Source organism: Pseudopodoces humilis, chromosome 19, assembly GCF_049639895.1.
Source record: "Pseudopodoces humilis isolate 2021_Gansu_Grassland_sample_001 chromosome 19, ASM4963989v1, whole genome shotgun sequence".
In the NCBI taxonomy this organism is placed as follows: Eukaryota; Metazoa; Chordata; class Aves; order Passeriformes; family Paridae; genus Pseudopodoces; species Pseudopodoces humilis.
This window is the reverse complement of record NC_142218.1, coordinates 8,729,245-8,800,031: the sequence shown is the minus strand read 5'-3', so window position 1 is coordinate 8,800,031 and position 70,787 is coordinate 8,729,245. Positions and strand designations below refer to the sequence as shown.

The window sequence follows — 70,787 nt, the reverse complement described above, 5'->3', positions numbered from 1 at the left end:
ATTCCCAAATACCCTGTCCCCTCCTGGGTGTATTCATGACTCCCAGCAGCCTTAAACTGCCAAGATCAGTGAGGCTCGCTTCTGTTTCCTGCCAGAGAATTACAGGGATTAGCCAGGAGAAGCACACAGGGAGGATATTTACCCACTGCAGGTCTCCACCTCATTGCCTGCACCCCAGACATGTCAGGAGCACAGCCACAGGGAGGGAGCAGCTGAAAGGACACGGTCATCCCCAAGGGACAGGTTGTTTTCTGCACCTCTGACTCCTTCTCTGCTGCAAATCCCTCGTGCCACACTGTGCCCAGACAGCCACACTGCCACTGCTCCCTGGGCTCGTCCCCAGCTTCCCACTGCTTCTTCTCTCTTTTCTTTGAGAATGTAGCTGTGGCTGAAAGCACCTCCACGGGTGTCAGAGCACGGGGCTCGAGTTATGGAGGATAGCAAAAATTGCCCGATAATATTGCAAAAATCCCCACATTTAGAAAAAAAGAACAGAGTTGTGTGTGTCATCATTCCACAGGTCTCCAGCTGCTGATTCACTGTGTTTCTTCTTTCCCTGCTCTTTACAAAGTCCTTCCCTTCCTCCTCACAGCCCCTTGGGGCTTTCAGAGCCAGGAGTTAGTCAGCAATAGATCACTGACTCTCTCCTGTCTCCAAACACGCGGCTTGGAGATCCCCAGCACCCCTGGGAGTGGGAAAATCGGTGCAGAATTAGGAAAGCAGGGCCTGGTGGCACTTAAATCACAGCATTTCTGTCCCAGCCATGCACCACAAGGTGTCCCCAGCAGTACAGGCATTGCTGCGGGGTGCGGCGGTGGCACCTCAGCATCTTCTCCTAGGCTGGGGCAGGGTAGGGCCCCTCACAAGCACAAGTCCCTATTCTCAGCAACCACAGTCTTACCAGGGAGAATCAGTCTCCGTCCTTAATTAGCTGAGATAATTGCTGAGAGCGAGCAATTTTCACGAGGCCAAGCTGAAGCCAAGATTTTCCTTGTCTTTATTTCCCCTTGTTTTACAGTTTCCACCTTCATTTTTTAAAACAAATTTCTTTAATAAATATTTTCAGAACAATGGTCAGCATGAGTTAACTTCTGAACACTTAGTGATGCTGAGTTAAAACGAGATGATTTCATTTATTTGGAAGATCAAACAGCAGAAATGCATTTTATCCCCCAAACCAGAGCCCAGCAGACTGAGCTGACCTGCAGCCTGGCGATACAGATGGTTGGTTAAGTCAACAGGGTAATTAGTGAGTGACAGGAGGACTCACATAAATTAAGAGCTGGGGGAGCATTAAGTCTTAGGGGTATATTTTCACCATTTTTTTCATTTTGTTAAATATGCTGTGTTGCCTTTTCTGTGGTCAGTTTGGCTCTATACCACTTTCATATGCAAATATGCTATATATGCATATGCACACACATGCATATATGCAAATACATGCAGACATATGCATTTACACTAGAATTGATATTAACACCCTGGCAGCAAGTCGCTTGAGATCCTCCTGCCCATGCAAAGGATTTCTGTATTTATATAAATATATATGAATGTGTGTGTGTGTGTGTGTGTGTGTGTGTGTGTGTGTGTGTGTGTGTCCTCTTGCTTTGCTTCATCTCAGGGCTCTGTGAGTAATTGCTGAAGCAAGAGGAAGAACATATGTCTTGATTTCCACTGGATTGCACCGCACATAACCAGTGCCACATGGAAAAAGGACTCCTAAAGCCCTGGATTCATCTCACTTAAGTGTGTCATCAAAGGAAGGCAGCCAGGAGATGCTGGAGCCTGGCTGAGTGTGGGAGAAGGTGTCACCAGACATCCCTGACAGTGGGGACATGGAGCAGAGAGGTGTTTCATCTTTTCTTAGTACTGCCAGGAGCACCAGCGAGCCCAGCTGTCTGTCCTGCCTCTCTGCTGCCTTGCTGTGGCCCATCTGCCATGATTTAGGAGGCAGCTCCCAAATAAAAATCTCAGAAATCAAGCTTTTCATATTGATGGAGGAAGAAAACCATTCCCACATCTTTCAAGTGATTCACGGATTAAATAAAATCACTGGGTTTTATGGATTTATAAATAATAAAAGTGCCATCAGATGGCAGCCATATCACACTTCCCTCCTTTGAATTTGGCAGTCCTACGTGTCCCACCTGCAGACTCACTGGTCAGGCTGAGCCAGCCACATTTGTCCCCTCAAAGACCACAGGGACTCATCCATCCTGCTCAGAAGGCCCCTCCAAAACCTCCCTCCTCCAGCAACAGGAAAACATCTTCAAATTTCCAGTAGAAATTTATTCCTGGCCAAGATGTGCCTTATTTGATCTCTCACGCATACTATCCTCTAACATAAATCATTCCCCTTCCTCCCACCCTGAATGTATTTATGAAAAGTAATCATATCCCCTCTTAACCTTTGTTTTTCTAGGCTAAACAAGCCAAGCTCTTTTAATCTCCTCTCCTAAGATAGGATCTCAGTTCTGCTAATCACTCTGCCAGTCCTTCTCTGCACCTGTTCAAGGATAAATTAATCTTTTCTTTTTCCAAAGAGATATCCCAAAACTACACACAATATCCCACACGAGGTCGTACCAATACTGATATTTCTCTGCATCTGCCAAATGAATGGTTTGTTGCATGAGACTTTCTGCAGAACAAATGGAAAATAGATGCAAATCCATAAATTAATAACCACAACGCAACCTTAAACACAACAAAACCTTACTCAAGGAGATCACTGTGTTACTTGGACTTTCATTCTGTTCCTTTGCATTTGTGGGTGCAGGTCCTTAACAGGCCTTAATCAGTGGGTTTCCATATTTCATTTACCCTGGATGAGCACCAGCACCTTGTATTAAAGGAGGCACTGAGGAAAGTATTTTCTGTGTTTCCCTCAGCCTTTGCTGTGGCAAAACACCCTTTGAAATCACAGCTGAGGGTTTGAACTGCAGAGATGGAAAGTCAAATGATGAAAAACATTTTGCATTCATCTCTTCTCTTTTCAAAATGATTTTCCAGTTTTACTTGGGGTTTAATTAAATTTCTGTGACCCAGGCAGGGAGTTCAGCCTTTCTTGATTAATGCTCTTTTAAGTGGCTCTGCTGATAAGAATTTAGCATCAACAATTGAGCTAACAAGCCCCAGTGAACAGTTTATAGCAGGAGACTAATTCTATTAACACTTTGCAATGTCAGGACTCCACTTTGAGCTCAGAGCTGAGAGGAGAGATGGGGGAGAGGGAACAAATGTAAAATTTGGCAAATAAATCACCAAGTTTCAGCTTCTTTGTGGGCAGAGCTCATCTAGAAACTATTTTAGCTGACAAAATAAGAATTTCACCTGTTCTTCTTTTTTATTTTTCCCCTCCTGACTGATGTTCTGCACTTTTTTTGGCTCGTTGTGATAAGGGCTGGGAATAAGGAGTGGAACTGAATGGCAGCATTGATAAGAGAAATGAAAGGGTAATGTGATGACACGATACTGGACTGCCTGTGCTGGATGTGTACTGCAGTACAGCATGGTCAGGACAAAGATGCTTCTGCTGACAGTTTCAAATTAGTCTGCTGTGAGAGAAAAATTGAGGTGAATGTTCTGCAGAAACCTTTCTGCTATTTTTGAGGTGACAATAGAAATACCTTGCAGTTGTGTTGTTGTGATTCACAAGAATTTTCTCTCTCTCTTTCGTTCTCCTCCCTACCCTGCTAAAAGAACCCCTAAAATCTCACTCTGTGGTACAAAGTCTTGGCCAAGATATTGCAATTGATCCATCCATCCACAGCTTCTTATCTCTAGTACCTGGACACCCAGGTTTGGACTTGTCTGTTCTGAGCTACCCACAAACCTCATGCAAGAATCTCCTTTGTGGGAGCCTCAGAAGCCAGAGCATTATTTTACAGCTGCTGTTTTCCTTTCTCGCCTGGACAGCACAGATGCTTTTCTCCATCCCTGGCCACCATCTCTCCTGTTGACCTTTCTTACTTCCTCAAGGCACTCACTTAGGATTCCCACTCACTTCTGCTTTGCCTGGGATCAGTCCTGTGGCTCTGCAGCTCGTTAAGGCTGGAGGAGGATCAGGGATGGACAACGGGGCTCTTCCGGGGCTGGTGGCTGAGCTCTGTCACAACAGGAGCCCCCAGAACCCTGCAGTGCTCCCTGAGCTGTTTCCCCTGCCCTTCTCAGAAACAGGGGTGGACTCTCAGTGCTGCTGGAGCTGATCCCTCCCAGGGGTCACACCTGTGACTCCCAGCAGTCACAGGCCAGGCAGGGCTGGGTGGCTGCACCCCTGTGTTCATCCATGCTGTGATTGGTGTTCACAGGCTGTGCCCGTTTTTGGTTTATTTATTTTACAAAACAGGCTAATGATTCGATTCAATTATTTAGGGAATTTGATTACCTTTGCTGTCAGTGCAGTCAGGGGAGGATTGGCAGCGTTTCAGCCCCTCACCAGCAGTGATGTCCCACACCACACACTGCTCCTGCTCAAACCCCACTCCCTCTGCTGGCACCTCTTTCATCATTTCCCTGGATGAAACCGATGACAAAACATGCCAAGGGCACACAGCCACCCTCCCTCCCTCTCTCTCCCCCCATGACTTTTGCTACAGCATCGCTGCAAATTGTAGCTATCAGCAGGGGAGCACACTCATCAGGGGGCTGCAGCCATAATCACTGCAAAGCGGATGCGTGGATCTAAGTCCTGGATGCTCCCCAATATCAAATCACAGCAGGGACCCAACTAATACCCTTGTTCCCTTTCCTGAAAACGTGAAGACCCACTGAGAAATCCTTGATGAGGGAGGCTCAGACTGTGCTCCCGACCTCTCAGGACAAGAGACAGCCAAAGCTGTGGTCCCCAAAGGCACCTGCACTGGCGGCGCTGCCAGGGCCGTGCTCGCCGTCGGAGCCACGCCATGAACATGTTCAAAGATCCTCCTGCCTTCATCTCTACAGCTGTTGGAAGTGGCCTTGTGCACAAAGGGCAGTGTTCTCAGTAAATCCCATGGAGGGTTGCCATGTGGCCAGCAGAAATTTTGTTTTGTTTTATTTTGGGAAGCGGCACAGTAATATATTCACCACCTCCTAACGTAATGGGGTGACAGATGGGAGCTGGGCTCTGGCTTTCATGGGAAAGTCTCCACTCAGCAGGGAAGCAGTAAGTTTCCCACCTAATCTTCTGCAACCTTCAGACTCCTAACAACTGTAAGAAGCAAAGCAATGGGTAGTTATTAAATTAATGACTTCATCCCCAAGCTGGTCATAAATATTTTATAGTTTTATCTCTCCACCCTGTAGACTGCTCTAGACAGACCAGACTGTTTATTAATCTAGCTTCTGGATTTATGTTATTTAATTGCTAAACAGCCTCAGCATGGTTAGACTGGATTATTAAATGTTGGAGCCAGAGAAGGAGTCCTCTAACAAATGGCAAAACCCGAGGAGCTTGATCTTGGACTTGGCTTATCAAAACCCACTTCCCTGCAGTGCTAAGGCCAGGTTATCCCCTGTTTGAGTCCAAACCATTCAACCATTGCCTTGTGCTCGGTGGAGGTGGAGTTTGGGACTAGTGAGTAAGGAAGAGGCAAGGAAAAGTTCTGGCACATCCTGGTTTTGATAAGGATGTGCTGGTGTTAACCTGCGGTGGGCAGGATGCTGCGAGGGCATCTTAGCATGTTCAGGTCCTTCTGGGGAAGCTCAGGCAGAGATGTCCTTGTTCTATTCCTTCATGGCTCATGTTTCTTTGGGTCATCACAGATAGTCCCTGTCATTTAAATAAAAGAGCAGTGCAGTCATAAATTTGAAGGCAGGCTTTAGAGGTTCTTATACTTCCTTGTTGATAGGGTCAAAAATGTCTTTAAAACAGATACTACCGTTTTCACAAGAGTTACTGGTTTATTCATCCCACTGAGAGATGTGGATGGAGGCAGCTGGAATAACAAGAGCTATTTGTCTGAGGAATGCATCATCCTCATGCTTTCCAAAGCCTCCATCCCACGAGCCCTTTTGTACAAAGCAGGAGGTCTTTCAGGATATGCCTCCTCATAAAAGTGTAGGAGAATTGAGTGTGCTAACAAGGTCAGAGCCTTTGAATCCAACCAAGCTGTTGGAGCAATTTCCAGCTCTGTTGGCTGCTCTATTGGCTGCAGTGTCATCTCCAGCCCATCCCATTGCTCCCCAGCCTCTGCATTGTCTTTCTGTGGCCCAAGGTGCGTGAATTTGATGCTGAATGACATCTCTGAAGAGCAAAGTTGCTTTCTCTCCCCAGTAGCCTGATGGGAGCAAGGCAACCCCTTCCTGACCACCCAGCTGTGAGTTTTTCAGGACCCCTTGGTTGTGCGAGCAGGGTGAGTGGTTCGAGCCTCCACTTAGAGGAGCTGTGGAACAAGGGGAACAAAAACCAGAAAAATGCACGAAGCTGGGAAAGACCCCCCTCTTTCTGCTTACAGCTGAAAGCCGTGGCTGGAACGCCTCTCTGGGAGAGATTAGGTCAATGCTGACAATTGGAAGGTACCACTGGAGGAATGGGTCATTAGCAGCTTTTAACAATTAACAGCGGCATCAGTGAGGCCAAATGACTCTCGTTAGTCAATGGTTTATCGATGTGTTTAGAGACAACCGTATGCTGACAAGTATCTTTCCCCTGGCATCCTTGATGCCAAAGGCCCACTCTGACATTCTGCTCTCACCCTACGCCCTGTTGGAAGAGGCTTAAGAGCTCTCCTAAGCACACCTATAAACTGACAGTGCACCGTCTTAAACCAATTCAATTCCCTTCCCTGCGATAAAGGATGCCAGTTCCGAGAAGATAACATCTCCCAGTGATGGCTCCCCGAGCTGCAATTTAGCACAAATCTGAGCGCTCTATTATCCAGCTCAGCCAATTCGTTAAGGAAGGACAGGCGAGCACATCTATTAGCTCGATCATCATAATCAAATATTGGCACAAGGAACTGCTCGGCGCTGCAAAGTCGAGCGAAACCCCCATAAAACAATTATGTGCCCTTCAGGAAAACAACGTGCCAGCTGGTGAGGTGAACATGAGTCCGACTGTTTTTCCTCCTGTGAGAAAAGGACAAAATCCCTTCAACTCCAGGTTAAGTCCAGCAAAGCCTCAAAGCGACTTTATTCTTGGGGCTCCTGGGCAAGCTGGGCTCCATCTCCAGCAGTCCTCATTGCTGGGGGTGTTTATTCTCAGGGACCACTGGCTAAGGGGTGCTAAGCCTGTCCTAAGCTTCTGCCAGTTGTTCTGCACCTGGACATCTTGCAGGCAGAAAATGAAGGCAGAAAAAACTTCCAGTGAACACCCATGGCCATGTACATGCTCAAGGAAAGGCTTTAGGAAATCTTCCTTCTACCCAAACTTTTCTCTACATTTTTCTGACTACAGTTCTTGCCTTTTTGGATGTGTTTTACTCTGCCCCTTCACTTTTGTGCCTGGCAGGGCCACCTCCTTGTGCTGTAACCCAGCAGTGCTTGTGCTTCTGTGCAGAGACAGACAGAGGAGTTCAGTTCAGTTAATCAGACAATTGAATTTATTGGTGATGAACCTGCCTGAAATTCCCATTTGATCCAATTTACACAGCTCCAAATGGCCTTAACATGGTTTACCTTATTTCACCTCTGCTACAGCAGAGCAAAACTGAATTTTGCCAACTTTAGAAATTATGTCTCCAACACAGTGATCAGTGAAAAATTCTCTTCATTGCCACAGCTTCAAAACATGAACACTTACCAGAGAAAAGGTTCTGTTCTTCCAGGAGGGCAATCTGTGAACATCACAGTTGGGTTGATGCAACTGAACAAATCTTGTTGACAAAAATCAGGTTTTGAAGTTTTTTTGGAAATCCAGGAAGGAAAAGTGTCCATCTCTTTGTTGAATCCCAGGGCTGGCATCTCCTGTACTGCTTCTGAAGGCATCACCTCTGCTCACAGCACCTGTGGGAGAACAAAACCACAAGATCATGAAATCCTAGAATGGTTTGGACTGAAAGAGACTTTAAGGACCATCTCATTCCAACCCCCTGCCATGGGCAGGGACAGCTTCCACTGTCCCAGGTTGTTCCAAGCCCTGCCCAACCTGGCCTTGAACACTTCCTGGGATGGGGCAGCCACAGCTGCTCTGGGCACCCTGTGCCAGCACATCACCATCCTCACTGGGAAGAATTCCTTCCCCATATCCCACCTAGCCCTGCTCTCTATCAGTGTGAATCCAATCCCCCTTGTCCTGTCACTCCACGCCCTTGCCCCAAGTCCCTCTCTACCTCTTGGATGTCCTTCAGACACTGGAAGAGCCTCTTCTCCAGGCTGAACACCCCCAGCTCTCTCAGCCTGTCTCCACAGTAGAGTTGTGGGCATGTGGAGCACTGGGGGTTCAGGGGGAAAGTCCTGCCCAGGGGAATTCTGCCTTCAGCCTTCCTGGGACTTCTGATTCCCATCACAGCACTGGTGGGATTTTAAGCACCTGCCTGACTGGATGGTGGCAGCTCCTTGTTCTCCAAAGCCTTCAGAGGTACCAAACCTAAATTCCCCTGAAATCTCCTAGCTCAGGAGGTGGGAAGAGCCAGGTGGGAGGTGAACAGTCCCTGGCTAGAACTTCAGGTCAGCAGGGCCACACTGACCACCCCCAAGCCATGGTGCAGGACAAGGACAAAGCCCAGTGGGGACACATTGGCAGCAGCTCGAAGAAAGACCATAGGAACTAAAGTCACAAACAGAACTGGGTTTTATTATGAAATAACCCTGCCAGTACATAAGGAAGTTCTGTCTGCAAAATACATTTCCTGAGGAAAGTAGATCACAGTATTCGTTTTCACAGAATAACATGTAGCCTGCTATAACTTTCAATGTGACTCTTTATTATTTAAATATTAACAGTATTCCTTCACATAAACAAGTACTCAGTCATCACATAACCAACACACAAACGACAAAATAAATATACAACAAGAGCACAGTTCATTTTTTTCCCGACTTAAATATTAAATAAATAATAAATACAGAATTTTTATTTCCTGTTATCAGTGCCTGAAACAATACGAATGAAAAAGAAAAGAAAAACTGAAAAAGTCTCTCTTCCCCCAGTGCCCCTGCCCCCACAAAAAAACAAACCAAAAAATTATCAAAATGTCTCAGTTATAAAATATCTTTAAAAAAATTCCCATCATTAAAAGAATAAATAACAAAATATATAAAAAATAACTTGGTTGCATCAAAATTACAAGTAGGAGTTGTAGATAGGGGTTTTTTCTTTTTTTTCTTTTTTTTGGAATATCATATTTATGGTCAAAAGTTTTAATTTTTAAATTTTTTTTGCTTCTTTTATCTTCATTTCTATGGTGCAGTGTCCAGTTTAAAATAAGTATAAAATTAATAAATAAAAAAGTTAAATAAATAGCAAAAAGTTAACATAAGGTGTTGTAAATATAAATTACATACATCTTGCCAAAATTAAATAATTTACAGGATAATTAAACTAACTACTTTTTTTTTTCTTCTCTTTCTTCCAGTAAGTGCAATTTCTCTACTTTTAAATACTAACTGAATTGCAGTCACAATCAATTTGGACTCTATTTACATGTTAAGAACATTGTGTTTTTAACACCTCAAATTTTATACTTTTTTTTCCCTTTTTTTTTTTGCATTTTTGCACTTGGAATGGGTTCTAAAATAAGTGAACTCGTGGAGTCTCATCCTGCAAACACTTAAGTGTGGGAGCAAGCCCACCCAGGCCAGCTGCCCTATGGAACTTAACACAGGGATCAACTCCAATCAAGCCACTCATGGGCTTCCAGGCCAGATCCAGTAGCCATGGTAGTCACTGGGACTTTCCACTGACTTCTCCAAATTGGGAATTATACCCTAAATATCTGCAGGATTTGGCTCGAAATGACACCACACTCTTGCCTTTTGTTGGGGTCAACAAGATCCTCCCCAGCTCTGCCTGCCCCACGGCTGGGAGTGATACAGGATATGGGATGTGGGATGCTCCCACGCCGGGGTCCCTCGGGGGGGTTTTTCCCCACTGAAGTGTTTGGAGAAGGAAGCGAGCTCCGGATGGGAGCAAATGTGAGGAGCAGCCCCGTGGGGTGACAGCCGGCTCTGGCCATGGAGCAGTGCTGCAGAGCATCACCCCAAAGACATTCAAAGAGTTGTTCTCTAAGTGCACAGAGGGCTGCGTGTGCCCAGCTGTTTAGAACTGCTTCTTTGGAAAAATTCCCAATACCTGAATGCTCTTTTTTTTTTCCTTTTCTTTTTTTATATTTTTTTGTGTTGTAGTATGGCGATCATGCTGCGATTTCACGCAAATCCTAGAACACCAAACCAAACCATCCTCATTGCCCTGTGGATACATGTAAGGAATCAACTCCTGGTTCACGGTACGTAAGCACTTTGCTGGCCATCAATTAACATCTCTCTTTTTGTTGGTTTTTGCTTTTTTTTTTATTTGATTTGTTTTGCTTTGTTCATCAGAATCTCAACCCTTCTCTGGCATTGATGTATGATCTCTGGACTGGCAGTACTGCGCCACTGTAGGGATGATCACAATAATGAAAAGAACCAGAACTGTCATCAAACGGATTTCCAAAAAATCATATACACCGGACCATGACACATTAAAGAAATTCTTCTGTTTGAAATATCTGGAATTGGCCTATTCATAATAGCTACTCTCATATTTAAGACAGACAAAGGAATACTGTAGTTGCAAACTCCAAAAGCTTCCCTGAGAACCTTTTTTCCATTGCGCTTTCCACTGGAGATCCAGAACTGCTCTTCGGATTTCTTTCAGAAAATAAAAATAAGCTACTTTATAATACTTCAGAGTTCCCATGCCCAGTGGATATCTGAACACTTCGGGGTTGGGAGGCCCAGCACAGGTTCAGATTTACAGGTAGCTTGCAGCTCCAGCACTTGTAGCAACACAGAACATAACTCATGTGTGAGTAGGTGATCTGGACATACGACCATAGACAACATGAGGGTTTAAGCCAGTCATACGCTAGTCTTGGATCAGACAAGACCCTGTTCTTGTAACATTTTAACCCTTGGATCAATTCTGCAAGAGCAGACAACTCATGGATGATGCCTGCTCTTCACCTGCTACCAAGCCCCACAGCCTACTGGAGAATTTAACCTTCCATCCTGATCTACCTTGTAGTCCAAGTAGAAAAATTCCCACTTTTCTCAAGAAGGTCCAAAGTTAAGTAAACGAGAACATTGAGTTTGATCAGTTCCATGTCTCAGAAATGGCCTCTTGGTTACATTTTGGTCCTTTTTTTTTTTAATTTTTTTCATTCATTAGACAAGTTTCCTAACTTGTAAACCTGAATACTTGGAGGGGAGGTTCCATCTTACAGTCTGTTTGCTTGCTGCTTTCCATCCCACGGCACTACACCTGGATGCCCTTGACGGCTTGCTTGATGCTCTCCAGCAGGTCCTTGTTCTCTGGGTTTTGGTAGCACTCCTGGTTGGTGTACATGTCTGTCAGAGTGTTCACATAGGCATCAAAGTTCTGCTCACTAATTGGCTCCTGCAGTCAAAAAAAAAAAAAAAAAGCCAAATATAAAAGTGTTAGTGGGAGAACAGGAAGAGAATGAGAGTCTTTGTAATAAATCATCTGCGTATTTCAGTGACCAGAGAAGTTGTGGATTCCTGAAAGTGCTCAAGACCAGGCTTGGAGAAACCTGGTCTGGTGGAAGGTGTCCTAACCCATGGTAGAGGGCTGGAACAGTGTGAGTTTTAAAGTCCCTTCTGACCCAAACAATTCCATGATTCTCTGTATGTACAGACAGCCAAAGGTCTCCACGTCAAAGCCCTTTTGTCCGCAGTGCTGCATCTAAAGGAATCTCATCACTGCCCTAATCCCGCCGGATCTTAAACAGGTCCTTAATTTTATGCACTGGCCTTGTGGGGCTATTAACAGCACCAGGTTAAGTGTGTGCAGGCAGCCTGACAGGCTGGAGGCTGAATTAAGGCATGGAAATGAAGGGCTGGAGGACGACAGGACTGCTGAAACATCACGAAGCGAACCAAAGGCAAGGTTGGGTCACCTTGGGCTCACAGCTGCCCAGCCCAGCTCTGCTGCAGCACAGCTCCTGCTTTCGAGGGGCATTGCAGGTATCTAACTTGGGCTTAATGGGGGGAAAAAGAGAGGGAAATGGAAGAAAAAGAACAGGAGTAAAATGAGCATAAAAGTCTCATGGGCATCATTTAATTAGAGTTGCCTGAAACCTTGAAAAAATATTTGCTGAACAGTTTATTTGACCTTTATGTGTCAAATACTTGACAAAAAAGCTCTCAGCGAGTGGTTTTCTGCCAGTTAGGCAGCTGGGTGAATACTATCCAAAACTGCTCTGCTGGAGGGTGGCTTCTCTCCAACCAGCCTGAATTTAAATACAAACCCCAATGAAAAGGATTCCCGAAAAAAAAGAAAAAGGAAAAAAAGGGGTGGAAGAAAAAATAAATCAAAAGCTCATTCCTCTGATCATTGCAATGGTCTTTCTGAGTTGTAAGAGGACAGCTTCCTCAACAACACGAGCCCCACCTCCTCACACCTGGTTTTGACAACAGTAATTACATTCCTGGGAATAGAAAGAAGGTAATTAATAGCCTTTTGTGGTTTTACTATTTTAATGCAGTCTTTTCATTTCTCAGTAACTCTATGGTAACATGCTGTGGGCTGTTAGACCTTGTTAAATTAAACAAAATACACTCTCTTTAAGAATGCTATTCTTTAGCTGCCAGCTATTCAAAACTCAATTGAAACTACCTGCATTATAATGGGAGCTCTAAGATCTTTCTGACGTTGAAATCCAATCCCTCCTGATCTCTGCTTGTGCTGTCTTAGCCTAAAAGGCACTGGGTGCCCTTGATAAAGTTTCCTATTTTGTGATAGTGCTCCCAGATGTAATGAGACAGAACAATAGATACAAAGGGAGATCAGCAGAAAATGACAACAAAAGGGAGATATAATGCAAGCTTCAGAGATAAGGGAAAAGTAGTGATCTTACAAAGGACACATAGGTGTATGGAAAGAAATTCTCCCAGTCTTTAATTGTGAAAAAGCCTTATCGTGAACTGGGTTTGGCACAGCTGCCTCGATGACATCAGCTTGAGCTGAGCACTGTCAAAGTTTCTTACCATGTGTGGAAGGCGGATATTGGCAAGACTTTGGATGAGAGCCTGGCTCAACCCTGAGAGCTCCAGGAACAGGGCTTCATTTTGCTCCTCTATGATTTTGTTTTCCTCCTCAATGTTCTTCAGGTTCTTCTCCATGGTGGAGATCTGTGGAGCAAGGAGCACGGCAGGGTTACCAACCCTCAGCAGGGGTACCCCTAACACCCTGCACCCCTGGGCTTGAATGCATGGCCAAGGACACCAACCTGGGACTGGAGTTTCACCATGGCTGCTTCCATCTCCGAGTTGGACTCGTTCAGCTCACTGATCTCCTTGTTCAGCTGCTTGATCTCCTCATCGTTCTCCAGAACTGCAGGAGGGAAGGTCATGGGCAGTCAACAAATGCTCTTGGGGAGAGCAAAAGTGTTGAACTTTCTGCTGAGCCCTTCCTGCCTGCACTGTCCTTACCTTGGCTTTTACAGCCTCAAAACCAGTCATACCTCTCACCTGCCAGTTTTTTTTCCCTATTTTTTTATAATTAATATTTTTATTATCACAGTTCAATGATACTTGAACAGGTCAATATGTAAATGCAAAAGCAAAGGACAGCAGAGCAGTTGGACTCCAACACATCCCCACACCCGGCAAGGTTGATTGTCCTGAACAGTCAGGTCACTCTCTCCAGTCCTGAGTTTGGAATGATGCCATTTAAAAAACTAATACATGTCTTGATGAGAAATTACAAGGTCCATAAAATAAAGCAATATTTCTAGAGGAGTGCAGGTATTTATAGGTTCCAAACGATCAAGTTCAATGCTTGAACCTTGTGAAATACCACAGAATGCTCAGTAATAGTCCTGGAAATGCAAAGTGCCATCGCTAACAAAATTCCAGATCCAGAAATATCTCAGTATTAAAAGCCCTGAATAGGTGAAAATTGCTGAATGACTGCAAGGGATTTGTAAAAATGCCAGTGAATATATGAAAAAAAAAATCTAAATTTCAGCATTACTTCTTTTGCCTTCTTTATTATTGCTCCCTTAAAATGTGTGACTCAAGGAGTGAGACAGGTACCATGCCACCACAAACACCAGAAAACACAAGGAATGGGTCTTCAAAGTTCATGATGTCCTTGAAACCTGTGCCCAGATTTCAGCTGAAACCTCCCCAGTCTAAAAAGAAAAAGATCTATGGGCTCAATACCCTGACACTCCTGCAAGGCAAAGGAGTGAAAAATCTTACCGTCGCTGGTCTTGAACTTTGTGTTGAGAATTTCATCCCCTGAGAGTTTTCCTTTCTTGCCAGCAAAAGTAGCTCTTGGACACCCTGACAAACTGAAAAACAAGTAAAAATGGGTTTCATAAACTCTCAGTATTTATAGGTGCTTACGTACCCAACATAAGAGCATGTGCCATTTGGTGGAATTCAAGCTGCGAGACAGTTCTTCTGAAAGCTTTTTATGGTACAGAGGAAATTGCTTTATGAATAATGCCACAAAATGCCCCATTTATAAAGTGGGAGCAATTTTCTTTAAGCAAAGATTAAAAACACATTGCTTCCTGAAAAAGGAGGTGTGCCAGGTGTGGAGGGTGAGATGAGTCTGGTTGTCTTGGGCACCAAACTCCTATTTGTAGTACTCAAATTCTGTTCCAGCATGCAAACAGAGATTTAGATGAGAGGTTAGGAAGAAATTCTTCCCTGTGAGGGTAGTGAGGCCAGAGTTGCCCAGAGAAGCTGTGGCTGCCCCATTGCTGGAAGCGTTCAGGGCCAGGTTGGACAGGGCTTGAAGCAACCTGGTCTTGAGGAAAGTGTCCCTGCCTGTGGCAGGGGGTTGGAATGAGATTCTGAGTTTTAAGGTCCCTTCCAACCCAAACCATTCTGTGATTCTGTGAATATTAAAACAACCGCACATTTTCTCTATTCAGTAAACTTCAGCCTGACTGAGCTCAGCATCAAAACCACCAGTTCTTGAGCCTTGCATGAGGAGCTGAATGCTGCTCAAGCAGCATCCTGGGGCAGGTAAGTTTGTCCACAGCAAAACCATCACACTCACACTGACTTGAACCCTGGGATTTACCTCCTGTGAGTGAGGAAGCTCCCGTTGGCATGGCCAGAACCGTCACAGCCTGGGGTGGGGCAGGTTGGGCCTTCATTCTTCAAGGACTTCCAGGAGAAGGAGGAGCCGTTGAGAGATCCTTCCTTCTGCCTGCGGGCTGCCAGAGGACACCCCGAGGCGCTCCGGTGAGACGCGTACTTGCCGCTGATGTGTCCCAGCCCAACGCAGCCCGGGACCGGACACCTGGGGAATCACACAACGTTACAGCGCGGCAGCCAAGAGGAAGGAACAGATTGAGGGAATAAAGGTGTAAGGAAATTATGGATGAGCAGGAATGAGGAAGCCTGGGAAGAGAGCATTTGCATTTGGGTCTCGTCTGGAGTTTAACAGGGGAGGTACTTGGTTGATGGAAAGAGCAGATGGGAAATTAAGAGCTGAGAGTGCTCCTTCAAGAGAGCCAAAGAGAATCAAGGAGAATTCTGCAGGAGGGAGGTCTGTGGAGGTCACATCACACACAGCAAAAGTAGGTCCCAGTGGTGTCAGGAACCAGGTATTTGGTGCCTTACTGGGGACAAAAATGGCAGGCTGGGCTGTCTGACATGGGATCCTGTGTACCCCAGGGCTGACAGCCACACTGAACCATCACACACGTACTGCTGGCTCTGCCGGGTGTCACTGCTGATGAACCCAGGCCCATCTCTTATCACCCTTGACCCTCAAGGGCACTGTCTGTGCCCTTGGGGACACAGCTCTCCCCAGGAGCCAGTCCCTGGGCCAGGAGCTGTTCAGGCTGTGCACAAAGAGCTGCAGCCCTGTTCCTGCCAGGAGGGGATCCGAGGGATTTCTGAGCCTGCATCACATCAGACAGGACAAATCACTGAGCCATCACACACCCTGCAGCCACGGCATGGCCTTGCCTGCCTCCCCCTTCACATCCTGCTTCTCTGGGAAGATCAACCCACGCTCTCGAGGGGATAAAGTGGGAATTATCATCAAGACAGCACATGAGCCCTGCCCTTACCAGACTTCTGCCTCTTTATGGCCAGTTGAAACTCACGGGAGCTGCGAGGAGCCTTGTGGAATCACCAACACAACTTGTGCTACTGCCAAGCACACCAGTGGCTCTCTAAAAGGCACCTTTTTCCTCCCTCCTCACCTAATGGCATTCTTCCTAAATCCAGCCTCCTGCAAGCCCAGTTTATCCATCAGGGTTTCTCCTGTGGTTTGCATTTGTTTTAAAAATGCTTGCCAATTATAAATACAGTTAAAAGTTTATTACTCAAGGGAGGTTGCTCAAAAATAGGGGAGGTGGAAAGAGGTAAGGAAAGACAAAAATAACCCCCATATCCTCAGTTTGGAAGCAATTAGGGACTTTGAGTCTCTCCAGCAAAAGCATTCGTAGAGCTGCTCCTGAAAATCACAAGCTGCGTTTCACCACAGAAATTATTGCCCTGATTGTTTACATTCCACACAAAAGGGAGATGACAGCAAAAGGGGGGGGCCCTACACCCAGCCTTTTCCCAAGATAATTTGAAAAATGCTGATCTCGATTTTAATCAGCTGCAAATGCAGCACAATTCACTTATAATATCCCTGCCAGCAGGATCCTCAGTAAATTCATAACATCATTGCTTTTATATGATCACGAGCAAATTACTGAATCCTCAGGAGGAAAAGGAGAAGGGGGAGAGGGGGGAAGAGCAAGAGAGAAAGTGACAGACCCCAGCATTTCGTATGCAGCCGTTACAGCCCAACCATTACATATTTTACACCGTTAATTTAACTTTTATTACATTTTCATTGTTAAAAAAATAAACCAGAGCCTTATTGTGCAAAACAGCTGTCTTGGACATATTTTAAATTATTTTTTTTTACATTATTATTATTTAATGGGAGCACCAGTAGTGTTTGATCCATTAGACACCTGTGGATGCTCCCGCTCTATGGGCTGGGCTGAAGGTTGAGGTAATCTGTTCAATCACGTCTGCAGCAAATTACTTGAAGGATGAACAGCACAAACAACAGGGACTAAATGACTTTCTCCTCGGTGACGAAGTGCAAAACTCGGCCGGGTTCCAAGCGGAGCTCAGTGCAGACAGAGGAAGGATTTAGAGCCAAAGCTCCTTAAGATAAACCCCCACCAGGCACACCTTGCCGTGGGTGGTGGGACAAACACTTCCACAGGCTGGGGGAAGGCACCAGCCAGGGATTGTTGTGCCACGTTGTTTTGCACATCTCAGAGGAGCTTCTGCTCCTGCTGGGTGTGCTGGAGGGGAGGGGGTTGCTGTCTGGGCCATGGAATGTTAGGGGAAGCCTTCGCATCCTGCTGCTGCAGAGACCCTCACAGCCCATCCCACATTTCCTGCACCCATGTCCATGGTTCCACCAAGACCTGTCTGGGAGTGGGTGGCACCAGCTTTCTAGGAGTCAGAAAATCCAGCTTTGGTGATGCTCCTACCCCATTTGGAGCCTGGAACCTAGAGAATCTATGGATGCCCCACACCTGGAAGTGTCCAAGGTCAGACTGGATGGGTCTTTTAGAAATCTGGTCTAGTGGAAAGTGTCCCACCCCATGGCAGAGGGTTGGAATGAGGTGAGATTTAAGATCCCTTCCAACCCAAACGATTATATGATTCCTTGCAACTTTATCTTCCCAGTGTTTGCATCTTTAGGATGGACTAGGAGAAACCCAGCCCCTGGTGAGGATGCTGGTGGGGACCCTCACTCTGCTGTGGGTGTCCTGCCAGCCCACCCCATGTTCCCCATAATAAAACAGCCACACAAAAACTCCTTTCTCCTTGCACTGGGAAGTGATTTCTGTGCAGAGAAACCACAGTGGGGAAACTGCTTGGCACATTCCTGCCCTGTCCTGCCCTGAATGGGGAAGGCACAAATGAGCAAAGTCACAGCTTCCCCAGCCCCACAGGGCACGAGTCCCTGGGGAAACCATGGGGAGGGGTGACCTCCCCACTGGGGGCTCCAACCATGCTGAGAGCAAAGGTACAACAGCCAGCAGTTGCACATCACAAATTTGCAGCCTGCCCTTTCCATCCCTGTGTCCCTGGTTAATGGCACAGCATTGCAACACCACCAGCAATTCAGTGTGTTTGAGCCAAAAGAGGCTTTTTTCCTGCAGCTTCTCAAGTAGGTTGCTTAATTTTTAATAAACTCTGCTAACTCCTGCTAATTACCACACGGCTCATTTAACTGGGAGGCTTTCCTTCCTGTAGACTGAGGAGGAAGAACAGAGCAGATGGCTCAAATATCATCTTTTTCTGAAAGGTCCTTCCCCCCCAGCAGGCGCATCCCAGCTTCCCACAGCCCCCGCAGGTTCTTCCACCCCCTCTGGGTCCCACTTTGGCTCAGCCTCTTCTCCAGGCCAAAACCTGGGCACATGGAGAGATCCACCTCTGCTCCTCTGCGAGGGCAAGACCTGCCCTGGGAGTAAAATATTTTTTAAAAAAGGTCCATTTGGAGACAGTCTGCTGAGTCAAGGGTTTTGGACAGATATGCCAGTGCTCATGGGCAACCAGAAACTCCTAGAAGTGGTTGATAATTTTTTTCCATGTTTCTTCTTTACCCCCTTCCACTTGCACTTGCTGGGTGAGTGTACAGGCTTCAGAAAGGCTGGGGATGCTCTGAGGTAACTAAAATATATAGGGTCCTGGAGTCAGTGCTGCCTTTCATGTCCTGTAGCTGTGTAAGGAGATACAGATCCCAGACCCCACATGCTGAGCCTGTGATGTTCAGACTTGCTAAAAGTCAGGACAAATGGATTTCACAGCTCATGAAAACTCCTGAGGTGGACTAGGTAATTTCAAATCTCTATTCCCCACAGGAGTAAACCCCCTGGGATGTTTTGAAAACTTCAGCCTGAGGCAGCAGAGAAAGGTTTTTTCAGCTCACTTAGAATATTCTGCCCTGGCAAAGACTCCACACAACACAACTTATTCAGGATTACCAGATCCTGACCCAGCTCAGTGCTGGGTAGTTTCTACTTCTGATCTGCTCCTGGCAGATAAGCCAGTCCATCAGCCCTTTCCTGCCCACTGCTTCCCAAAAACCTGCAATGTTTGGCTTGACTTGGGATTTTACCATCATTTACAACACCAGTGTGGCTTTCCAGGAATTATACAAAGTACAGGGAGCAGAGAAACTGTTTGTGCCCTGCCAACCTACCTTTCACACCTGCAAGAAAGCTACACCATTACCTCCCCACCACCCAATTTTTCCATCAAACATCAAAATTGCAACACCAGAACACAGCAAAGAGCTTTGGCAGAGGATGCCCAAAGCAGAGTGAGCGAGGGGGATGTGGGGTGGGTGCTGATCCCCCACGTAAATCTGTGTGAGTCAAAGTGGATGGAGTGACAAGCTCTGTTCAGGAGTTATTTCCAGACTTACTTCATCAGCTCTGGGTCTTCTTTGTCATCCTTTGTCGGGGTGATCTTGATCCCACTTTTCTTGGCACGAGGGCAGCCTGACAGACTGTGGTTAAAAAGAGAAGAAAGGCCTGTCTCACTGGCAGAATCTCTGCATTTGCTATTCCCCTGCTTCAGTCATCTTTCCCTTGAATTTGGCACAGTGTTTTTGATCTCTCTCGTTTTGCAGCTTCACATCACGAGGAGAAGTCAGAAGGAAAAAAAATAGTAAAAAATTGAGGGAGATGGACAGTAATTAATGGTGTCTAGATAAGAAGATATCTGCTAACAGCTTGCAATGTTTAATGGAATTGTTGAAACAGAAGGCTCAGATCTCTGCTATTAATGTTCTAAAGTGATAATAGAAGTCATAAATAGGTAGCAATATTAACAGGAACATTGCATCAGCTAAAATCTGACCCTTTGTCTTTTATTCTGTTGAAAGGAGCTTCTAATCAGATGCTGGAAACATCAGAAAAAAAAAAAAAGAAGTCAGATTAAAGAGATGAAAATAGGCTTCAGTTGTCAGTAACATTAATGTTTTATTCAGAACTTTACAACTCTGCCCACTGCAGGGAAAAAAAAAAAAAAAGCAACAACACAGAAAGAGGCTAGAGAGAAAATAATTTAAGGAAGATCTTACCTTCTATGCGATGCATAATTTCCTGTTATGTGACCAGAGCCATCACAACCAGGAGTAGGGCACCTGCAGAGGCAAAGGAGGCTCAGGTTAGCCTGGGGTTGTGAGCAGGGGATTGACACTCTGTGACAGCTCTTCTCAAAGAGAAATCTGGGCACTGGCAGCACAGGAGCAGGCTTCTCCTTCCTGCCCCTTCCCCCTCTGCAAGGACAAGGTTTGGTCTGTAATATCCATGGTACTGAAGTCAATGCATGATGTGGCATTGGAGAGGAACATCTGTGGGATGTTGGGAGCACAGTGAGGGGCTGCTCTCCCATGGGGAGACACAGTTCCCAGCCTGTGTCCCCACCCTTGTGCAGGGGCCACCTCAGGAGATGATAATGAGCTAAAATATCCCTCCTGGACAGTGTTTGTCATCTTAAGGAAGGCATAAGGAGACAGCTGGGGCCATCCAGGGCCAGCAGGTTGGAACCAAGCAGAGACAAGAAACCAGAAAAGCAGCTGACAGCTCTGGACAGCAGGGCCACCATGGCCACCACCAGGGTCAGGTCTTGGTGACTTGGGGAGCAAAAATCTCAGTGAGGGCAAACGGGCAGCCCATGGCAGGAGGGCTCACAGACTGCAAACGTGGCCAATGCCTCTGATGGAATAAGATGAAGAAACAGGAGGGAAAAGGTTAGATGAGCCCTGGTCCCCTCCTTCCACAACAGCATGGGCAGGGGACAGGCAGTCAGCAAGGGGACATGAGGTCACCACAGGGTTCACCAGGTCACCATGCTGGCTTTTGGGGCAGGGTCTGCCCTCGGTCCTCAGCCCTGCCTTACAAAGTCACCTCTGAAGGAGCATCCACGGCCCCGAGTTTCCAGGTGAGCATCCAGCAAAGGCTCGGGATGGCTGCTGTGATCACCCAAAGCTGCACAAAGGCTGGCAGGGGCTGTGAGCCCACCCAGCAGCACCAAGATAATGGCCCGAGTTAAGCAGCACATCATTAAGGGCTCAGAGCCAGGGCGGTGAGGGGATGTGAAGCGCCACAGCACAAAGATCTGCTCCCGGTGCTGTAGGGGACGAAGCGGACATAAAAGTTGTCATGGGGACAAGGAAGAGAGGCGAGGAGTGTTTGCAGAGGATGTGCACGCCAGCCTGCCAATTAGCCAGGGCTTTTTGAGTCAAGTGATGAAGGGGAGAGGGTGTGGGGAGGAGATGGAGGGGCTGCCGCAGGACGAGCGGGAGATGCTGAGCAAAGCTCAGGGCACATCCAAGAGCTTGCAGAGCACCCGTTCTCCTCAGGAGAGCGGCTTTCAGTGTCCCCACTTTCTCCATTCCTGTTCTTAAAGCCACCAGTGCCCGGTTGGGATGACTGGTTGGTGTCTCCAGGACATGCCAGTGAAATGATGGGAAATGTGGTGATGCACAGGCAGCTCCCAAGGTCAGGGCCCTTGGAAAAGGCAAGATGCTTTCCCCAAAGCTGGCTCTGAGCAGCCTGATGTAGCTGAAGATGTCCCTGCTCATTGCAGGGGGTTTGGCCTTTAAGGTCCCTTCCAACCCAAACTATTCCGTGGTTCTGCACTGGTGCTCTGCCCCCTGAGAGTCAGTGCAGCAATGGTTTCCACAGGTGACTTTAGTTTGGCAGCTTGGAAAACAGCTTTCTTAAAAGTCTTCTTTTTTTGTGTGTGTGTGTGTTTTTTGGGTTTTTTTTTGTTCAGAAAATACCAAAATTCTCCTCTTTGCAGCAGCTCTGAGGGAGACTTTGGCATTTGCAGGTCACTGAATAATCTCCACTGGCAAAAAAATTTGGCACCTCACCTTAGGTAGGAGAGCAGGGACATGTCCTGGTCATAGAGGGGTAACAGGGAGGCTCAGGGTCAGGAAAACATAAGTGCACATAGGTCTGATGCAGTAAGAGCAGGACACATCCAGCAGGACCTCAATGAGGGTGCAAATTCTTCAGCTCGTTTAGAAATTACAGGTTTGGGAGATGACTGTGATATTTCCCAGCTCTACACTGTTACAGTAGAAAGCAAAACTATTTCTCTGTTGTTCTAGCTTCAGGGTGGGAGGAAATTGTGAAAATACTAACGCCAAACTCTTTCTTCCTTTCAGGATTTTTAAAGAGGAGAGAGAAGTAATTTGATTTTTATTTTTAATTATCTAGAGACAAATCATACCAACAGAGACCTTTTATTGCATGTTCCAGCCGGGAGCTATTTTTTTTATATCAGGGATATTAACCCCTGAAATAGAATTTATAATAGAAACACTGACATGGTCTTATCAGGAGTTCTGAAAAGCTGTGACTGTGCAATCTATAATATCTCAAAATCCCTTCCTCCCTCCTCTGCTCCCATCATCACCAGGACATAGAAAAAAAAAGTGGTATTTGAGGAAATAATATTAACAAGCTTTTTTGGGGGCCAGAAGTCTCCTGTTTTGCACACTATTTTGATGAAAAGCTCTGTCATTGGGTGCCAGAGGGGAACATGGGATGCTGCACAGCAAGGCTGGACACAATGGGATGGGTGCTCAGGGGTGAGCTTTTGTCTGGCCCTTACTGGGAATGGCCATTGCTCTGGAGAGCTTTTAACATCTTTAACACCAATTTTCTGATCACTTGGCTATTCTTTCAAACTGTTGGAGAAACACCAGTTCAGCAAAGCTCTTTGAAGAGGTCCTTTCAAAATGTGTATGGTCTGTAGTGCGTGATTAAGTGTACTTAGCACTAATCACAGCAGTCCTTGCCATCCACCAGCAAATTCTATTTATATCAACTAATCCTGCCACCTCTGTGGTAAGGAGCAGGTGGTTAACTAACTTTTCCTGGCACCAGCCCCACACTGGTGGTGGGGCACAGAGAAGTCCAGGAGCCACCACAGGGGCCTTAGTGACCAGTGGGGCTGCCACTGACTCACCTATGGCTCCAGGAAGCCCTGATGGCACACAGGACACGGCACTTTTGGGGTTTTTTCATGGTGACTGTGCAATGTGAAGCCCTTTGTGAGGCTTTACTCTCAGTGGAGGCTCCTCAGTTGTAGTTAGGAATAGCTCTGGGTCTAAATGATCCAGAAACTGGATTCAGCAAATTCAGGGAACTCAGAGGAGACTCAGCCTGCAAGGATAGGCTGGGCCCATGAAAGAGATGATTAAAAAAAAAATCACAATGGGCTCTACCCCAGAGATGCAGATTGGTTGGAGAGGGTTGAGGTCTCCCCAGTGCTCCCAGATAAATACAATTTCACCTTTCTTTAGGGGAGGCAACCTAAGAGAGTGTTTGGGAAACCCACCTTTGAAGAACAAGCTCCTGCTGAAAAGGAGAAGACAGCAGCAAAGCTGAATATGGGATTCAGAGGAAGATACCTGAATAAAAATGTCAAAACCAGGTTCCTCCTTTCAGAAACAGCAATGGGAATGGGGAAGTTTGGATTTCTGTGAGCCCTTGACCACTGGCACGGGATCTGCCCTTGTCACCATGGCAGCTATCACCAAGCATTTGCTCACTCCCTCTTTCATTCCCTCACAAATCATGGAAATGAAGAGGAACCTCTCTCACTACATCCTAAACAGCCCCTAAAAGTAGCATAAAAATAGCATCCCAGGTTCTTCAAAAGAGTTGTCTTGGCTGTGTGCTGGTGGTGAGTTCCCAGCTGTGTCTCTACACAAAAATAAATCCAGGCTTTGGATTATTTGAGATTGACAAAAATGTTAAATGGAGAGGGTTATGGCCCAAATTAGGCGACAAGAGCTTGGGAAAAGATGCCAAGTGAAAAAGAAAATAACATGTCTACAGTGCCCAGAGGAAACCTGCCAGGTGTCCAAGTTATTTCCAATCACTGCCATCAGCCCCCTCCCCAAAATTATCCTTCCTCAAAGCCATTGCCTCTTCAACACAGCAGCTGGAAGCTGGACTCCACCAGAGCTCCTCACAGGCAGGTTTTGATCAGCTCTTTGAAAGGAGAAGGGAGGGGATGGAAAAGCAAAAGCAGAGCAAGAGGTGTGGGGGCAGGAAGGGAGAGGAGAGAAAAAAAGGGTGGAAATAAAGAAAAAAAAGGAGTTCCAAGTTGAGCACAAACATACTTGAGGTCAGCAGAGTGGGCAGCCATGAGGTTTCTGAGGCTCTTGTCAGCAAGAGGACAACCAGAAAGGCTGAAAGAGAAGAGATGGAATATCTGGATAAGCGGAAAAAAAAAAAAAAAAAAAAGGAAAAGGAAAAAGAAAAAGGGCTGGGGCATGGGGAGGGAAAGGGGCAACAGAAGAGGGGAGGAAACAGAACCAAACTATCCACATGGTAACAAACTATACCAAAAGAAAAAAAAAAAAAGCTGTTTTTAAAGTTCAAACCACAGAAAAAATGTCAACCCACCTGCGGTGAGAGGCATAGTTCCCCGTTATGTGTCCGCTGCCGTCACAGCCTGGGGTTGGGCAACTGGGCAACAACAACAACAACAAAGAGCATAAGTGTGGGAAAGGAATGGATTCCCCAAGACCCAGGGGTGGACAAAGCCAGCAGAGCCCCCTCAGGGTCTGTCTGGGGAGTCTCAGTCCAGTCCTGCTGCCAGACCCCCGACACCAGCCCCATCCATCAGATCTTGGTGTGTGTTTCCATGTCTGCATGGATATCAACCAGCTGTTTCCCTTTCAGCTCCCCTTCCTCCCTTTTTACTTCTAAGGGATCATAAGGATCCTAAAAACAATCTGGAAAAAAAACTGTGAAAAAAATGTGGCAAAGGCAAAGAAAGTGTTTGAAACCCTTAGCTGATGTTAGGTTTGGTGGCAGTGGGGGACTGACAGCAGCCTGCTGGGTGCCATGGCCTGACAGACACGGCCACCCCTGGCTGCTGCTGCCAGGCTGGATGATTCCTGCCACACTGAAGCTCTGGCTGCAGAAATCACCTAGCTCAGATTTCAGATCTGGATAAGGTGCTTCACATTTCAGCTTTCTGAAATAAGTTTTTTTTTCTTCCCAGCCCTTACAGCTGCAAAGAAAACCTTGCACACACTGTTTGCTGCCGAAAGGGAATGACAGTAACCTCTGGCTGTGCCTGGGGGTGATGGGGAGATACAGGTGAGGAATGGAAGTGGCACAAGAACTGCACCCAGACACACAGCAACACACACAGCGGGTGAGTCTGCTCCTGAGTTAACTGCAGCTAATTCATTACAGCCCTTGGGCCAGAGAGGAACAAGGATGTTAAATGGAGAGGGAAGGCTCAGGGCTGCCCATGACACCATTTCTTTATTCCATGGCTGTTTCCATTTAGGACATTTCTCTACCATCACAATAAAATTAAAGCACAGGAGAGCTTCAGGGCTCTACCTCAGAAATTTCTGTTCACATCACTGGTGGGTTTTAAAAAACCCTGCAGAGCTTTGTGTAGGGCAGCTGGTCTGAGCTTTGCTCATTTGGGGAAGATGCTGCTGCTGCTCTGCCCCCACAGATCTCCCTCCCTGGCTGCTCCCTCAGCCTCCTGCCTGCAGATAATGAGTGAGTTGGATGAGATCAGCAAAATGGTGCCCTCCAACTCCCTGTGTGATGTGTGGGAGGGTCAGAGGCACAGGAAAGAAGCCAGGAACAGCTGGGATGCCTGGGAGGGAAAACCTCCCCATCACAGCCTCCAGGCTGATTCTGACATGCTGTTAGACCAGAGCCAGGTCCAAGCTGCCGTGTTTGGCTCAAACTCCTAGACATTACCATTCCTGTGGGAATCGGTGTGGATGCACATACTCCATCCAACAGGGCAGATCTGGGTCTGTGCTTGCTGGGTCAGGGTCTCTCTACAATGCAAAATGCAACACAGCAGCAAACCTGCTGCAGCCTCAGGTCACATTTTGTGTTCCTGCAGCCTCACAGTGCTGGAGCTATTGCTGCACGCCAACAAATCCTCTCTTCTCAATGAGACACCTTGTGTTCAACACCCCCTTCAAGAAGGTGCTGAGATCCCTTGGGTGCTCTTGGCTCCACAACATCAGCCAGTGTCCCAAAACAGGAGATTAGGACATTGGGTAGGTGCCATCACCATGCCAGAAACACTCTTGCAGGAAAATACCAGGAAAAAATGTCTCTGAAAGGAGTTTCCCACAAGCCTGTCCATGAATCCAGCTTCCCTTCACCACTGCAAAGTAATATAGGAACGTATTTTACCTCCTTGATCAGAAGTTGTAGGAGGATGAGTAAGATCAATCACAGTAAGAAAGCAACAGTTCTTATTTTTAAAATGTATTTACTAATTTTGTTTCCAGCCATCCTGGCTAAGTACATATTAATAGATTTTGGAGGAAGAGACAAGGCAGGACTTACGTGAGCAGCTCTTTCTTGATGTCCTTGGAGAGGAATTTCAGCTTGAAGTTGGTTAAAGTAACTTCACCTGGGTATTTTCTCTCTTCAAAGTTCTCCTCTGACACTTCCTGCTCATCAGCTTCCGAGGAGGCAAAAGAGTGAGCAGCAGGCTCTGACTGCAAGGGAAGGGGCAGAGTTGTGGTGTGGTCATTGCTGCTGAGCTGTGCAGGGAAAGGATCCCGAGTCCATCACAGCTAAGGGTTAGTGCAGCACTGCCAGCACTGCTGAGCCCCCTGCAAGCACCTCACAGCACCCAGCCCAGAGATCCAACAGCCTGTAATTTCCTGGGGTTTTAGGAGAAATGTGTAATCCACGACTGTAAAGGGATTTACACGTGGCTTTCCCACGGTCTTGAAGGGATGAAGATCAGTGCAACCCCCTCACACTCTTCCTCAGCAGCCTCCCCATGGGCAGAGAGGCAGATGATGCTCTCAGAGCCAGAACTCTCACCCCAGCTGGGGGTCATGGCTGGATTCCCCACCTGCAGGATTAATATCGGTGCCATGCAGGGCTGTAGCTGCTAATGGCAGATATAAATCATCCTGAGAAACATCACTGCTGCAAGGGAGCTGACAGGATTTACTATGAAGAAAACACTGCAGACCCAGGACAAGCAAAGTGCTGGGTTCTTCATTTGCAAGAGCATCCCAACAAATCCAAGAGCAGTTGCTTCCTGCCTGGTTTTCCCTGGCTGATATCTGACCACACTGACAAAGCCAGGAATATTTCTTTCTGTGGCTCAAAGAGCAAACTGGGGGTTCTAGGGAAAATAGGATGACTGTGCAGGCAAACATGGCATTCAGTGTCCCCTGAGCTGTTACTCAAGCATCAAGAGCCACCTCTCACCTCCTCTGGCTCCTCTTCCCGCTGGCGGTTTGGTTTAGTGTAGTCGATGGGCCCATCCCATTCATCCTGGCGGGAGGTCTGGCTGGACTGGGGGGAGGTCATGGTGCTGCTCGTGGCACTGGTGCTGTTTTGGCGCTGGGACACATCTGGGGACTTCATGCTGGGACTACTGCTGCAGCTGCTGCTGCTGGGGAAGGTGCTCTCCCGTTTGCGGTGTTTGTTCATACTCAAGTCCAGAGTCCCATTTTCATCCACCTCAATGTCCATGGACTGAAAGTTTGGGAACACAACCAACGTTAGCAGCTGCCAGAAAGTCCCCATGGGGATGTTGTCCCTGTTTGTCTTTTGCAGTGCAGTGGGCAGGTATTCATGTCCCATCCTCTCCACAGTCAGGTAGGAGGAACTGAATAAAAAGGGTTGCTCTTTCCTAAATATTTCAGGAACATGTCATGCACAGGCACCCCTCTACTACCAGCAGGTTGGCATTTTGACTCAGCTGATTGAACACAGGCATCTAGTGCCAATCAGGATGCCTCATGGCATTCGAAACATTTGTCCAAGGTTGGGAGTGCTCCATGGGACTTTGGGAAAATCTGTGTTCCTCTGAAAAACAGCTGGAGATCAAACTGGACACAGTTGGGGAATTTGAAATGGCATCAGATACAGATCTGGGAGCAACTGAAACCAGCTCTGGGAATCATGGAATTACAGAGTTGTTTGGGTTGGAAAAGCCCTCTGAGACCATCAAGTCCAAACATTCACCCAGCACTGCCAAGCCCATCACTAAACCATGTCCTCAAGTGCCACATCCACATGTCCTTTAAATCCCTTCAGGGACAGTGACTCCACCACTGCCCTGGACAGCCAGTTCCAGGGCTTGACCATCATAAATCATAATTTTATCCTAATATCCAGCCTCAGTCCAAGACTTGGCTTGGGATTGATGCTTGTTGCGCATGGGTAATTTGAACCACGAGGCACCTCCACACCACTCTAAGAGCCAAGATTCCCTCCTCCAAACCCAAAGTGGGGAGCCACAAGGGTGATTTTGGATGAGTGCCTGAATTCCCTCTATATTTAAAAAAACCAAAATGAAAGGAAGGGTAAACCAAGGTGTTTCTCCCTCCCCAGATTTCCAGTTTGGCCCCTGGGCAGTGGTTCCTGGTCACATTCACACACCTTGCCAGGGGCCTCTTGCTGCTTGGTGCTGAGATTCTCAGGCATCTCCCAGCAGCGGGTGGAGAGGTTGAGGATGGCGGTGGCCGCCATGTGCGCAGCCTCAGCGTCGTGGGAGTAGTCGAAGCCTGTGGAGGAAGATGAAGTGCTCTTCACGTAACTGCTGGAGGGGCTGTGGCTGGGGGAGGAGGCCTTTGGAAAAGGTTTGGCTGGAATAAAAAGAGAAGGAACAACACAAGGCTAATGTATAAGTGGCATGAGCAGCAGGGAAAGGTTAAGTCAGTGTGACACAGTTAATGTATGCACAGTTCCTGGGTTTATTCCCAGTCCAGGGGCTGGTTTGTTGCCTGGGACGTGCAACAGGAGCAGTGCTGGCTGCAGCTTGTGCTTGGTGTGAAAGGTTAATTCATTAACTGACTCTGCCATCAATACCCAAAACACAAGTGCTTTTCTTCATTAGAGCTGCTCCTCGGTGGAAGCAGTTAAAGGAGAAAGCTTAGAGAAGCCTCCTGGCTCTTTTTTTATTGTTCTCTCTCTGTCCATAACTTGTCTGCAGGGAGATTTCTAGTAGCATGTTTGAAAACTTTAAATTTATAAAATTACATTAATAGAAAAAACATGGTCATAAAATATGAGCTTCCAAGGATGACACTGGTGAAATATGGATTTTCTGACAGCTGACATATCATTTAAATATGCCAGAGTAACAGAATTTATTGCACAGCTGAACATTGCCACGCTGCTTCTCTGCTCCTGTACGTCACAGCAGCAGCAAAGCCAGCCTGGAGATGCATACCCTCTTCATACCCTGTGAAATGAAAGTATTTCTTAGGGTGGATGCACAATAAAACTTTCCCTAATAATAACTAATAATTCCCTATTAATAAAACTTGAAGTTGATCCCATTTAGGGGCCCTCAGTGGTTTCAGTGGGTGCAAACAGGAGATCATCTGATTTAGAGCAGTCACAGGATTGTATTCTTAATCAATTATCAAAATCTTCAAATTCTTAATTCATTCCACCATGCCCTTTCTAGGGGAAACCATCCCCCCCTTTAGTGGGAGGCTCACCCAGGGAAGACTCATAAGCTTTGGCCTGATCATGGCAAAACAAATCCAACCTCAGTTGATGCAGCCACGGAGAAAAGTGATTTCATTATTCCCATTACAAACTCCTAATATAAGACACTATAAAATACTAATCTTCCCCAGCACTGCTTTCTTCCTCATTGCATGCTTATATAATGCATATTGACATTAATGGGAGTTATGCACACACATGCAGGGGAATATAAATCCCTCTGGATGAAGATCTCTTTAAAATAAGTTCTCAGTGAAAGGAGCAGATTTCCCTGCTATGATTGGCAATCATATTCATCCTGTCGCTTTGATTAACTCATTGGAGGTTTGCCCACATGGTTATTCTTGTGTCTGGCTGCTTGTTTTCCTGTCCAGTTTAATCCATGTCTCCGAGGCGGGGCGCAAGTATCCGCCAACCCAACCTGACAATATCCAGGATCGGGAGATGCCAATTTCAATTTCACACCGTAGGCTCAGCGATGCTTTTCCATTTCATAAGTATTTCTACCACTAATAGACTCGCAATCAGCAAATTAGTGAAATAAGTGATGAGAAAAAATAGAAAGGATTATCCTAGTGGGTCTGCTGGAATTATTTTTGTCAGTACAATTACCCTGAAAATTCTTTGCTAATATTGCAAATAACACAATCTATTCAGCGAGAGAATCACTTGTACTGGGAAACAAATTACTTTTCCATCAGCCCTAACCCAGGATGACAGTGGCAGTTGTGCTCTCTGGCCTCCATCCAATTTCATTGTCTGATCCTGTACAGATTTAGTACTGTAATAAAGGGCGCTCCCATTGTAGTGCAACAACCGGGATGCTTTCAAGTATGAGCACTTTTTTAGAGAGCAGCTGCATCAGGATTAAACAGGATTGTGGAAGTGGGATTAGCCAGACAGAAAGCCCTCTTGAGGCTGCTGACTTCTACAAACTGGCTCCTAAATATTTTTTTTGTGCCCCTCAATAAATGTCTTGAAGTGCACAGTTGGTGTCAAATAACACATTTGTAAGGGCGGTGTCCCCATGCAGTGTCCCTCTTGCCTTTGGTTAAACCTCAGGGTTTATTCAGCCATTTCATTTTCACCCAGAGTTATAACCAGTACAAGGTCCTCAGAAAAGAGCAGAGGTGGGTGGCTGAGATTGGAAAGAGCTGGAAGATAGAGGTGGGTGATCGATAGGTAGAGCTGGAAAGCAGAGCACAGCAGGGAAGACAAATGGGGGGAATGGGTCATATATAAGATGGAAGAGATGAAAACTGTAATCCATTTAGCTAGATGAGGAAAGCCAGATCAATAGATATGAGCTGCAAAGCAACGGGGACCAACTGAGGACAACTGTGTAACTTATCCCACCTCGAGACATCACTCAGATTAATGTTCCCACCGAGGTTCTTCCCAAAGCCAAAGCTTCCAAACAAAGCTTTCCCAACAGCCATGGGCTCCCCTCACCATCAAAGGTGCCCACCATGGGATCCACCTCACCCTCCCCATCCCAGGAGGGTCCAGCAGCTCAGCCCCAAGAGACTCCCATTACCCCAAAGCCACGATCCCAAGAGCCTCACAACATGCTGAGAAAGGCAGAAAATGCAAAAACCAAGTCCATCCCTGCTCCCAACTTACATTTAAAGGCTTTAGGTGAGGTTTCGCTAGTCTGAATCTTTGGGGCAAGCATGCGTTTGCCAAAAACCTGAGCATCAAAACTTGCATAATCGAAGGTGACCTTGGAGTACTTCTCCAGCTCCTTGGCCAAGTTGGCCCGGGGGGTTGCTGGGACCATGTTGGGCCGGTAGCTTCCATACTGAGGGATCTCCAGTTGCTTCACAAAGCACATAGGCCTGAGGAAGAAACAATGAACAGCAATTATTTCTCTTTTCCTTGATGAGGTGACTGTTGAGAGGGAACCAGACACAATGAGGGCACAGCTGCACCTTGTTCCTGAAGGCTTACTGGGGACGAGGAAGCAGTGACAGCCCTTTTGCTCTCCCTCAGCAAGTCTGCATCTGATTTGGATCTCTCAGAGTCTAGTTTTATTTTCTCCATCATTTTTTCCTTTCTATCATTTTTTTTTCCCTCTTTTTAAGCAAAACACCGAGGTGTCAACCTCATCAAGCGCAAAGTTCTTGCAGGGTGTCATGGTGTGGCAGCATTTTCCAGAAGAGAACAAACTTGGGCAGGAACTCCCTGATGGGACCCGTGACACAAGGGGGCACACAAAGGCGTGAGGACCCCAGTTCAGCTCAGCTCCTGCTGCAGGTTCATTGCAGAGGCTCTCCCCTGCCTCAGCCCCTCCTAGAGACCCGCTGCTACGGGGCTGCCTATCATGAATCAATTTGTCTTGCATATAAATTGTATATAAATGGTCTATTGTTATTCTCCTTCCCGTGACCTCTTTCCACCAGAGTCTTCAGAGCGGGAGCTCCTTGGAGCATGGACTGTCCTCGTGATGCGCTCAGAGCGCTCTGCGCGGGCTCTGCTGCAAATAAATAAGTAATCGCCCTAAATGGCCTTTCCAAAGTAGCGAGAGCTGGAGCACCAGGGTGCTCAGCAGTCCTGGGGAGCAAATAAATAAATGAATCAGAGCTCGATGCCTTTGTGGGAGGGCTGCTCGGGGCTCGCTCTGCAGTTTTTATCCTGCTCTCGTTGCAAAATAATCAACCATATTCCAATCCATCTGTAGCCTCATGAATCACATCAGCTACGGAAGCCAGCATCTATCAGGGACATCCTTAATGGGAGACAGCCCTTTCTCCTGGGAAGAGGGAGCGGGCAAAGTATCAAAATTAATGTGACCAGTTTGGAAACGAGCGGCAGGTTCCTCTCCTCTGAAACGTGCAAGCTAAGGAAGAAAAGCAGGTGGACTTTAATGTACAACTGCCGTGGAGTGATTTGTGTGTAGCCTAAATCTCCTCCTCCTCTTCCTCCCCCTCCCCAAGCCCACCCTACTTATAATGCTGATATAATAACCAGCCCTCGCTGGCAGTTTGTGCTGCGGAGCAATCGGCACAAGTGCCTTCTGCTGCACTGCTAAAACCCTTTGGCCTGTAGCCTCAGCATTAATTGATGCTACAGAAGCAATTCATTGTCCTCAGTGCTCTCCCTGGGATCATCAATTAAATATCTCCCCACCTTGGCGAGACCTATGATGGTAGTAACAGGACTCAGCAGTACCAAGACACAGCTGGAGGGAGCCGTGGTGGCTGTTCCTGGGAGCGTGGCAGGGCGCGGAGGGCTGGGGCAGTGTGGGGCCGTGGAGCTGAGCCTTCCTGTCCCCCTTACCTGAGTATCCGGTCAGAATTGGAGCTGGTCTTCGCAGGATCACCAGACTGGGTTTGTTGCTTTTCATGTGATTTGGCTAATTTTTCAGCAGCAGCAATGGGGCACCCAGATAAACTGTGAGCGTTGGTTGGGGGTTGTTTTGAAGGAGAAGAAAAAGAGAGAAGGAATCCAAGGATGAGGAATGAGCATAAAAACCTTCATGTCATGGACCCAGAGTTGTACTGAGCCTGTGAGAAAAGTGTTTGCTTCCTCCACACTGAGCAAGTAAAAAGACAAATTCACCTTGCCCCTCATCAACACAGAACCATGGAATCATAGATTATAGAATGGATTGGGTTGGAAAGGAAAAAGCTCAACTCATTCCAGCCCCCCCTGCCATGAACAGTAACACCTTCCACTATCCCAGGTTGGTCCAAGCCCCATCCAACCCAGCCTTGAAGACTTCCAGGGATGGAGCAATCTGTGCCAGGGCCTCACCACTCTCACAGGGAAGAATTTCTTTCAACCTAAACCTGTCCTCTGTCATTTTGAAGCCATTCCCCCATCCTGTCTCCCCGTGGCTGTGTAAGAAGAAGCCAAAGCCGGTACCTCCTGTGCGTGTTGCGGTTGCTGTTGACGTGACCCTGTCCTGTGCACCCAGGCGTGGGGCATTTCAACACGTTCTCGTGCATCGCCAGGACTTCGGAGCGAGAAGGGGAAGGGGAGAAGGGAAGGGAAAGAAAAACAACTTAATAAAAATCAGAGAGGAAGAAAAAAAAAAAAAAAGAGAAAATCATCAAGCCTTGTACGCTGGTTTCCTAGAAATCAGGGAATGTGAAATGCTGTAATTAGAGTTTGCAGAGGAAAAAATAAAAGATTTACAAGGCAGCAGTGCCCAGGTCAACACTAAATTAGCATCTCTGCACACAGCTTGGGCTTTCTCCTCATTTTCAGATTGCAATCAAGTTTCCCCCATCCAGCCCCTCCTCCCCACCCCTGTTTTGGAACCAGGTCTCCAGTTTCAGGTAGTTTTAAATGATTGAAGTTGTAACTCTGCTTTTATCCTTAGGACTAGTCTTTGATTTTTTTTTTTATTTTTAATCTTCAGGATTATTGCGTCCTGCAGTGCTGACCTTAAAAGTAAAGAAAATAATTTGATCTGCAAGCTTTTGTAAAGCCTACAGCTTGTGTTAGTTATTTATTAATATTTTTGCTTGCATTCCAGCCTGTGAAGATAGCTGTACTTTCTCCTTGTTTCTTCCAGTTCTCTGTTTATGTCAGGTCTGCAAACTTTGAAATTACTGATAAGGAAGGGCTCCTCTTTCTTTTGGTCCATTATGCCATTATCATAAACATACAACATTGATTTTTATGCAGCTATACATGGAAAGCTATTTAGGATGCTGGTAGAGAGGTGGAAATACAATCTCTCTCTGTGCATATGTATATACAAAAATCTGTTATGAGGATGATAAATATTTTCTGTAGAATAGGTGAATCTTGGTGTAGCACTTTGGGAATTTTGCAGTGATTAGGGCACAGGAGACTCAGCAATCCTGCACATACTGAATCACTCCTCTTCTTTCCTGCATGGCACCATATTTGCACAGCAAGGAGGAATAATATCCCTTTTTTCCCAACACGATGTCCCAAGTAGGGAAAAATATGCTACTTCCAGTGTAAAGATGGGCTCTGCTTAACACACCTCTGGAGGTGGGAAGCTGTTTTTAAAGACCCTCTTTGATTTTCAGAGAAGGGATCTCATTCTCCACAGGATGGTGCTAAAAATCCTTTAAGAAGGACAAGACTTCCAAGTAAATCCCCATCATGTATCCTGTGATTAACGATAACACTTTGGTGGATAACAGCATCCAGGATCAACTTGGAAAAGCACCATCCCATTCTTGGTATACTCTGAGGAATAACATCAGACTTGTTCTAGGGACTCAGTCATAAAATTCATGTAATTTGAGAAACTGTCCCAAGAAAATTAGGCTCCAGACTAATTGAAGCAGCCCTTGGTATCCCACCATGTACTCACTCTCAGGGGGGATCCTGTCTTTGTGCGGACAACCGGAGAGGCTGCGGTGGTGAGGGTAAAGTCCCGTGACGTGTCCAGTCCCATCGCAGCCAGGAGTTGGACATTTGATTTCTCTCTTCTCGGGTCTTGAGGGATCTAAGGATTGTGGGGAAAGGGCAGAAGGAAGCAGGTTAGTGGATTCAGAGGGGAAGAAGTAGAAATAAATGCTGAGGATGCTTCTCGCCACCTTTCCAGTCAAGCAGAGGGAAACCTATGGGTTTGGAGGTTTTCTCCTTGGAGTTGGTAGTGTAACACTGTAAGTTTCAAAAATTGAAGCTGGCAAAGTGATTTGAGGAACTAACACAGCTGGGAGCATGGAGCCCCTCACAGTGTCTGAGCAGGCAGCCTGGCTCAGAGCCAGGGGGTGCTGAAGCCCCTGCCCTCGTGTTTCTGTGTCTAGATCCTACCACTACTTTAAAACCCACTTGGATTTTAAACCAGCCCTTCTGCACAGGCTGAGATTTTCAAGGTTAACCGACAATTTAGCCAAGCAATTCCTCTGCTCTGAGGGAGGAACCCTTGTGACAGTGTAAAGGACGCCCTGATTTTATGCATTCGCTGCTGACCTCAAGGATGCCCCCATCCCTCTGGGCATTGAGGATTTGTAGTTGAATTCCCCCTGTGGGCTGTAAACTCCCGCCACAACAGCCTAATAGTCCGTGCTGAGCAGACAAATTCAGCTCTTCCACCAGGGATAGGAAGGAGGGAGATACACAAAGGTTTGTGCTGTACCTTTGCCATAGTAGCTCTTCCGGATGCTGTCCAGTGGTTTGTTCTGTTTGTCCTCCACCTGGAAGTGCTTCACATGCTCTCCTGGCAGCCGGCTGGGCTCCCGCACGATTTTCACCTGCTCGGCTTTCAGGGCAATGGCTTGTTCCAGCAGCCCCAGGTTGCCCCTGGTCATCATGTCGTACATCTCCGACTCATCAGTCACGGCTGATTTCTGGGAGCGGGCATCGTCGTCCTTGTCGTCATCCGACCGGACCTCCACGATGACCGAGTACTCGGGCTTGGGGCTGAACTGCCCCTCACAGTGGCTTTTCTGGGGGTCCTGAGAAGTGTGAGGAGCTTCCTCGCAGATCACTTCAGGAGCCATCTCCTCCTCCTCTTCCTCCTCCTCTTCTTCCTCTTCCTCCTCCTCCTCCTCATCCTCTTCCTCCTCTTCCTCCTCCTCATCATCCTCCTCATCATCATCCTCCTCATCCTCTTCTTCTGCTTCAGCCTTTTCCAGTTTGCAGGACTCCTCTCCGTTGGCGTCGTCCCGGGGCTCCGGACACAACTCGCTGCTGCGCTCGCTGGTGACCTCGATGACCTCCTCTGCATCCTCCGTCTGGATGATGATCTCCTTGTCGCACTCCTCCTCCACCAACTCCTCTCCCGCATCCTCATGGACCAAATGCACAACGTTGGGCGCCGGCTTGGAGCCCTGCAGCTCCGCTTCGGGCAGCTGCCCTTCGATGGCAAGGGTTTCCTCTGCTATTTGGCCTAAGTTTAGGAGAGAGTTGGCGATTATTTCTTGGTAGCTGCTATAGTTGGCCTTGCTGGGCCCAGATGTACTTGTTGCTGTGTTTTGTCCATAGTGGGTTGATTTTGCTGGGCTTCTCTCTGAAGGGGGGAAAGGAAGAAAAGAAGGGAAAAGGGAAAAAGAAAGAAAATATGGGAAAGAAAGAAAAAAAAAAGAATTTTTTTTTGTGAGGAGATGAGAAAAGGAGGAAAAGAAGAAAGGTGTAAAAGAGAAAAGGAGGGGGAAGAGAAAAGAAAAGGAATAAAAAAAGAAGGCTAAGAAAGTGATTATATAAACTCATAAAATACAACTTTGTTGTACTTAATTGAAACCAGAGCCTGGCAGTTCCACCCCTGGAGCAGCCTAATTTATTGAATTTGGGGATGGCAGGTAGAAAGAGGATTTTCACACAGGATTCAGCCACACCATCTTCCCACTGCCACCCCTGCTGCCAGTGCTGCCCAGGCCAGGGCTCCAAACCAGTGAGCAAGGCAGTGTCAGGACCCCAGCTGAAAATCCATGTCCTTTTCCTGGCACTCCTCTGCTCTTGGATAGTGGCCAGATCTGTCTAGGGAGGAGGATCCTGCTGAGCCCCTTATGGCACCTGCGTGGGACCCTGGCTGCCTTCCCCACCACACAGCAATCTCCTCTGTGCTTTCCATGGGTCTTTCCCTAGGGAAAAGCTCTTATTTTTAAGACACTGGAGGTATTGTGCCTTCTCAGCTCAACTCGTTGCCATTGTGTTTCTACCCATTAATGGGTCACCCCAATAACTGAGGGACCCATCCTGTACATAATTCAGAGGAGCTATAACTCCTGGCTGTTAACACTTCCTGCCCTTTCTTCATCTGCAGAACGCAGCTCTGAAATCAATAATTGTAAAGCACCTTCTGCTGCCTCAGGGCTGCGAGTCTCCTCCTGCTCCATCGCCTCCGCCTCGTCCTCCTCCAGCATCCCCTCCGACTCATCGGAGCCGGACTCCTCCTTGGCCTCGGCCTCCTCACTGCCGTCGCTGTCGACGTTGTAGCCTTCATCCAAGGCCAGTTTGAGCGGATGGGATTTCCTCTTCGACACCAGATGTTCGGCCTCAGCATCCTGAAGTTTCCTCTTCTTGGCTAGAGGGCAGCTTTGTAAACTGCAGATGGGATCAAGGAGCAGAGAGGAGGCATTGCTGAGTGAGAAAGGCCTGGCTACCTCATCCCAACCAGCCAGGCAAAAGTAACTGGGAAAAACACACAAATACTACCCAAAAATAATCCAGGACTCCAGATTTCTTTTTTTTTCACATGGTTTTACCTTCTGTGGCCAGATGTGCTCTTAGACCTTGACTTTGTGCAGCTACATCAACATTTTTCTGGAAATCAGCACACAATGCTGGGATCCTGCCAGATCCCAGGACTATGTAGGTGATGGGCACCATGAAACCAGGCATGGGAGGCAGAACCAGCCCCTGGGACACATTCACCAACTGCTCCAATTTCACGATTCATGGGGTGATGAAAACCCTCAGTTAAGGCTTGCATGACCTCCAAGGCAGCCAATGTGTTCTCATTGGCCTTCCCCATCCACTGAAACACCAGGCAGACCAAAATCTCTGCCCATCAGCAGCTCCCACCAGCCCCAGACAGCTGAGTCAGGCACTTCTGGCCAAGTTTGGGGTCTGTAGGAAGGCTGCTATGAGTCTGGAGAAGCAGATCCCCCCAGGATCCCTTAGGGACTGAGAGAGAGCCAGCAACAAGAAGATTTGGGGCAGACAAGTTGGGTTGCTGCTCTGAACCAGACTTTCTCCAGTGAATGCCTGTCTTTAGGTCTGTTGCTCACATTTTTCCATCCCTGCTGCCTCCAAGCCCACCTCACCTTCTGTGTCTCGCGTACTTCCCACGGATATGTCCTGAGCCGTTACAGCCTGGGGTTGGACAGCTTGGGAGGGAAACAAACAACCATCAGGAACAGCAAGAGGACTCGGAGAATTAATTAGGATTGTATAAACTACAGTCAATTAAGCAGGTCCTGTGCCCAAGGAACAAGCTAGCTGCAAACAGGAAGTTAATTTCCTTCAAATGGTTCTGTTTGTCCCTTTGAATTCCAGGGGAGGAGGGCAGCCTTGCAGTTTGCTAAAAATTAATGAAATTACTCACCCCATTTAATTAGATGAACAGTTTGCTGTAGTTTTATGAGTATGTTTAATTAAAGATTTGCATGTGTGAGAGCAAGCTTTTAAAGGCAGACAGCTACTGCACTCTGCCTCCCTGCTGCTACTCTCCAGTTTTCTTTCTCTCAGGAGAAAAACATTGGATTTTCCCTTATCTGGTAGCTTGTCAGGGAACTGGGGCCACTTACAGCAAGAAATGTGTGTGTTTTGGGGAAGAGCAGACTGGAACTTTATCAAGGAGGTTTTAGCCAAACACATTGCATGGAGATCCCCAGGACTAAAATCCTCAAAACCTCATTTTGGGGGAATGGATGGGATTTAGGTGACTAGATCTCCCAAATCCCTGCATTTTTTTCCTGCTGGTCTGCAGAAGATGATGAGTTAAAGGCTTGCAGGGAGCTCTCAGCCTGCTGACAGCCACTGCTGCCTTCACTTGAGCATCCCTCGCACGGGACCACGCTCTTCCCCTGCAGGGGTAATTAGTCCCAGCTCCAGGAGCTGTAAGGGCCCCAGATAAGAAGCATTAAAGCAAACATTTTCTGGCAAAACCAGATTATGGCATTGATTATAGGATGCCCAAGTGAGTTGCCTGATGTCTGAGGAATTCTGGAGTCATGTAGGATTAATAACCTCATTTAGCACTGTATCACCCTCAGCCTGGGAAGTTGGAAGTGCTAATGAAATCTCTTGATGACAGTGCAAAGGGAGAAGGCATCACCAGCCCAGAGGGGATCTGGCCAGCCTGTTATTCTCAGAGTAAAAGACATGGGACAACATTAAATAGTACCAAGTGCCAAGTCAGGCTTTAGGGACTCGGAATTTCTGCTCTCAGGAGAGCTCAGCCCTGTGGAAAGCTGAGGACAGGGAGGGTCTGGCTGTACTAATGGGTGCAGCAGCTCTGGGAGCACCAGCAGTTTTTTAATGGTTCAACTCCCTAGAACAAAGTCAGATCTTTGTGTCCAAAAACTATGATTCAGCCCAAAACTGGGGCAGGACAGTGCTGCTGAGCTGTCAGGAGAGTAGGAATCCTTCCTTCAGGGAGGCTGGCTGGTTTTAGGTCAGCAAAGCAAGTGCTGAGAGGGTGAATGGTGGCACCACATCCCCTAAGGGGACACTGTGCTCTGGTGATGTGGGAGCTGCAGCTCATGGCTCCTCCAGATAAGTTCCCCCTTCCTGCTGTCCCCTTTGCTTGTGACCTGGCTTGGACCCCTGATGCTGCACATCCTCCAGTGCCATCTCTTGTGGGATGGCTCCCAGCTCTTCTGGCATCCACACACAGCCCCAGCCCCACCACACCTGACAGCACCGTGTCCCCTCTCCAGCAGGACACTCGAGGTCGTACAGAACAAGATCTCATCCCACTAACATGTGCAATTGGAAGAGGGAGCTTCCCTCTTCACTGCTTATGATCTAAAAGTCTATTTAATTTTAATTGCCCTCAGGCCTGACTGCTGTGTCCCAAGCAGCCCCAGCTACACTTTCAGTGACTGCACACCAAAAGACACTGCAGTGTTTATGTCACCAGTGACTTGCCTGAAAAAGGCCTCAATCAATGGCAAACAAGAGCAGCTCTGACGAAGATGTTACAGGCTTTTACAATTTTTCCTGTATCAATTAAAGTGGGTTACCCATCACCCCATTTTTAATGTGGTTAAATGAAGCCTGCCATAAAAAGTATGTAGGAAAGAGACAAGTGGTTCAGAGCCGAGGTCTGCCAAAGCAGGTGTCGATTTGGGATGTTTCTGGCTTCACTTTGTTGATTTAATGCCTTTGAAAAGCGTCAGCACAAAGGTGATGCTCTACATGCTCTGGGCCAGGCTTTCCCTCCCCACTCTCCACTGGGGAGTTTTCGTGTATTTTGGCAGGAGTCCCGAAAGAAGAAACGGGCTTCGATGTCTATTAAAGCTGCTCTCCATCCCTCAAGAGCCACCACACCGACCAGCTCTCCCCCTCTCCACAGCCTTCATCTGCTTGACAAAAGGGCTTCTTATTGTTATGCAGACGATGCCCTGCTTCCAATTAGTCGATTAATCGTCCAGTTATTCAGGCAATTAGGTGACAGCTGCAGAGATGGCTTTGTGGAGCACTCTGTCCTGCCCCTTAGATATGTCACCTGCTCCAATTACCACCTCCACTCAAGTGTTCAGCAATAAAAGTTGAAGAAGGGGCATGCCCAGCGCTGGCTCCTCCCGGCTCTCCAGACTAATAGGAGAGTGGAGGAGCAAAACGCTCTGAAATTGGGTTGGTTTAGGTACAATTACTCTTTGACACACACGGGAGGCCGCAAGGAGAAGCAGCCCCTGTCTCAGTGCCTGTTAAGGGCTCCTACCTCTGGCATAAACCCCTGTGCAAGGTTTAGTGGGAGCTTACAGGTGGGGGAGGCTGTTACATCTAATGAGAAGCTCTGGAGGGTGCAAAGGCTCTGCTCCTGCTCTTTTGGCTGCTGCTCTTGGCATCCCAGCACTGCCAAATGAGTGACAACAGGAGTTGGGTGGCTGAACAGAGGACAGGGAGGAGCATCTGGCACCAGAAGTGACATGACAAATATGTGGAAAAACCTCTGGTTAGTAGGATGTTGTCCCCAATGATCCTGAAACACAAACCGTGGGCATTAGGTTTGACTGGGGTTTAGATCTGGGGTGGGGCAGCAGATGGCTGGAGGGTCTCCAGTCTAACGTGGTTCACCCAGAGCTCCTGTTTTCATTTCTTGTGATTCCTCTGATGTGTTCTCTAGTGGCACCCTGAGGACTTGGACACAACCTCCAAGAGAAGCCCCCCAGCAAGACCCCACTAGTCCCGAGGGTTTTCTCCCCTCACCCGGGTTTCCCAGCTGAGGGGCTTCTCTCAAGCCAGTCCCACCCTGTGCCCCCCATCCCTCCCATGGCCAAGGAGGAGCAGGGTCCTTACCTCACCTCCTGGCCGATGAGCTCCGTGGGCACTGGGCGAAGGGCAGGATGCAGCAATGGGAACAAACACAAGGTCAGAAACAAACCAGAGCTGCCCAGCCCCCCCAAAACCGAAACCCTCCTGCCAGCAGCTGGGTTTCTACTTCCTCCCCAGACATCCCATTTGGAAAATAAAGGGCCAATGTATCCTGTTGTTCTTTGTTGCATGCCAGCCTGTAGCAAATTATAATCCTGCCTTGTAAATCCTCATGCCTGTGCTGATTTTCAAACAGGTGAGTGCACACTGGCAGCATCAGGGACTACCTCTCCTCTTTGAATCCGTGATGACTTTGAAGTCAGTGGAACTATCCTGACATGCATGCATGTAACTCAAACACTTCTAGATAAAGATTGAGTTTTCTCATGCCTTCATCTCTCTTTTTGCCCTTTAAAGCTGCTCATCAATTTCTTCTTCCACAGTTCACAACTGTTTTCCTGCAATGGCTGCATTCACCTCTATATCACCAGCATTTTTCTCCTCTCCCTGTCCCATCAGATTGAGGCAGGAGCCCCTGACAATGCTCAGACATATGGTGGGGATTTGTTACTTGGGGTATAGGGTAAACAAGAGTTTGTAGGATTTTTAAGGATTATTCCCCACTTGTGAATAAGAGGGTTTCTCACTGCTCACAACAAGAACATACAACAACTTCAGATTGCAGCTGAAACCTTACATCCAGCCAGGAATCCAAATAAAGAAGAGAGGAAAAAAAAATCCCTCAGCACAAGTCCAAATTTGCCCAGGCTAAAAACCATAACACGTTTGCTCAATTTGTTTGAGCTAATTGGGTTTCCTGGGATCCAGCTCCCAGTGGGATGACTCACAAGCTTCAACAAACTGGAGGCAGTGACGAGTCCCAGGGTGCAGGCAATAAATTACCTTTCACATCGAGAAACCAGATTCAAGTGTGGGGAAGGCAGGGTGTGAGAAAATAAATAGAATCAGGGAGCTCTCATTTGCAACCTGAACGAGCACCTTTGTGTGTGTGCAACAAAGCAGTGAAATCCAAATATTCAAGCTCAGTTCAAAAGCTCAGTTCAACACAGCTGGCAACATCTGGGTTTGGTTTTGTTTTTAAAGGGTGCGGATGCTGTGAAGAGCAAGGAGGAAGGCGAGGGCAAAAGGAAGGTGGTCCAGCCCAGCTGTAGGATGAAGCTGCAGTCCCTGCAGCCATCACACCTTTCCAACCTTGTTGGTTCCTCAGTTCCAGCCACCTTTGTCACTCGCCACATCTACAGCCACAAAAATGAACCCAAAAATAGAGAGGCTGCTGTGCAACCATCCCACATGGCTGTGTCACCTGAGGTGACACCCTGGGCTCTGTCACAGCCTCTCGCCTTCTCCCGGAGAGAAAGCATGCAAAGAATTTCAGTTCTTCTATTATTCTTTATTTTATCAGGAAATAAATCCCCGTCAATCTTTGCATTAACCAGTTGTTTGTCCTCCCATCCCTGCCGGGGCATGGCCCATTTGCTTCTCCAGCATGAGCTACTTCTGCCAGGCACTCTCAGATGTGAGACTTCAAAGCCGCTGGCAGAGTGAGCCTGATGAAAGCCCTGGGAGCTGATCTGAGGCTCCAGTGATTGCCATCCCCTACAGCAAAGCAGGCACAGGGGCTTTTCTTCCTTATTTGCTTGTTATTTTCCTTCAGCTGAGTGTAGAGGAGGAGGGTTAAATATCATAAGGACCTATAAAGTTTTGTGGTTGGGGCTTTTGCAGGTTTTTTAGATAAATTTCAGTGGGATTGGGGCAAGGGTAGTGAGCATAACTTGAGGAGTTAAGGCTGGACTTGAAAAACCAAAGCCTGTTTGGAAGGAGGGAAGTGCAGGGAGCTGAGGTGTGCAGAGCCCAGTGCTCCCACTCACCTCGGATAGACTTGGATCGCGTGCGTGCTCTCTTATCATCATTTTCTAAACTCATCTGCAACAGAAAGAAAAAAATCATTACTGAAAGATAACCAGAAAATCATCAATAAAGGACAAGCTTGTATGTGGTAGTTGCTTTGTGTGTAAATACTTGGGTGGCTGGGAAAGCTTTCCTGTGTTTTTGAGGAGAAGGTTTCTTACCTTAATGCTATTGTTCAACACACAGTGCCCAGATCCAGCAATTTTAAATTATTTTCCACATCCTGGGACACAGGAAGGACATTGTAGCACAGGGGGACAAACACCCAGATGTGTTGGCTGTGCCTGAGGTAGCCTTTGTTAAGGGCAGAACTGATTTCTCCAGATTTACAGCACAGAACTGCTGTGAGCACCTGGGTGGAATGCCAGCAAAGAGTCAGAAATCTCTGAATATGTGTCTGAGCAGATCTCCTGCCTGTAAAGTGAAATTTTTCACAAGTGCCCTAAAGAGCAACCTCTCCTCTCTGCTTAAATTTGCCACAAAGAGGACTGCATCTAAATAACTCACAACGTGGACATCAAACACGAGGTCTGCAGGGAACACGGGCATGAATAAGTAACATCGGGGACTTCAAAGTTCTGGATATTAATTAAACATCACCACATGCCACAAGGTAGCAGAAGTCTGAAGTGCAGCCACCTCTGGGGTCCAGCACCTTTGAAAGCAGGCAGTGCCCGGAGGTGGGAGCAGGAAAGCAGGGACCTCCATGGCATGGCACAAAGATGCGGCTGGAATAATATAAATGGGATTTCATTAAAGTTGTCAGAGGAGCTGCTGAAGTGGTCAAAGAACTGTTTTACATCTCAGCCTCGACGCAGATGCTCTCTCTGCAGGCAGGAGTGTTTGGCAGTAAATGCCAAGGGGGAATGGCAAGATCGGGGTGTGAGCAGGGCAGGGGATCAGAGCCTGGAAGGTTGGGAAGACAATCTGGGTTTTACTGCAGCGTTATCATGTGGGACTTTTCCTCCAGAGATAACAAGGAGAGAGAAAAGGAGGTGAAAGAACCATTTACAAGTGGGATTTGACATAATAAACTCTCTTTGGAATGTCCTCTACAGGCCCAGTTAGAGAAAGAACAAACCAGCTCCTGTATCATTCCTAAATGAGGAGGTTCCATGGCTCCATCAACCCTGATAGAGCAGGGACACCATCTCTGCTCTCTCTGCTCCAGGGGCAGGAAGGGACATGGATGTAGAGCATGTAGGGTACGTGCTGCTGAGTCCCTGTGTGCACCCTAAAAATGTCCTGATGAATGCCACCCCCAGTTCCCAACAGAAGGGCCAGGGGTTCTCACCTGCAAAGGAGGCACTGCTTGGTGCTTTCCCTGAGGTTTGGGAGCAGCAAAGAGGGAGGGAGGCTGTTGGAGCAGGCAGGGAGAGGGGACTAAGGTCCCCAGCCCTTGGGGCATCACAGCTACAAACCCCTCAGGAGAGGGATGAAATTTTCCCCAAGCGCCTCTCTCCTTCACACTGCCACCTCCCAGAAATTCAATGTTAACATGCAATGATTTGTTAGATGGGGATGGTGGAGAGGAAAGAAGAAAAAAAAAAAAAAATATGGGGGTGGCGAGGGGAATCAAAACCTGGAGCGATTTATGCGTCCTGTCAGCATTCAGCTCATGGCACGGCGGTGTTGTGCTCCACGTTTATTACAATCTTCCCAATAACACAGCAGACAATTACTATAATTTGTATTTTTAAAGCCCCAGTTCCCTGCGGACCGATGGCTCCCGTTTAAAGTGTGCAGAGGAGCAGGTGTCACAGGGACTTCATTACATTTATGAGCCTTTCAACGCCGGCGTGCGCTGAGCTCGCTCCCTGATGCCGCCGCACGCCGCCAGTGCAACGGCACCTCGGATTGCTGGGAGCAACCAACCAACAGGAACCCCAGAGAGGGCTTTTTCTTTCTTCTTTCTCTCTCTTTTTTTCCTCTTTTGGCAGTTCTCACCGGGAACTGGCGTGTGCTGGGGTGGTGACCTGGCAATATGTGTTTCCTGCAGATCAAAGTGGCAGAGAAGGTCAGGCTGTGGGAAGGGCAATGGACAGCACCTGTGAGGGGCCAGCTCAGGCCAAAAAAAGAGGGGCTGGGACCCAAACAGCATGGAAAAGCAAAGCAAAATGTCATTTTTCTTAGCCAGGCAGGTGGGATGGGCTCAAGCTTCTTATCTATAAATAGGGGAGATCCCACTTCAGGTCACATTTGTCTTCAGGAGTTAAATATCGTGTGAGCTGGCATCCAGGCTCCGCACTACAGCACAGAGCAATTCCTCCCATTGCCTCTCATTCCTGTTTCAAACCAGGATCAAACACCCTGGGAAGACAGGAGCAGATTCAGTCAGCACATGGGCTAAGCGGATAGGAGCCACCTAAGGCAGGGCCAGACCCACAGAATCACAGAATTCCCAGGGCTGGAAGGGACACCTGGTGACCCAACCTTGCTGAGGACCACAGAACGGAAAAGCCAAATAGGCTGCCTTGCCTGGCCTATTATACCAAAGAAAACCCCACAAAAACCCAAACAAACAACCCAACCACAAACTTCTAAATTAATGGGAGTTTTCCCCCTAGGGAAGACCCCCTTACTTGTGTAGAGATCCTGACACAGCCTCACTGCTGTGTATTTATAATGTTTCATTTCATCACCATCAGGATGGGGTGGGCTCTGCCCTCACAGATTCTGTTTTCTACCATCAAGCTCCTTTTTTCTGCTTAAACCAACATCAGGATCATCCTCAAAAATCCTCATTTCCCTCCAAAGTGCAGAAACACCAGGAATAAGATCCATTTCAGAGCTCAGCCCCTGCTCCTCCCAGGCAACTTAAACAACTGGCAGAGCCCTGACTGTGCTTCTGGAGCCTCTGTGATATCAGGCTCAGATGCAGGAAGGTTACATGAAACCATTGTCCTTTATTGTTGCCTTCTCAGCCAGAAGCCCTCTAGACAGATCGTTTTAATGTGAAATTTCAGGTCACACAGTGCATGTTTGCAGTCCTGGAGACCGACAGGGTATTTTCATTAGGTCTCTCTCTTGTTCACATAACAGCCAGGCTGAGGAGCTGTCTGGATTTCAGTCTTATTGCTTTAACTGAATGAAAACAAAGCAGTCCAAAAGGAAACCTGCAAATAAATTATTGCTGCCAGATGCCAGTCACAAGCACATTAGTCTGTCTGGAAAAGACAGATGTTCATTCCATACCTCCTCACCTTATCCATGGGTTATCTCTAAGTTTAAATCAAAATCAGCATCTTGCAAGTTTCCTAACCCAACACTACCTGAAAGGACCCTGTGCTGGTATTCCCTCCAGGATTCACATCAGTGCTCTGCCTGTGGCAGTCAGGGTACTCTTAGGAACATCACTTCATCTCTATGTGCCCTTTTTCCCCCTCTTTTCTCTCTGAAAGTAAGAAATGTCCCCTATCCTGTTTACCCTGCACTAAGGAGCTCCCTGACACGAGCAGAATAAAAGTTATAATGATAATTTGTCAATGATGCAGACTTAAATCAATGATGTTCAGACAGATAAACTTGAAAAAGAGTTTAACCTGAGCACAATGTGAATTTTAACTGCCAGATTCCATAGTCAAGGTCTTGTTCTGCTGCCACGACAGCAATACAGCATGGATCTGAAGTTTCATTTTACAGAGTACCTACAGGGTTGACATTTTCTTCTTCCTTCTTGTCTTAATACACATTTCCTTTCCAGTGGAAGCCTGAGGAACATAACAGAACACAAACCCACTGGGAACCCAGCACGTGCTGATGCCCAGGTGTGCCTGGGCTTCGACAGCTCTATGCAAATCTGCCATTAAAGGCCCTGCTGAAATTCCCCCCGGTCAGCAGTAATACTTTATATGTATTCAAGAGCACCACAGAGCTCAGAGAAAATAAACACGCTGAAAACCCCTTCAGCCGGACAAAGGGAGGTGAGGATTCAGCAGGAATATTTATTTTACACTGAAAGCAGCAGAGCTTCCATCGGTGCCTATTTGTAGATGTAGCAAAATGCCAATTGCAAGAAGCAGCATCTGAGCTTTAGAGGGACAGACAGACACACAGTGCCTCTATTTTTAGTTTTTAAAACCCCCTCAACTTATATTTGCCTAGCAGCAGAAGGAAAATGCCAGAAGAAATGACATTTTCTCCTACAGAATTGTTAAAAAGAGGATTTCTGCTTGGTCCTTCCCTTCTTGAAGATCCAAGGAGTCCCTTTTTGAGCTCCTCAAGGGAAAAGGCAGCAAAACTGCCTCTCAGTGAGGATGGGCTTGAATGGCCTATCCTGATTTCACCTCCCTTTTGTTTCTTATAAGGAATTCCTCCTTGGCTGTTGCAGGCTGAACACAGGTGGAGAGACCTGGATCTGGGTCTCCAAATTTCTCCTCTTTCCTCTCTGTAAAGTGCCATGGCATCTTTGTTCATTGCAGAAAATGAGGAGGACTTTGTCCTGCTGGACCTTCTCTAGCTGTGAATTTTTTAAATAAATAAATAAAGATTGATGGAGGAAGAAATACTCTTGATCAACAACATGCCTCTACTTTTAAAGCTACTCAGTAGTAGCTCCCAGCTGCTATTTTATAACCACACTCTGAGATTAGGAGGGGTTTTTTTTTCCCTCTTCTTCCTTTAGGGTCTTCCTAGCTGCTTGATTTAAATCCTCCTGACGTTCCACCTATTGTGAGTCCTGTTCTCGGCTGAATAAGCTCCCGTCTGCCTTTTTCTCTGACTGCTTCCAGGAAAGGACACCCTGCACGGTGTTCCCGGGCCCGCAGCCGGGGAGGGGGGCAGGATTTTGCCTTGACATGTTGAGATGCAAACCCACAGCTTGTACCCACCTCCAACCCGACACTCCAGCTGTGTCACAAACATCCTCCTGAAGCCGTGCTGTCACTTTGCATTTGCAGGAAGGGTCCAGCCCCCCTCTGAAAGCAGCCAGTGCTGCGAGTGAAGCGCTGCCCGAGCGCCGCTGCTCCGCAGCGATGGCAGCAGCGTCCTCCACACTCGAGGGAAGCGGAGCAGAAAAAGCTGCTCCTGAGCATCACATCTGACACAGGCACAGCTGCACCGTTGCCTCCACAGCGCTGACAGCCCAGCGTTAGGCTGGGTGATTCCAGAGGCCGTGGTTGAAGTTGACACACACCTTCCTCTCCACTCTTGGGGAGCGCTACAAGGCACAGCCCCAATGCCAGGGAGACCTAAGTGGCTCCGTAAGTGCCGATGGCTCTTGTGCCAGAGGAAGAGGTAGGGAAGAGGGGGGAAAATATTGTAGTTCCTCAATCTCATTTTTTTTCCAGCTCTGTGATAAGCCAGCCGCCTTTTCCATGAGATTATCCTTGAGTGGCACACTGTGAGGGGATTGCTGAGATGCATCTCTGGAAGGGGATGGCAGGGATGGGCTCTGGTGGCCCCACCACCATCCCCTCACCTGTGCTGACAGCAGTCAGCCCTCACCAACAACCTGCCTGCTATTCAGCTACCTCCCAGCTAAATCCCAATGGCACAGGAAAATAGAGATTTGGGAGACAAAGGTTCATTTTGCCACCAGACACTGTGGTCCAGGAGGAGCCCTGGCAGCAGCGTCCAGGCTCAGCTGGCTCCATGCAGAGATCAGCTCTCCCCAGCACTGCAGAGATCTCATTTCAAACCTGTCATGGGAAATTTTATCCCATGCCTGCACTTCTTTAGAGGAAAAAAATAAATAAGTAAACGTGCCCCACATCCCATTGTCCTTCACCGCTGCACATCCTGTGGATTACGAGCTGTGACTGGCATGAAAAAGTACATTTAAATACAATATATATTTATGAGCACACAGAGAAGCCACAAGCGTGTGCACACAATGCGGATCCAAAGGTTAGAGAGTGATCGGGACCTCTCCCCCCGTGAGGTAAGGAGGCTGCACACCCACACAGGCTCCCTCCAGACTTCCCCTCCCCATCCCCTCCTCTCACCCCTGGCACTCAGATAAAGCACAGATAAGCAGAGCTGAGGATTGCAAGGAACAGTTAATAATCGTGATGTGCTTTTTAGAGGCAGAGCACCAGATGAGCGCCAGGTACTGGGAATGTTACCTTTTGTAATCATTACTTTATTAACATACGACAATCTTATTAAATCTAACCTAAGTGCTTATTTGGCAGGTTCAATAGAAAAGCCTTAATTGAGCTCATTTTAAATATAGCAACAACTGCTTACTCTGCTTTCTAAGAAGGTGTGAGCTCTCCTGGTGACACCTGCGTGCAGCTGACAGCTTGTTAGTGAAGAAGGATGTTTTTAAGTGTGGATTTTTGCTGGTTTGGGGTTTTCCTGGGGTTTGGTTTATCTAGGGATGCAGGAAGAGTTGGCAACATCAGTCACCCAAAGAAGCTTCCACATCACCCAGGTGGGTCCATCCACTCACTGGAGACAGTGCCTGACTACTGAGAGGTCAAAATAGGACAGGAAGCACTATTTGTGCAATGAACAGCCCAGTTCTCTGCTTAATTAAAGCTTCCTAATCTGCTGGCAGTGAATCTGCCGGGAGGTTTGACAGCCTTGGCTGTACCTCTTTCATCAGGCACAGCTGCAGCAGTAAATGAGTGGCTGTGTTGAGCCCCAGGAGCTGTCCAGGGTCCCGGTGGGGATGAATGACTCGCTTGTCCCCTCCAAAGGCACCACAGCTTCACCTGGTGTTCAAGGGGCTCCTTCCGACCAGCCGGCGCCTTGGAGAAAGGGCCTATTTTAACAGGCCTGGGAGTGACCTAAATACCCAGATCTGAGCCACCCTTGAAGGATGGCACCGGAGAGGAAGGCAAGGATTTAAATATCTGGACTCCAAGCCAAAATTCGACAGCTGGAAGCCCTCCCTGCCCGGATTCACTATACAGGAGGTTTGGCTGTAGCACGGAGACAGAGATTTCCAAGTCCTGCCCATCACTTTGTGGGTACCGGAAAGGCTCCATTCCCCCAGGAGCAGCTGGTCCAGAAGGAGCTGGAGCACATGTGGCCCTTGTCCCATGGCCAACACATGGGGTGGGGGGGGTCACTGTCCAAAAAATGTCCCTGCCTGTGTACTCACCTTGATGTGTGTGCCGTGCAGGCCAGCGGCTCCCTCGCAGCTGCTGATCTTCTCTCCACAGGTCCACCTCTGGTTCAGCAGCTCACCCCGAAACTCATTTTCTGGGGAGGGAAAGAGGAACATGGGATCAGGACCCAGAGCCAGCCCAGCACCCCCTCAGCAGCACCAACCAGAGGTAGAAATGCAGTATTCATTCCCTGCCAGCTTTTTTTAATGGCCATACAAATCCTGAGGGTTTCCATGCCCTAAGCATAAAGAAAGCCCAAACCATAAAGAATTTCCACCCTTAGCCTACTCCAAACCCTGCAACTCTGCAGTGTTGGAAAACACACTGTTAACAGTTGAAAATTAACGTTGAAAGACTCAGATAACTCAATCTTAGGGTGATGTACATCCAAAATTGTTCCTGAGATAGGTGACTGTCAAAGTCACCTTTATGTATTTGTCCTAAAACGGCTGTTCTGAAGCCAAGAGGGCAGCTGGGGAGACTTTGCTAGGTGTCACAGGATAATCATTTGTGTTAGAGACTCCAGATCCTGTTTGAAGCACTGTGCTCTAGCCTGGACCTTCAGAAAAGGCTCAAGGCTTGCAGACAAAATCCAAGAGCTGCTGAAACATTATTCTTCTTCAGAGAAGCTCTGAGAAAAGGGAGTGGGGAGGCACAGATGGCCAAGCAGATGATGAAAACCAAGGAAAATGAGGGAAAGAAGCTAGAAATGGACAGAAGAATGGAGAACAGAGGGGAAAAATATCAAATAAGAAGAAATAAAGATGTTTCAATAGTACACTCATAGGCCAGCACTGCCTGTCTGCTTATCTAAAGCATTTCCCTCAGCATCCTTTCCCCAACAGCACATTTTAAAACAGGAGCATCCTCTATGGGATGCAGCAGGGGCAGGAGCAGAGAGAGGGTTAAACTGTACACACAATGGATCCTGGATAACCTGAAAGATAGATTTTTGAAAGGAAGAGATGGCATGACATTCAACCACAACGGGGAAAAATTAGCAACACGTGCAGACTCATCCTCTCTGGGCCTGTTTTCCCATATGAGCCCAAGTCGCAGGCAAATGGTCAACCCTGGAAGCTGCTGTGGCTAAATCTGGCTCAAAGTGCCATCTCCTCCTTGCCAAAGGCCCCATGCTGATGTCCCATGCCTTCATCCCTTTAAGCAAGAAGGGGGAAAGGACTGGGGCAAGGAGCCTTGGCCTGGCTGAAGGTGTGCTGGCCACACTCAGAGGCCTTCCAGCCTGCTCCAGACCCTCTGCCCAGCCCAGTTGGAATGGCCAAGACAGCTCTGTCAACACTGGAATCAGATTTCCTCTATTCCATGCTGCTTAAATGCATCTGGTCTCCAGGGAGGATCAGCTTGCACTGCTGGCTCTGCCCTTTCCACCTCCCTCCAGATCCTGGCTTCAGCAGAAACAAAGCTCACTGGTTATGTGAAGGACAAGACTGTTAACCCCTGCCTGGGCCACCCACAAGGTGTGGGATATTGCCTTAAATGTGTTTTTTAGCCCATGGGAAGCAGATCCCAGAGGGAACAGCATATTCTGGGGTCCCCTCCTGGCATTGAGGTTGGACAGTGATAGTTCAGAGCCTGGAGCACCTGCATCCACACCCCCTTGGAAAATTGCTTAGATGCTCAGCTGGTCTGATGGATCACAGCCCAAAGGAAAACACCAGCTTTGCCCCCATCTCCCTCCTCAGTACCACCCACCCAGGCAGGACTGGAGCCCACACTGGAGTCTTGGGCTGCTTTTCCCCATCAACATTCATGACAAGCCACCGCCATCCTTTGCCAAATGAAGTTCTCTCCCAAACCTTGAATCTATCTGTCCCTTTCTGGGATACCTACAGCTGTGAGCCAAAGCATTGCAAGTGTGGAATCCTGGTACAAAACAAAAGGTTCCTGGAAATGTTTAAGTCACCTTCATCCAATCCCAAGCAAGATGATGAGGAAACTTTGGAGGGAGACCACAGCAATTTGGAGTGTTAATCAGACTCGTGGGTTTTACTTCAAATTCCCAAAGACAGAAGAAAACATTAATTTGAAAAAAACCCCCTAAATTTGGCCCTCCAAAGAATCATAAAAAAGTCCCCCAAAAATAAACACAACAAACCTCATAGGAAGCTTTGGGGTGAGGATGAATACAAAATGAGGAGGGGGGTGCCTGGTGGCAGTCAGCTCTCACACATGTCCTCACAGTGCCAGGGGAGCCCCAGCTGCAGCCCCACCCTGTCCCCAAATCTCTGCAGAGGTTACACCTGCTATAGCAAAGTGATGGAGTGAGGGGAAGGTTCCGTAGAGAAAACATGGGTGGTGAAGGCTGCCTTTCCTCATAAGATGCATTACTGCATATTTAAACTGCAAGTCTAGAGGAAAAACATATCAATCTTCATTTGTTCCTCCAAGTGTAAGAAAAGAAAAAGGAAAGGAGAAGAATTTTTCTTCATTTTTGTTCCAGCACATTTTTCATGGGAAAGGTGAATCCTGAGTTAACGAGGCAGCAGCATGCTGAGAGCAGGCTGGGTCCCTCAGCATCCCACCAGACAACGTGGGCTCGCTTCTCAGAGGCCACACTGCAGCAGTGTGAGGGATCAAAGGGAGCATTCTGTGGCCCCATCTTTTATGTGAATTTTAAAAAAAATCTCAAAGCCAAATTTTACTCCTTCTCTAATCTGAGAAGCCTCTCCTGGGCTGCTGCACCCCTCTGCACTGCTGGCTGTCTGACATCCCTGCATTTTATAGAAAGCAGGGAGAGACACTTTTTACATGGGTGAATAGTGCTGGGACAAGGAGGAAAGCAGAGATTTAGATTTGCTGTCAGGAAGAAGTTCTTTATTCAGAGGGTGGGGAGGCCCTGGCAAAGGCTGCCCAGAGAAGCTGTGGCTGCTCCATCCCTGGAAGTAGGCTGGACAGAACCTGGAGCAACCTGCAGTCATGGAAGGTGTCCCTGACAGCAGAGAACTGGAACAAGATGATCTTTAAGGTCACAACCCAAAGCATTCTGTGTTTCTGTGAGTTTGCAGTTTGTTGCCCACACACACAGCTCTGTGGCCACTGCCTGGAGAGCACCGAGCAGTGAATTTACTTCCCTGCATGGCCCCAAGCCCTTGGTGCAATGAGAGCTTTCCTGCTGACAGGTAACCTGAGCCTTATCTTTGATTTAAGGCCTCAGCTCCAAGCTGCAGCACTGAACGCCCTCACACAGCCCCAGGATTCAGCACAATTAATTGCCCCACGTTCCTACCCAACATTTGCCAAGTAAAGACCCCTCTGAGCCAGCACCCCACACACCTCAACCTTCCCACTTGCAGGAACACAGCAGCTCTACATCAGGGTGCTTTTTTCCAAAGGAAAGGAATTAAAACCTCTGTAGGAATCAAAATACACTGAAAAAGTAGAACCCAGCTTCTTCAGCAATTCTCCTCCATTCATCTCCAATGCCAGGAGTGTTGGTTTAGCCCCCTCTCAGGGCACAGGAATGCTGCTTATTCCAGGCAATTATCTCTGTTTACTGCAGCAGGGCTGTGTTCAGTGCTGCAAATTTAGCTTCCCAAACACGCATTTAATTTAAGATCTAATACCGGATGTTAATTGTATATTGCACAGTAAACGACTGATCATTAAAACATATTAATTGAGGTTTAACAGCTGTGTAATAGATATTACATCTCATACTTATCAGCAAATATGATTTAATAATTAGTTAAGATGGGATGTATGGATGGGAGATGTAGTATGGCTGGCTGGATCGTGGTTTTACTTTGTTTATTTGCTAAACTAAAGATAGTTTTCCTTATCATATTTATAGAGGAGCTGGGCAATCACCAGGGAGATCATCAAATGGTTTGGGTTGGAAAGGACAAAGCTCATCTCATTCCAGCCCCCTGCCATGGGCAGGGACACCTTCCACTACCCCAGGCTGCTCCCATCCCTGTCCAACCCAGCCAGACTTGAACACTTCCAAGGATGGGGATGTTGAACTTTGATGTTCTCCCCTAGGAGAAGTCCCAGTGAGTTTGTGATCTCTATAAAAAGCAAAATTAAGGGGTCATGAGTAGTTTCCTCCTAAAAGCTAGAGCTGAGCAGTGGAGAGCTGACCCCATCCCTGCCTGTTTGCACAGCTCACAAAGTTTGCTCAGGAGCTCTCTGCTGCTCATCCCCACATCATTCCCAGCCGTGGCTCCTCTCCTGGCAGCACAGAGCCAGAGGGTGCCTTGCAGCACTACATGGCTGTCCAGAGACCCAACAGCTCATTGCACCAGAGAAGTACATTTGTGATTCCACTGCCCCGACAAACACACAGTGCTGGCTTAACCCACCCTGCTACCAAACCACACGCTTTGACATCACAAAATCTGTGATGCATGCTCTGACCTTTTATTTTCCCCTTACCCAAAGGAAAGGAAGAGTTTGATTTCAGTAGGAACAAGCCTTTCTGGTGCTTTCCCTGCCAAACAGCCCCCTGCAGCCCAGCGTGCCTTGCTGACACACTGAGCCACTGGCTCAGCACTAGCACAGCTCCGAGGTGCTCGGTGCTGACAGCCAAGTACAGCTCAGCTCTGCGGGTCCTGGGGCACAGGACACAGGAGGGGAGCACCAGACTGTGCCAAGGGAAAGAGGACAGGTCACTGCCAGCATCGTGCTGCTGCTTCCCTATTTCCAGCCACCACAACCTGCCACTCTCCTTCCCAGCCATTCCTGCAGCCAGGGAGCATCCCCTGCCTCTGCTCCCTCCTCCAGCACTGCCTGAAGCACAAGTGACTCACGTCCTCCTTCCCAGCCCCTGCCACCTCACCTCTTGGCTCATCCTGCTTCTGATGCTGTCAGCTGCCACCCCTGCCCAGGCAGCTCTGTCAGCCCCTGTGGTCACCTCAGCCCTGCCAGCTCATGCTTTCTCCTGTCATACCTGGCACCTTTGCATGCTCTTGAATTCTTTGTCATCTCTTTGATGGGAACAGGGAATCAGTCCTTCCCCATGGCTCTAGGACAGGACAGTGAGCAACTGCTTGAATCACAAAAAGATTCAAATTTCCCAAGCACAAAAAAACCCCATGTTGCAATGGGAAGAAGCATGGAAAACTGCTCCTTGGAGAGGGATCAAAACCCTCAGTTTCATTAACTAGGATTCATTAACAAGCTTAAAATCCACCAGGAGCAGGGTGCAGACATCACCCTGCCATGGGACCTGACATCCCCAGACCCTGGCAATGGCTGTGCTGCCACCCTTCATCTGGGGTCCTCTTTCCACCCCTGCCCAGCACCTCTGCACACCAAATTGTGCTCTAGGGCAGGACCAACACTCCCTCCTGTTTCTCTGTACCACCCAGGGCTGCAGGAACTGAAGCCCTGTGCACCTACAATGCAAGGGAAGCAAATGAGGCTACAGTGTCTCCTCATTAAAAGCAATATTCATGCTCCAGTGTTCATGGCCAGTTAATAAGAGTTTTTATTAGAGCCTTTTTTCTTTCCCTACCGAGCGGCAGCAGCACAGTACGCAGCAGCAGGACACAGCAGAAGGTACAAAAGGAGGTGTTTTTCACCTTCCATCCTTGCAGCACTTGTGTACTCTTCGAGAGAGGAACAAAAGCCGTGTGCCCGCAGCACCGCTGCTGTCTGCATGGTGTTCTTAAGTACTGATCAAAAAGATTAAAGAGTGAACATTGCTCAACGTCCAATTTTCCCCCAGCTCCATGGGGGAGCTGTCAAAGCACAAAGCTGCTCTGAGTGTGGCAAGCCAGGCCACCAACGAGAGGGGAAACAAAGCACTGGGGTTCTCCACCAGAGAATCCTTTTGGTGTTTCCAAGGCCCAGGGCAGCAGCAGGGCCTAGAAAATCTCACAGGATGTGGGACCCCTTCAAGGCAAGAGTAAGACCTGAGTTGTGGATTTCCCTGCCTCCTGCCTTTGCCCTGCCAGCCACAAAGTGTGAATGTTCCTACTTCAATTGAAGGAACCTCATTGAGATGGCTGATAATTCCTCTCCAAACATACCTGAGCCTGAATGAAAAGAGAAAATAACAATATTAAAAAAAAACCAAAACCAGAACAAACAAACAAAAAATTTAAAAAAACCCAAAAACACAAAGAAACAAAACCAACAAACAAACCCCAGCACATCACTTCCAAATGATGAGCACCATCATCCTCCTTTCTGCCAGGCTTATTGACAGCAGGGACCCCTCCTGCCACTGGTGTCATCCCCAGCACCCAGCCTTTTGTCTGTGCAAAGGGAGCCCCTCTCAGCCACGCTCACCCACGTGTGCCCAGCGCGTGTGCAAGCGGCCGTGTGAAGTGTCAGCCATGCAGGAGAGCATCTCTCAGAAACAGGATGTTGCTTCCTTCTCCTTGCACATTTCCCTCATTATTTTGCTCTAATTTGCCTTTCCTGGTGCCTTCTCTATTCAACAAAAGCTAAATGCAAACTGCGTCCCTTAATCTCCAGAACAGCAGCTCACTGCTGAGAAAATAATATAGATGTAACTTCCAGCATCACACACTTTCTTTTCCATTTATATGCAAATGCCGACCTTTCACCCAAGCTGTCTCAAAGAAGTATTTCCTTAAAAATGCAAATAGCATGTTGCAGGCAGTTACTCTGGTTGAGTCTTTCTTGTATTATTATTATTATTTCTTTTAACCTTACCAGCACTGTAAAACACAACAGCTAAACTGCACCCCGGCAATAATTACTTTTCATACCAAATTGAAAGCCTATGTGGAGCCTCTGTCGAAACACCAGCAGGAGAATTCAGTGCAGATAAATTCTTGGAGATGCTTTTGGAGAAGCATGTCTTGGGCCAGTGGGAAGGAAGCAGCCCCGAGACGGTTGCTGCTGAAGGAAACCACCTGATGGCTCAGGGTGAGGTAACAAGGGACTTGTGAAACCCTTCCCGTGGTGCTGCTGATGCACAGGAGCCCTCAGGAGTGGGAAAAACAACCTGTGTAAGCTGGGGTGAGGAGAAGAACCAGGAGCGTGTCCACTGGCAGTGCTGGTGTTGGGCAAGGATGTCCTTCCCCACCCGAGGAGGTGTGGGAAGGCGTTAGGGCTGTGTGTGCTCTCTGTGCTGAACAAAGGGGCTCCAGGGCAACACTGGGACTCTGGGCCTGATGATGAGCAAGGGGAAGGGTGGCTGGAGAAGGTGAGGAAGGAGCCACAGCGATTCAGAGGAACAAGTAAGAGTCAGGGATTTCAGCTCCAAGACTCCCCTAATTCAGCTCTTTCTCCCAGCTCTTGGGACACCTCTGGTGGAAAGCAGCTTCCACCTCCACCACGACAGCAGCACCAGCCCTCTGTGCATCTCCTCACTGTGGGCACGGGGACAGGGCTGTCCCCAAACTGGTAACACAAGCCCACCCCAACAAGTTGAGGGGTGAAAGAAGGCACCAGCAACTGCTGAAACCAAAGTCCCCTTTCCCCACAGCTGCTGTCAGCCTGCATGGGGAAGTACTCCCAGCATGGATGGACATCAAACAGATCGAGCTGGAGGCATTGATCCGGCTCGAGTATCTGACACACTGCATCCAAACCACTCCATCATCAGCTTGGAAATGAAGGGATAACAGAAGAGAGAGCCTGAGCACGGTGTTTGCACAGGGGGGTACGAGGCTGAGCACTGAGGGGAAGCCAAATGTAAAAAGCCAGCCACAGAAAACCTTCCTGGGATGAGGCAGGACAGGGTTCAGTACCTGCTTCTGAGCAGCAAATACAGATTTCCTCAGTGTGTAGGGGAAGAATAGAAGAAACAGGGAAAATATGAACTGGTCTTTCCTCTCCCATTTTAGCCATCCATAGATTTAGCTGTCAATGATTCTTGGGTTCCTTCTGAGTTCCAAATCTCCTGAGATGCCCCAGTGCTGACTGTCACAGCCCAAGTTATTTTGGATCTGCTGTAACATTTCACCCTCAGCCCTGTAAATTCTGGGTAAAAACAACTGCAAAACCCCAAAAGCTTAAACAAAACCCCACATTGTTTCAAATTTGGCCCAAATTAGGTGCACACATGTGTTTGTGGAGCACAAACTGCTTGTCCCCAGCACAGGACTGGGGTCCATCGACAGTGTTTGCTCTGGGAAGTGTTTTCCTGGCAGGGATTTCTATCACATGTGACACCAGGTTGGGCAGAGGAGGGAGAAGCTGCCTGGAAGAGCCAGGGAAGGGGCTGGCAGTGCCTCTGACGCAAAGTTAGATGACTAAATGGGCTACTTCCCAGCTGCCAGCTTGTCTTTACGATATTAAGCCTTTTCTCTCTGCTGCCATATAAGAAGTGAAAAGTTGACACGTAAGCGTGTGTCATATGGAGTCAGGGAGACAGAAGCAATAAGGCATAAAAGGAGGTGAGATCATTGTGCAGCAGCAGCTCCCCAGGGGTACGAGGCAGCTCTGCTCAGTGCCCGCTGGCTCTCAGCCCCCACCAGCACCCCCTCCCGGGCTTGGCACACTCAAACCAAACCATTTCCTCGCCAGAACCCCCAGACCACGGGCAGGCACAGGGTGCCACGCTGCCCACCACAAAATGAGGCAATTAATGCCTTCTGAAGGGTCAGCTCATTAAACAGGAGTCAGCACTGCAGCACGAGTGTCAGCCCCCCAGGATTATTGCTGCTGAATGGGGTGGCTGCTGTGCACCATTTGCCTGAAAAAAAGGGAAATCATCAGATGAGTTTATAGCCCTGCTGGCACAGCTCTGAGCGCTCCTGCAGGCTCTGTGTAATTGAAATTAAATACAGGCGAGTGATACCTTTCTGTCCTTCCTGCAGCCTTCGCTCGCTTGGGAATATGATGCAGGGACAACAAGGAGGAGGGTGAGACAGCAGCTGGATGCCCATGGGCACTGCTCTGGAGCAGCATTCATCCCCACTTCCAGCCCCTTTCACCAGCTGAGCCCTCTGCTCTCCATCAGCTCTGTCCCAAAACTGAGCCAGGAGCAGGGGAAGCCCAGAGTCCCCAGTGCAGTCACCCCCAGGCTCCACAGCCAAGCACCAGCTCATATCCTGCAAGTCACAAGTTTCTCTCCTCCCAAATAATTTTCTCCCAATCCTCCCTGTTCTGGCAGGGTGTCCTTGCTCGGTGGGTGAGTGCAGAGGGAGCAGCCAACCTGCCAGAGCCACCTGCCTCCCTGGGAGCCAGGAGAGCTGCTCCAGGATGAGAGGGAGTTGAAGGTTTCTAGAGAATGTGGGACAGGAGCTGACAACTCTGTGCTCTGCTGAGACACCGCAGGCAGAGTTAACCGTTTCAAATGTCATTTTTTTTAAAGCAACAACATTGCTCCCAGGCATCTTTTTTTTCCTTTTTTTTTTCATTTTTATTAAATAAAAAATGGAGCAGCTCTCTCCAGAAGGCTATTAATCCTCTCCTGTCACTTGTGTTCTTGGAGAGCGCGTTTCTCTGGGCAAAAGCAGTGAGTTGCTCGCTGACTAATTACATCAAAATATTGAGGGCAACAAACAAACCTTTAACTCCACTTGCCAGAAGCTCGCTAGATGCAAAGCTTCAGAATTATGGAAGAGAAACATATGCAAAAGCAGGAGAAGCTGGGACTCCAGACACACTCATGGCCACATCAGTTTTCAGAGGGATGAACCCTTTCCTCCGTGATGGGGCACTCAGGTTGGGCTAACTTCACCCAACATAACTTCACCCAGAATCTCACCCACCCAAAGATTTTGATTTCCTACAAATAAAGATTTTTTTTTCCTTTTCTATGGAAGTGAATTCATTTATCTTCCTCTCATTCCCACACAGGCACTTGGGCTTTGTGTGGACAGCAAGGACTGGACACATGTCCCTCAGAAAGGTTCATTTTAGGTTTCAAGCCCCACTAGAAGGCAGTTTTAGGCTGAAATCAGGCAATTTCTCTCAAAGGCCACCTGACACCTTCACTTATCCCAGCAGCTCACCAGAGCAGCCTTTCTTTGGGACACAGCATTGTAGATTTAACCCTTCCCTGCTTTAAAACTTTTGCCAAACATTCAGCCAGCAGTGTTTTGGCATTGACTAAATTCCCATCCCATCACCCTGTATTGCCCACACAGCCACAAAGGGAAGAGCCAGTGCTAAAAGGAAAGCCTAATTCTGCATTTAGGTGCCAAACCTGATGTGCTTCCAGAGGGTTTGGGTGTCCAAGAACTGAAACAGGTGACTCAAATGCAAGCTTTGGCCCCAAAGCCATGGCTGCTAGAGAGCCACTGCCTTCCTCCCCCAGTCCTACATCTCCCAGGCTGGAGAAACACTAGGAGCAGGGAAAAGCTCCAGCTCTGAGATGTGGGTTAACCAAAAGCAGCTGCTGGGGAGGTTTCTCTGCACTCTGTAGGTGCTCAGGTTAATGGGGTGTTCACCACAAACCTTAACCAGCCACACTCAGGGAGCCCAGTGACAAGCACAAGTTGTTCAATGTCAAATTGTTAGTTTCAAGGGATTGTTTAAAAAAAAAAGAGAGATTTTCAAAAGTCCTCAGACTGTCACCTATAGATTTTGCCAGCAATAATTTGTTCTTAAAATACTGCATGCATGAAAGCTCCCCTGAGCCATCTCTTGTACCTTATAATAATATTCACCAGGGGATCCTCCTAATGCTGGGTTTGAATCCTTTGCTGCTGAATACACCCGACCCCGGACTTGCAGAGAGGGCTCAGATAAACGTGCCTGGGAGCTGCTGCTCAGAGAGACGATTACAGCCCTCAGCATCGACCAGAGAGGTTCTGATTGCGCCCACAAGGAGCAAGAGGCTTCCCCAAAACTGGCACCAACCTCGCTTGCAGATGCTGTCCTAGGGAGAGCCACACGCTTGCCAAACAATCTCAAGCAGAGGAACGAGGAAAGCCGAGTCTCTACTGCAGTTTATATTTAATTAGAGGGAAGGCAGCTTACGCAGCAGTTTCGGAAACATATTGTCTTACAGCATATTGGATATTTGTATCTTAACAGCTCGACATCGATTTCTTTTATGTAAAGGAAGAGGGGGGAAGAGCACAGCGTGCCCTAAGTTGTGTAAGCTCCAAAGAGACTCCTGCACCACTTGGACTAATGTTTGGAGTAATCAAAGGCGTGAACTCATGTATTATGGATGGGAACGAGAGTTTTCAGGCTTCTGCAAAAAGGAATCTCCAGCGTTTGGTATTTTGTTAGCAGCCTGGCACCATATGGCTCTCCCCTGCTGATATTCTTTCACACCAGAACTTTATGTTCAGATGCTTTAGTTAATATTTTACCCAGCAAGCATAAACAAGATGCAAAGATTGCAGTCGACAGCAACCTTCTCTTAAACCATATATGCACGTTAATACTGAAGGCTTCTTTCAGCAAGTACTTTACCCAACACATGCCTGACTTTATTTTTTCCTTAGGGGGTCCAAGCTGGGCCATTTACTTTAACTGCCTTCCCATTGAGCACAAAACAAGCAGCAAGCCCATGAAGGACATTTCACTCCCTCTCTACTCTGCTTCCCGGCTGGTCCGAAGCAGCACTGGATGAGTGCAGGTGACACACGCATGCTTGTGTTTGCATTCAATTTAAGACTGTATCTCTGCTTCTGCGCCATTTCAGCCTAAATTTTATCTTGGAAAGGCAGTGTTTCCCCTCCTCTGCTCCTTAAACAGGGATGGAGCCCCAGGCAAACCTCTCAGTCCAAAGGGAAACCTCACACAAGCACCAACAGCCTAAACAGACCACGAACAGCGACATGGAGCATCCAACTCGAGGTCCAAGATATGTGTTTCCCTCTACCCTGCACCGAGTTAGACCCAAAATCACTTTGGAAAACTGCAGCTCTGAGATTTGGCTCTAAATATTACACTTAGACTCCCCCCGGCTCCCCAACCCCCAATATTCTTATTAGCCTTTAATATTCTTAAAACAAATAGGACCTAACAGATGTCTTTTCAGCCTGCACTCTTATTAATGAGAATATTGTAAGAATGGAAATCAGGTCACAAATGTTTAATACTTTGTTTAAAAAGTCTGCAGCTTCTTTAAAGAGTTCCACTAATCCCAACATGACAGATGTACAAGGCAGTTTTGCTTGGGGCAGATTAAAATTCTCGCTCTGATTTGCTCTTTCATTCGGTCTGATTAAAATAACATTGTGATTTTTTTTTTTTTTTAACGTGCTGACTTCAAAATAAAAAAAGGAAAGAATAAAAAGTGACCAGTAAAGGCCAGTATGATCACAATAAAAGCAAAGTTATTGTTGTTAAGATTAAAAAAAAAAAAAATAAGCGAGGGAAAAGGAATGGGGGAACAGCCAACTCAAACCCAGGTTAGCATTAAAGCTCTGTGTTAAAGATGAAAGGGGAACCTTTCCAAACTATGTTTTTCCATTTGAAAGTGTTTATTAATCTATTCTCTCTGAAGCAAAAAGTTCAATGAAAGACAAAGATCAAAAGTATTTTAATTCAGGTGAAAAATATTTTTTTCTTTTTTTTTTTTCCTTAAACCAAACCAAACTGAAAATCAGAGGATTGCAGAGCATGGCACTTCAGTTTTCTGCTCTAAAACCGATATTTGCTGGGAACAGCCCAGCTGGCAGAACAAGGTGATCCCAGCCACCTTTTCATCAGCCAAACTATGCCTGGGAATTCCCAATTTCCCTTTCCTGACATCCTTTCACACCAGACCAACCTTCCCTGGGCAAACTTTCCCAGCCAATTCATTTCCCTGCTGCTACCAAACACCCCTGGCCTCCGAGTCAGCCATGAATGTGTGTATGGCAAGGGCTACTCCAGGATGCTCTGATGGGATCAGCAGAGGAGCAGGGCAGTGGGATGGAAACCCAGGCACACTCCCAGCCCACATCCTCTCCCTACACTCATCCATAAACATGCCACAGCCACATCTGCCCATTCCCTCTTGGGTCTGCCCAAAACCAGCCATAGCTCCCAGTGCTGGGTCCATCCAGGGTGTTGCTGGACCGGTTTCCTACAGGCACTGCCTCCCCAAAGGCTGCTGTAGCATGGAGGGGTGCATGGTTTTAAAAAGCAGTCAGAGCTGTTCAAAATACAGCCTCTCAAAGAGCAAAGTCCTGCTTCAAGAGACCAGCTTTTTATAGAAGGCAGTCAGAGTGTTTGTCTAGATCTCTCCAGCCCAGAAATCTTCTCTGCCTCCCCACTCAGTCCTGCAAACCCACAGCAAACCTCACAGGAGCACTGCAGGGATGAATAAAAACAATAGAAAACCACTCATTTTGGGATGCTTATTTGCCATTTTTCCTTCAAACTGCAACTTGTGCCTTCTATGAAACAGCCCTTAGAAAATCCAGTGTTTAAATATTTTGAGGATCTGCTCCACTCTGGTGATTTTTGATATTTACTGTTTTTAAACATAGTTGTTCAATACATGCTCATGCCCCTGAGATGTCCTCGCTTCAGCTATTCCCAAGGCAGAAGCCACCTCCCCTTCCAGGCAGGATACTGTGGGAAAGCAGCTCAGGGAAGCCAAGGGATCCCCTCCTGTGCTGCTGCTGCCAGGGAACCTGCATGGGAGGAGATGCTTGGAACCCGCTCTTCACCTTCTGAGGGTCAGCCCTGTCCCAAAGGGCAAAGCCAGCACACAGCTGCTCCCGAGCTCTGCAAGGGCAAACACTGCACTTCCAGAAATCCCCTTTGACAGATTAATCTGCCAAGAGGGGAAACTCCAAATATAAGCCCACAAAGCCCTTTTCTCCTTGGTGAAAATATTTGTCAGAGTGGGAGGGGACAGATTCCCCTCCCATCTCTGAAGGGAGCAGAAGGGATGTCCCAACACTGCTGTCTGCCATGACTCAAGACCTGGCTCCCAGATCCCTGAGAAGAAACTCTCACACAAATTCATTTCATTTTAGGAACAAGGTATTTTTTTTATAAATAAACAGCCTTTCTCCACCCCTGAAATGTTTCACAGCCTGTGCTTATCACTCCACTTCTCTATTCACACCATGATTCTCCTAAGGCCTGGGCTATGGATCAAACTTCTACTTTGCAAAGGTAAACAGCCTCAGAAGCGATAAAAAACATTTTAAGCTGGGAAGTTTCATGGAATCCCACCTTAATGCTGTCAGAGACACCAGTGGATTCTCACCACACACCCAGGAAGACAAGCATGGGAACATGGGTGGAGTTATTCTTTGTAGAAGCCAGTAAAACACAGCAGAAAGGAGGAAAAGGCAGAGAAAAAGGTGGAAAGAGTTTCTTGATGACAACCTCCGCCCTGTCAAAACTCCAGAAATACCTGGGAACTGAGAGGCTGTGTGGCAGTCAAGCCCATGCTGATAATCCTTTCATTGCTGCTGCAGGACAGTAAAGCCAAATAAACCTGGAGTGTGAGCCCTCCTTGTCTGCACAGCCAGGGAGCAAACAGCATCTGCACAACAAATAACCCAAAAGGGGATTTGTTGGGGCAGAGTAACACACAGTGGTGTGTTCCCAGCTCTGGAAGCGTGGATCCTCCATGCTCAGCTCCCGTACAGCTATAATGTGATATTTTTTGATATTTGGATACTTTGCCATTAAGGAAAGGGCTCTAACAACTCAGACATAGAGTTTACAGCTGGAAAAATAAGCCTTTCTATTTACAAACTCACACAAACTCACAAAGCAAAGGAAAGAGCAGGTCCTGTACCCCACTTTGCCACTAAAGTTCCACATATGACTTGCTCGCGGTAAGACGATGCTTCCCCGCCTCTCCCTCCCCTTCACACGCCTCATTTCATGTCTTCTGGGAAGCCCAGCCCAGCCCCAGCTCCAGCCTTTACTGTAAATCCTCTGCTTCCCCTTCCTCGCTCTGCTCTCGGCGGGCAGAAGGTCCCGGTCCCCCCAGTCTTTGTGCTGGGGACAGCAGCAGCATCCCTTCCCAAATAAACCCCTCCGAGGCTGCAGAAGAGGGCTCTGCCCCTCGCCTGACAGGGAGGGACAGAGCATTTTGCATGACACTGATTTTGGGGGTTCAGGAGTGTGACTTCCCCTGTCCTTCTCAAGCCCTCATGCAAAACTGCGGGATTTCAGGAAGGGAAAAGAGTTTCTATTCCTGAGCTCCAAAGCTGTGTCATTCACTCTCTTCCGAGAGTGTTGCTGGCTTAGGGCGCACTTAGGGCTCCCCGCAAAGCTCAGGAAGAGCCCCGTGTCTCTTCCAGATCCCAAGTTTGGAGGCAGCACCCCAAAGCCGAGCCTTCCGGGGGGTGCAGGGGGGGTTTAGTACCGTCTGCTAAAATGGCAGCTGCTCTGACGCCAAGCTACGTCTTGCCAAGTCAGCCCTGCCCTCATCATCATCATCATCATCATCATCATCATCACCATCATCATCATCATCATCTGACTGCCAGGAACCGCTCCGGCTCCCGGGGCCGTGCGGGCCGGGCCGGGGGAGGCGCAGAACCGGGGCTTCGCCTGCCCCTGCCCACCCCCAGCCCCCAGTTTGTCACTCCGGGTTGTTGGGGACAGTCCCGGGCAGGAAGGAACCTGTGCCCCCCTTCTCTCCCAACCCAGCCCGGGCCATTCCACAACAAGAAGTGGGAAATGGAGGGGTCCCGACCCCCGGGCTGCTGTCCCCCTGCTCCCCCGCCTTGGGGACGAGGGTGATTCTGGGGGCAAAGGGAGAGAATAGCTCAGACAGACAGGGAGTGGAGATGGGGGGAGGATGAGGGAGGTTTGGGGTCTTCAGGGAGGGGGGTTCTCATCCACTTCCAGCCCAGGATTTTCCAAAACAGGAGGGAGCACCCCGGCCCCAAAGTCACCAAGGCCACCCTTGGCAGTGACCTGAAGCAGCAGCCCGCAGCGGGACACCCCTCCAGCCGGGCCAAGCCCCAGGATCCCAGGAGGAGGAGAGAGGGCCGAATTTCTATCTTTCCGACAGCACGAGGTGCCCCCGCTGCCCCCTCACTCCCCCAGAGCTGCCACGGGACAGCGGCCCGGGGAAAGGGATGGGATGCCCACTCGGGACCGAGCAGGGGACAAGCGGCACTGCCAGCCCAGAGCCCTCCCCGACCGGACCCCCGGGAAATCTCCAGCCCCGAGCGCGGCCACGCAGCCCTGCGGACCGGGGCTGCTCGGTAACAGCGCCCGGGACAGAGCCGGAGCCGCCGCTCCGCACCCCAACTCCAGCGGGACACGGGGGACAGCTCCCCTCTGCCTTCTGGGAAGGGAAAACCACAACTTTCCAGAGTTTTCCTACTCTTTGTGCGGCGGGGATCCCACAGACCCACAATATCACTTGGAGGGGAAAAGGAAAACAAACAAAAAGAAAAAACCAAAAAAGGAAAAGAGAGAAAAAGGAAAAAAAAAAAAAGCCAAAACCAAGTTGTCCTTGTTTTTCCCGAGGCAGGTGAAGGAGGGGAGAGAAGGGGGAGGGCAGGCAGGTTTGAAAGAGCCGAAGGGGACAAGTTGTGCCCGGCTTTCCCCGCGGTAGCAGCCGGCGATGGTTTGTGCTTTGCAACACGCGCCTGCTCCAATCTGCGCCGCTCGGGAACAATAAACAGGATCATACAAAGAAGTGGAAAGGCGGCATCTTTGCTTCTGGTTTCTATGACAGCATCAGAGAGAGACAAACCAACTATAAACTCTAATTCCTAGATTCCTCCTCCCCCCCCCCCTCCCAAACTCTCTTTTGTCTGCCATTAATTAAAGTGGCCATATGGAAAAGGCTGATAATAACAGCAGATGAGCCAACTAGAGAGAGGGAAAGGAAAAGAAAGAAAAAAAAGAATAACTAAAAGTAGCGGTAGGGCGATGGCGAGGGTTTAGCCGGGGCTTTTCGCACTTGTTTTCAGCGGCTGCTCGAAGCGAGGGGGCCCAACAATAGCGGGAGGAGAGCGGCTGTCCCCGCACTGCTGCCCGGCCGGATCCAGGGGGGCTGTGGGCAACCTGCCCCCTTCCCCTGCCCGGCTCCGGGCAGCCTGGCATGCCCCAAACCTCCTGCTCCCCACGACCTGCCCCCTTTGTGTGGGAGAGCCTCCGAGGGTGCCGACCCCCTCTGGGGCCGCCTCCCCGAGGAGGGTCGGTCCTGCCCGCCGGCAAACTGCACCCCAAACTCAGCCCAGCTGGCCGGGCTTGATGGCAACACAAGCACATCCACCAGCCCCCTGCCCCTCGCTCCCTCTCCGAATAACCCACGGAACAACCACAACAACAAACTTTGCTAAAATTGATAAAGAGATTAGCCAAGCAAAGCCTCTTCCGAGCAAGCTAAAAATAAGAACACGCAGATTTCTGTCGTGGTCAACGTATAGAGAGAAATCCACCAACATGGCACACTTCCCTTGTGCCTCGATGCTATAAATAGAGAACTCTAAAGTAGGCAATAATCGGAAAGAAGAGGGAGGGGGGAAAGGGAAAAAAAGGAGAAAAAAGAAAAGTCTGGCAGTGGCAGGAGGGAGCAGCCACCAGCTCTCCGCAGCCGCGTCCCCGGGCGAGGGGGGCCGCGGAGCTCCCCAGCGCCCCAGGAGTGCGGAGATGCGGAGTTGGGCTGGAGTTTTGGAGGAAGGGGCCTGGGGTGAGGGGAGCGCGGTGAGGGACCCGTGGAGCCCCGGTCCCCCCGGCCGCCAGCCCCTCCGAGAGCTCCCCGGCCGCGGGGCCGCCGCCGCCGCCGGCGCAAACTCCTCCCGGCGCCCGGGAGCGTCTTCTGCTAACACCTCCCTCCGGATAAACATCCACCGATCTCGCGGTTCACAAACCCGGCAAGCATCCTCTTCCAGAAATATTCAGAAAGTTTCCCTGTTGAATGCGACGTTGTGCTTTTTTTTTTTTTTTTTTTTTTTTTAATAATTCTCCTCCTTTCTCATCTTATTCAACCTCTTTTCAGTCAGAAGCATAACATGTCCACTAGCGTCTCGCAGCCGGCGAGGGAGCGAGCGAGCAAAGATGGACCTAGGAGCATGATGATCGTCATAAAAATCCCCTCGGTTCTCCAGTGCAATTTTCAAAACAACAACCCAGCCTTCGTGCTGTAAAGGCGAAACGCCTGCGTCTGTTTACATCAACTGTGTGCTCCGAAAGCCTTTCCCCTCTGTCTCAATCCAAGGGAGGGGAGGGGAGAAAAAAAAAAAAAAAAAAAGAAAAAAAAGAAAAAAAAAAAAAAAAGAAAAAGAAAAAAAAGCCAGCATTATCTGCCTTTGTCAACGAAAGAACATAATATTGACTTACCTTTCCCCACAGCTATTGTCTGCCCCTTTACAAAATGACATCACGGAAACCAATCATGAAATTTGCATGGGGGAGGTTGTGGGGGGAGAGTTCTTGGAGGGCAGCCCACTTCCCTACACCAGTAACACGCGTGTAAGACGGGTTGTTGGTTTCAATTAAATATCTGATACTCCTTAGTGTGTGAACTCTTAAGCCTGCTAAAGGCAATGTCTCATTTACTTAATGACCGCTCTCATTAATGGAAATGGCACAGAGGGGGCTTGCTGCGCCTTCCCTTTGTAAATACACTACCCATGAACCCTTGGGGTTGCAATATATCTGTTTACTCTCTGAGGTGAAATAAATTTACAGTATAGCATCAAAGAGAGCGAGCCAGAGAGATGGAGCGGCTGCCTTGAGTGCAAAGAGAGTTGGGGCTCTCCCAGCCCCGCCGGCCCCTCTCTCCTCGCTCTCCCCCCTCCCCAGCACCCGGCAGAAGGTGAATGATTTTACCCGAGCTGATTCATAATTAATATGCACGAGGCTCGGGGCTCCTCTGACAGCAGCAACACAAAAGGACGGCGAGCGCTGCGAGCGCCGTTCCGTGTCCCCCCCGCGCATCCCGGCGCGTGGTACGGCCCAATAATTCCTAATAGCAGCAAGCAGCGAGTGACAGATGCCCTGGGTTAGCACAGCTCCAGCGAAAGTACTTTACAATATTTATTGGTGGTTAGGAAGATGACCTATCACCATAAAGAACAGACTGGGAAATTTATCGCCTCTATGAACCTGGAAGTATTGCATATTAGCTGATATACATATTCAAAAGACGGTGGTTAAAAGGTGTATAAATATTTTAATTTTTTTTTCCTCCCCTTAAAAGCAAAAAAAAAAATAAAAAAAAAAAAAGGCACAATGTATTCCCAGCAGACAACACCTTCATCCCGGGGAAAGTGGTTTACATTTTACATTATGGATTTTGGGACGGGTAGAACAACATAAGGAAAAGTCTTAGGAGAAAACGGTAACAGTTTAGCGATTAATTCTAAGTGAGAAAAGTGCACGTTCCTGCATTATGCACCTTTTCCTCCCGGAAAGAGTCACACTTTCCAGGAGTTAGCATTGTCTTTCCTTGAAGATGTTTGTTTCCTGGGGATGCGGCCACCCCGCGAGGAGAAAGTCCTCGGCGAGCTGGAGGGAGGGAGGCTCTGGGGAGAGAGCCCGGCACGGTGCGGCAGCAAGGGCATTAGCACATCCCACCCTTGACCCTGCCAGACGGGAGCATTAGCACTTGCATCGCAACTTTTCGGGAACAACGAGGGAAACACAGCCAGGCTGCAGCCCCAAGGGCTGGGGAGAGGAGAGGGGGAACGACACTTTTCTCCCCAGCGCTTTTCCCTGCACCCTCCTGCCATCTCCAGCACCACCGAGACAATTAAGACTTTCCTGTCATCTTAATGAAGATTTCCAAAAAGATGCGAGAGCTCGCAAATGGACAGAAACCCCAGGAGTCCTCAGAGAGCTGAGGCAGAGCCTGGCAGGGAAATCTGAATCCTGCTGAGGATGCGCTCTCCTGTGGGAAACTCCAGCTCCAGAACTGCAGGGGCCCCAGGCTCCTCTCCAGCTCACCCTCACCCCGGGAGGGTTAGGTGCAGGCAGGAGTGGGAAAAGCCTCTCAGACTGCCCAAAATCTGGCAAATTTGGCTTGGATGGCTGCTACCGGCAACTCCATGTCACTCACAGACCATTGCAGGGCACATGGCAGGAAGGAGGGATTCCATTTCCCATCTCATGAATTTTACTGAGGGGAGGGTGGCAGAAATACTAATTTTAAACTGTTGAGGCCGCTTTGGAGGTTGTTAGGATGGCCATTTCCACGACTTGCCAGCCTGGTGTGCTCCTAAACCATTAACATAAAGGAGATATTCAGCAGAGAGTACTCCTGAAAAGCTGTTTTCTATCTCCTTTGGACACACCACGAAGACAGGGATATTTTACATCCTAAACCTTTGGCATTCAGAAATTCTATTAAACTCTTATCTGCAGGCAGCAGGCCTGGTGCTACACTGCATCTCCATTGTTCTGCACCCGCGATAGAATCAAAGGGAGGGCTGGGTGGACTCGGCTCCCCTCCGCTCACAAT

At 48.1% G+C, this 70,787-nt stretch overlaps 1 protein-coding gene across 2 annotated transcripts; it reads right to left on the bottom strand.

Moving 5' to 3' along the window:
- Positions 1 to 11,057: 11,057 nt before the first annotated feature.
- On the bottom strand, positions 11,058 to 68,795 carry MYT1 (myelin transcription factor 1). Of its 2 annotated transcripts, none has more exons than XM_088064475.1 (23): positions 68,666 to 68,795; positions 50,551 to 50,651; positions 43,460 to 43,514; positions 41,556 to 41,586; positions 38,354 to 38,416; positions 37,384 to 37,631; positions 35,725 to 36,597; positions 34,954 to 35,088; positions 33,522 to 33,612; positions 32,934 to 33,047; positions 31,278 to 31,492; positions 28,578 to 28,783; positions 27,399 to 27,668; positions 26,514 to 26,668; positions 24,579 to 24,641; positions 24,293 to 24,361; positions 20,228 to 20,290; positions 19,568 to 19,651; positions 15,185 to 15,406; positions 14,350 to 14,441; positions 13,374 to 13,477; positions 13,132 to 13,275; positions 11,058 to 11,521 (listed from the first exon to the last, which is right to left on the bottom strand). In XM_088064475.1, exons 3-23 carry the CDS (start codon positions 43,512 to 43,514, stop codon positions 11,381 to 11,383), a joined length of 3,438 nt encoding a protein of 1,145 aa, XP_087920601.1. In that variant the 5' UTR covers positions 50,551 to 50,651; positions 68,666 to 68,795; the 3' UTR covers positions 11,058 to 11,380. The 2 variants fall into 2 exon arrangements, with proteins under 2 accessions (XP_087920601.1, XP_087920602.1); XM_088064476.1 differs by having other exon boundaries at positions 28,578 to 28,702.
- Positions 68,796 to 70,787: the final 1,992 nt, after the last annotated feature.

What these genes read in the sequence shown, in the direction of transcription:
- MYT1 (XM_088064475.1), bottom strand. Translation starts at nt 43,514, where the DNA reads ATGAGTTTAGAAAATGATGATAAGAGAGCACGCACGCGATCCAAGTCT. An exon ending in GCGATCCAAGTCTATCCGAG is followed by an intron (nt 41,587 to 43,459) that starts GTGAGTGGGAGC and finishes CCCTTCGCCCAG; the next exon opens with TGCCCACGGAGCTCATCGGC. An exon ending in ATCAAGAAAGAGCTGCTCAC is followed by an intron (nt 24,642 to 26,513) that starts GTAAGTCCTGCC and finishes GTTGTTGCCCAG; the next exon opens with TTGCCCAACCCCAGGCTGTG.